Source organism: Chelmon rostratus, chromosome 3 (assembly GCF_017976325.1).
Source record: "Chelmon rostratus isolate fCheRos1 chromosome 3, fCheRos1.pri, whole genome shotgun sequence".
Lineage (NCBI taxonomy): Eukaryota > Metazoa > Chordata > Actinopteri > Chaetodontiformes > Chaetodontidae > Chelmon > Chelmon rostratus.
The window spans coordinates 28,588,016-28,648,963 of NC_055660.1; the positions used below are offsets into that span (position 1 = coordinate 28,588,016).

General features: G+C 40.8%; 5 protein-coding genes across 5 annotated transcripts in view; 2 read left to right on the top strand and 3 right to left on the bottom strand.

The window, feature by feature from the left end:
* Positions 1-1,509, top strand: part of LOC121604694 (ladderlectin-like) — a 2,196-nt gene extending 687 nt beyond the window's left edge. Inside the window, exons 4-8 of the mRNA XM_041934270.1 lie at positions 227-256; positions 562-653; positions 873-998; positions 1,119-1,218; positions 1,439-1,509. Of these exons, the coding sequence (XP_041790204.1) occupies positions 227-256; positions 562-653; positions 873-998; positions 1,119-1,218; positions 1,439-1,509 (419 nt within the window). The remainder of the gene's footprint in view (positions 1-226; positions 257-561; positions 654-872; positions 999-1,118; positions 1,219-1,438) is intronic.
* A 24,679-nt stretch (positions 1,510-26,188) lies between these two features.
* On the bottom strand, positions 26,189-29,163 carry LOC121604703 (proteasome maturation protein-like). Its single transcript, XM_041934278.1, is given in 5 exon segments — positions 26,189-26,269; positions 26,369-26,462; positions 26,752-26,853; positions 27,618-27,696; positions 29,138-29,163. Coding segments are annotated over 5 exon segments (369 nt in total). The 3' UTR covers positions 26,189-26,201.
* Positions 29,164-39,534: 10,371 nt separating this feature from the next.
* On the bottom strand, positions 39,535-46,208 carry LOC121604163. The gene is made up of 5 exons (XM_041933602.1): positions 44,948-46,208; positions 42,052-42,106; positions 41,715-41,923; positions 41,113-41,272; positions 39,535-40,823 (listed from the first exon to the last, which is right to left on the bottom strand). Exons 1-5 carry the CDS (start codon positions 45,035-45,037, stop codon positions 40,666-40,668), a joined length of 672 nt encoding a protein of 223 aa, XP_041789536.1. The 5' UTR covers positions 45,038-46,208; the 3' UTR covers positions 39,535-40,665.
* Positions 46,209-46,386: 178 nt separating this feature from the next.
* LOC121604131 (histone-lysine N-methyltransferase SETD1B-like) lies at positions 46,387-52,265 on the bottom strand. Its single transcript, XM_041933551.1, has 2 exons — positions 52,147-52,265; positions 46,387-47,613 (listed from the first exon to the last, which is right to left on the bottom strand). The coding sequence occupies exon 2, from the start codon at positions 47,588-47,590 to the stop codon at positions 46,703-46,705; it is 888 nt and encodes a 295-aa protein (XP_041789485.1). The 5' UTR covers positions 47,591-47,613; positions 52,147-52,265; the 3' UTR covers positions 46,387-46,702.
* Positions 52,266-56,651: 4,386 nt separating this feature from the next.
* LOC121604705 (ladderlectin-like) lies at positions 56,652-59,921 on the top strand. The gene is made up of 5 exons (XM_041934280.1): positions 56,652-56,715; positions 57,750-57,841; positions 57,963-58,088; positions 59,570-59,669; positions 59,848-59,921. Exons 1-5 carry the CDS (start codon positions 56,652-56,654, stop codon positions 59,919-59,921), a joined length of 456 nt encoding a protein of 151 aa, XP_041790214.1.
* Positions 59,922-60,948: the final 1,027 nt, after the last annotated feature.

Genomic DNA, 60,948 nt, shown 5'->3' on the forward strand with positions numbered 1-60,948 from the left:
TGTGTAGCTGCTCATTGTAAACTCAACACTGAAATACACATTTGAGTTATCAGTTGTACTTTATCAAGAACAAGTGCTGTTCCACTGTTGTTCTATACAAACAAATTCACTTAGATGAAAGACATTTTACAATAATGGACAGTCTCCATACGCACACTGTTATTAGTTATAGTTCATGTCTGTAGATAACTGTTCGTTGTGCTGACTGTGTTTCTCTGCTGTGCAGCACCTGTGTTGGAGGAGGCAGCACCTCAATGTAAGAGTCACATCACTGTTTGATTTTCTCCTTTATGTTCCTTAATGAGTGAGGTCATCATGGCAACAACATTAACAGCACCAACACGTCTCTCCAAATATCACAAATGTCATGTAGACTGTCCAGATGTCTCAGCATAAACACATGCTTAAAGGACCACAGCAGCAGTTCTCCATGTGACCTGCTCAGTTTTTACTCCACCCTAACTCTTCTCCACAGTGTATCAGATCCATGACAGACAGATGTTGGTTTCATTTGAACAGCTGTCTCAATGTCAATGTTCTCTCTCTTTTGTCTCTGTGTAGCTCGCTTTAACTTCTGTCCGGCCGGCTGGTTCAGCTACAACATTCGCTGCTACAAGTTCGTCAACTCTCCCTTGTCCTGGTACAAAGCTGAGGTACTGCTACTGCAACACTTGTGTTGTTAATGTGAGCAGTTAGCCCCATGAAGCTGGTACACTGTCAACAATGAGGCTGAAGTTGTAGCTTTTCCTCTCGCCTGATAGACACAGAGGTTAAGACAATTCCATTTGGAGGAAGGAAATGAAGACATGAAATGACAAAACTGTTAATTTGTGCAGCCACAAAGATTCATCTGTGCTTCCTCTGTCCAACAGGAGCACTGCAACAGCCTGGGTGCCCACCTGGCCTCCGTCACCAACCCCAGAGAGTACACCTTCCTCCAACAGATCACACAGACAGCCGGTCAGACCATTGCATGGCTGGGAGGCTTCAACCTGCAGGTCTGAATTTATGAAGAAATACCACCTCAGTCAGTCCAGGTCAAGACCGGGACCAGGTCCAAAGGGGTCTAGACCTTATGAGAGCAATACTTCCTTCCACTCATGCTCTTTGTCTCTCAGGGCCAGTGGATGTGGATTGACCGTGAAGGTTTCTATTACACCAACTGGCAAACCCTCTCCTCCACCACCAGCTACCCCTGCATCTACTTAAGCTCCACCAGTAAGTCCACCTGTTTTATTTTCTACCAGTAGTAAATTAAAAATGTAACCTGAACAAACCAAAGTGCAATGCCACACATTTTTCACACTTTTGGTCTAAGCGCTGATTTATTCAATTTCCTGTGGAAAAAGGCAAATAACACTGGTGTCTCATTTGTTAACTGAAAAAATGAATTTATTATTAATGCGACTATTTTTCTCTCGTTTTGATCACATTTTAGCTGGATGGCGTAATATCCAGTGTGGCACTGCTTTACGCTTCATCTGCTCCATGAACCCATTCAGCTGTTAAAATTCATACATCTGAGACCTTGGGATGGACCAGCTGGGATTGAACTTTGTTGTGTGTCTTCCTGTATTACAGTTTTCTGTATTCTTAAAAGATTTAAAGGATTTAGTATGTAACTTTTGTGTAAAAGCATTTTTGTTTGTGTCTGTCACATAACATTTCTTTTCCATAAAACTATTTGTCACAATGGAACAAAGTGTGATCTTCCTTTAACTGCTTGGTTGAAAAGTGGTTGCTGAAGTCCAGCTACAGTCTGGAGAGTAACTTGAGTCATTACAGAGGAAAGGAACCAACAGCTGTGGTTCAGAAAGTCGAATTCTTTGTTTACCAGGCTTGAATCAAAGCAGTTCAGTCAATGTCCTGTAGAAACAGCTCAGGACTGAAGCTTTGATCCATGGTGTTAGTGCTACAAGTGGTACGATAAGTCAAAGATAATGAAAGCTTTTCTTTGATTTGCTACTAAGAACTTCTGGCTGCAGAATAAAGAAATTCCAAAGGTTGGAAGTGGAAAAGGAGTTTGAAGCTGAGGGAAGTAAGATAGTACTGTTGCAACTTTGGGTATTTTGTCTGCAAGTTTTGTTCTTCCTTTGAAGATGATTTGGAAATGAAAGCTTCCCGACACTGCAGTGTTGCAGAGAAATCCCTCTGCTGGTCTGGGGATGGTGTAAACCTCCATTTGAATCCTGGGATACACACAGAGTCCAAATCAGGGGCCAGATGCATCAAACATTGCCTGGATTCAGACTAGAACTGTGTGTATGTGTAGCGGTCGTACTCTTGCGTTGTGTTAATATTATAGCCACAGACTCATTTCAGTTGGCATCCACACACTCCATTTATTGGTCCGTACCTGGTATATGAAACACATATACAGTCAGTCCCCGTCGCAGCAGCACACACACACACATACACACACACACACACACACAAACACATTCCGGCAAGGTGCAACTGTTGCTATTTTTCTATGAACAATCAATACATATTAATAACTGTACCTGGTATATTAGAATGAGGAAGGGTTGCAAAGCCTTCCAACACCCATAGGAAAAACATGCCCATGTACATGTTTAAATTACTTGAATATCATGACATTAAAAGAGCACACAAAATCTCCCACCCAGACAAACTCACATCAGTAGTCACACACAGGTGTCAGACCATCACAGAGAAAAAAAACAACAACCAAACCCTCCTCAAAAGTGAAGGAACTCATGGCTATACAAGAGCCAATAACCATACATATACTGTAAGATCAATACATGAACACTAGCGACCTGCAAGAACCTTCTGGTGCATGTTTTAAATAAGTCTGACGACCGCTCTAACAACCCTCCCACACCTTGTCCGTACTCTCTGCACAGTGTCACAGGGAAGGTCACGTCCTGCCTCCAATGCTGTAACAGAACCAACAGCAGAAGGCAGCAAGTCAACAGAAAGAGTAGAGAATGCAGGTTGAGAGTCAGGTAAGTCAACAAAACAGCCAGTATTGACAACAGGACCACCAGGGTCAGACTGGTTCAGTTCATCAGATCTGGTCTCATCTGGACTGTCAAGTCTACTGTCATCATGGTAGTCAGACACAACCACGTCAGGTTTGTCAGATCCAGCAGTGTCCTGTCCATCCACACCATACAAGGACTTCTCCTGATCTCCAGAGGCTGGGAGTTGAGAGATCCAACAGACAGTCCTGTCCTCGGGTCCTGATCCAGGAAGATCACTCAGATGACTACCATCATCCACCACAGACTCAATCTCAGCCTCATCAGTCAGGACACTGACAAAGGAGCCATCTTCTTCAAGAATGTCAGGAACAGGTAAGAAGTTCACAGGCATGATGAGGTTCCTGTGGACCACTTTCTTCTGGTTCGTTGCACAATTCCTGAGTCTGAAGGTGTGAGTATTATCCTGTTTCTCGACCACAATGTACAAATGGCTCTCCCAGCGATCAGCCAGTTTCCTCCGACCTCTCTCTCCTTTGCTTGCCAACAAGACTCTATCCCCAACTTCCACAGGTGCACCCCTCACCTTGCGATTGTAGAGCTCAGTCTGCCTCTCTTGTTGTTTGTGGTCGAAACCTGAGCAACCCTGATAGCCTCAGCCAAGTCACGCCGGAGACACTGCACATGAACATCATAATCAACCACTTGCTCATCCACAAGCACAGACAGAAACAACATGTCCACAGGCAGCCGGGGAATCCTGCCGAACATGAGCAGAAAGGGTGCAAAAGAGAAGGTGAGTGAACGCAGGAGCTGGGCCCATTTCTGCTTGGCTCTGGGTGGAAGGGCTCTGACAGTGTGATTGAACCTTTCAACTGCCCCGTTGCCCATGGCATGGTAGGGTGTTGTGTGAGACTTTTCAAACCCTGCAACTTGGAGCATCTCAGCAGTGAGGCTGCTTTCAAAGTTCGCACCTTGGTCTGAATGCACCAGCTCTGGGAAGCCATACACACAGAAAGTTATTCCAGAGCTGATGAGCGACAGCCTTAGCGGACTGGTTGGGACAGAGGCAGGCCTGAGCCAGCTTAGTGAAATGGTCAGTCACCACAAGTACATCCAGAGACTTGTTGGATGAGTCTTCAGCTGACCAAAAGTCAATGCAGACCAACTCAAGAGGTCTAGATGTCTGAACACTCTCGAGTGGCGCCCTGGCCTCAGGTTCAGGAGACTTGCTGACCAAGAAACGGTGACAGCGCTGCACATAATCTCTGACATCCTTTTCCATCCCAATCCAGTAGAACCGCTGCCTCGCCAAGGACAGTGTCCTCTTCTGCCCTTGATGCCCTGCCTCATCATGGATACCTCTCAGAACCCTATCCTTCAGGTGAGTTGGCACCACATATCCGTAAGTCTTTCTTTTTGTCACAGCATCTCTTGACTCGCGATACAGCACACCAGCTTTGATTTTGAGCTGTTCCCATTGCCGGAGAAGCCGCAAGGCCCCTGCAGGCTCATGTGGACGCTCACGTCGGGACGGCCATCTCTGACATTCCACGAAATAAAGCACTCGACCCAGGCACGGATCAGCTCGTTGCATCGCTGCCAGTTTGTCTATGGCGGAAATCTGACAGCTCAGATGGTAGAAGTGACTGAGTTAGCTGTGGCAGGCAGAATGCATGAGGGGGCAAACAGTCCTCCCGAGAGTGGTCCAGAACAGCTGACACAGCTTTGGAGGAGATGGATGGAAGCATACCACTGCCACTGCACTGTTGCAGGCGACTGGTGAGGGGCGATGCTGCAGGCGGCTTAAAGGGTCACAGGAAAGAGTTCTGCACAGAATCAGGCTCCAAGGCCTTTGCCTCCTCCAAAAGTGCACCATAAGGGACTGTCGTTAGTTGATGGAGAAGACTGGGACGTATAAAAGGCTCATGGCTGAGGGCATCGGCCACCAGGGATGTATCTGATGTCAAAGTCATATGGGGCCAGTTTTGACACCCACCTCTGCTCACACGCATCCAGCTTGGGTTTACTGAGAATGTAAATGAGCGGGTTATTGTCAGTCCATACAGTGAAATGGTGACCTCTCAACCAATGGCTCAACTTGTCGCACACAGCCCACTTAAGTGCAAGGAATTCCAGCCTGTGAGCTGGACAGCAAGACTGGGCATAGTTCAGTGACTTGCTGGCAAATGCAATGGGCCTAGCAACATCATCACCAACAGTCAGCTGCGAGAGCACGGCCCCGAGGCCGTTAGGGGAGGCATCAACTAAAATGAGTCTGTGGCTATAATATTAACACAACGCAAGAGTTCGACCACTACATATGCACAAAGACAGAAATATGCTTAGGGAGCCAGGTAGTGATCAGCCCACAGGCGCAAGGGTTCAGGACTCAGAATGCAGACTATACACAAAAGAAGGTTTTTTCACAAAGGTGTGGTTTATTAACAAAAAGCGCTCAGGATATTTCAAGACAAAACTAGAAATGCAAGGCAAACAAAGTAACAAGCAAAAGCTGCTGGGTTCTTGACAAACCAAAACTCTCAAAAGACTTTCAAAATTCTAGATAACAAAGTAAATAAAAGGCGCAAGGATCTTGGCAAAAAGGAAACAAACTCAAATAACGAACACAAAAAGGGTCTCTTGGACTACTCATGTATCTTAACAATGCAAAAACAAGGAATCAAGGATCTTCTCAATGCTAGGAAGGTCAATACATTCTATTCCATTCTATACATTCTATATTCTTGGTAACCAAAAGTGAAGAATAATGCATTGGTGATATTTCCTCCAGAACAGATGGAACGGGGGGCATTGAAAACTGAGTCAAATCAAGGTTATGCATGAGCTTTCACTGTCTTAAATAAATCAGTTGTCAATTTATACACAGTCAATGTCAAAACTTTAATTACTAACGCTGTCCAGCAGGTGGCGCAGTATGTAAAACCTACAGTCTTGCTCGTGCATAATCTTTGAGAATGAAACAAGCAATAAAGATGCCTTTTGTATATCCAACATCTTTGTCCCGAACATTTTTCAAACACATTGTTTCCTCTCTGTATGAATCTCTCTCCTTTGTCTCTCCTGAATGCACACACATGGGTAAACATTCAAATGTGGGCAACCTGCAGGTCGGATACACATTCAGACACACAGAGTCTGATGTCTACATCATATTTCAAAGTGAACTCAAATGCAGTACACCATGTTCTCTCTCTGGAGAGCTATGTCTCCATTGTTCACACACTCAAATGCATCATGATAACACACAAACTCTTTATTCTTCTGGGATGCAGGGAAATCTTCTGCAAACTCACTCTCCTAATGATTGGTCCTATCTTCCTGTGTGAACAAACAGCCAAACAAACCAATGATTAAAAATTTAACAGTGATTCACTTTTTATAAGAGTTTGTGAAGTTTAGATTTTACAGACACTCAGACATAGACTGCCAGACCATCTGTCTCTATATATCCTGTGCTCTCTTCAGTCTACAGGAGGTCAATCACAACCCTGTCTCCAAAAAGTTGGGATGCTGTTTAAAACATAAATACAAAACAGAACTTTAACTGAAAATATCACAACCACCACATATCAAATGTTGAAACTGAGAAATTTCTTGTTTGTTGAAAATATTCTCAGTGGCAACGAAAGATGCTAAAAGAAAACAGCTGGTGGAACATCTCACAGTTAATTAGGTTAACTGGAAACAGGTTAGTGACATGATGATTTCACACTGGACAAAATTAATTTAAAGATTCAGAGGAAGGAGCAGGGCTGAACGTGGCCTCTCATCTACTCTGGCTCCAGGGAATCTCAGCCCAACACTGAAGTGACTGACTGGATCTCTAGCAGTGCAGAGGCTCCACTGAACACAACTGTAATGCTGAACAAAGTCTTGACAGGGTGTCTGGGAGGATGCATGTGTATATGTGCACCTTTTGTGTGTGTGAAAGAAATAAATGTGAGAAGAAGGATAATGCAAACAGCTTACAGCTGTTGTTGTCATTATTATGATTATTAGTTTCTGTCTTGCACGGTACAGATAGTTGATGGATTCATGGTAAATTCTGACTTCTGGCTATAGATATGTTTGCTTGTGAAGTGAATATGATGGATTATGAGATGAGCAGGGATAATAAACAAGGGCTTCAGCCTACAAGAACTTTTTAGTCATTTAATTACTGGTGCTGAACCTTTTTGTTATTTATATTTAGTAATATATGTACATTTCTGACCTCGTCACTATTGGTTTTTCATGTACTAAATTAAGACCACAATGAGTTCATCACAACAGTTCAAGAATCTGCTCTGAATGTTTTTTTTCTGCACTGAACTGTTGCCAGCTGTTTGGTCCAGGTGCTTACATTTCCAGATGGTTTAACACCGTGTTCTTTAGATATTTTGGATCTACCTGAGAGAGCTTTGACTTACACTTAACTTATATTTCACTATCTCCTCTTTTATCTAAATCAAATTAGCTCCATGTGACACTTTGCTTAAGGCTTGCTGTCTTTTCCCTTGTCGAGTTAAAAACGCCAGCTCCAGAAGCTCTTGTTTGGCTTTTTTTCCTTTATGAACCCCTGAAAAGAGAAACACAGCAGTTTTTATTTCATTTCTAAACGTCTGAAGTCTTCTCAATTAAGCTGTTCGGATCTAAAAGATGAGCTAAGGCAGCGTACCTGCAGCTGGACGTTGTGCACTGTTCCTGTTGTAAATAAAGTTTGAAATGATGTTCATTCCAGCTCAGCTCAGTGTTTGTGAGGTCATACGTCTGTAGATATTGTCTGTTCTTGTCAGATTAGCTCTTTGTGACACAGTAACCAACAAAGCACAGACAACACTATACAACCACAATACACAATAAATACATGAACTGCAGGAAGACTGAGCGTATACTGAATTTCAGCAGGAGGCGTGCTGCTGGCCTGCAGGTGAACACACACATTATCACTTACGTATATTATAGGAAGTTTAAATATCATTTGTAAGTATCCAGTTTGTCGGTCAAAGACTAAACTGACTTACACAAACTCCTTCATTTGACAACACAGTGAAAACTCTTTCTGACTACTTGCTTCAGTATTATTTGTAAATCCAAAAACAAACTGTACTCAGGAAAAACTACAATAAAACCATGTCATTTTACATGAACTACATATACAACAGAAATAGAAACACCTGCACGTTGTATAACTGTGCATTGAAATGTAAGGCAAAAGCCCTGAAATAAATATCCCTTATACAACCCCGCTTCCAAAAAAGTTGAGATGCTGTGTAAAACATGAATAGAAACAGAATGTGATGATTTGCAAAACACTGAAACGACACATTTAATTGAAAATAGCACAAAGACAACATATCAAATATTGAAACTCATAAATTGTATTGTTTTCTGAATATGATGGTCTCATTTAGAATTTGATGCCAGCACCACATTTTTAAAAAGTTGGGCCAGTGGCGACGAAAGACTGGTAAAGTTGTGAAATGCTAAAAGAAAACAGCTGGTGGAACATCTCACAGTTATGTTGTATTAATAATGCCCTTTTACATTTGTTACTATTGGTTTACAAGGACAGTGTTGTTAAATACAGTGTCTTTTTTTATTCTGTACAGAAGTTAAGCTGATTTGCGTTGTCTTTTCTTTGGAAAAGGAATTTGATGGTAGACTTTTATCTGAGTGAAAAATGTAATGAATTTTGGGAGCAAGTCAAACCCTGGTACCCTCACGCTTCTGTGAGGTAAACAATACTTTCATTTTCTACAAATCATCTGCATTGAGCCTGGATCTGCCTACTGGAGCTCTTAATGTGTGTCACCCTGAAAGGTTTCAGAGCAGATTTGTTGGACATGGTTTTGGTCTTTGTCCACCTCTCTGTTAGCAGCAGAATTGTTCATGTGCAGGTGGCATGATGAAAATGGTTGTTTTAAACATTGTAAATTGTTATAAAATCACAATGTCCTCTTGTGTTGTAGCAGTTTTCTTGCTCTGTTGACCCAAACACTGCACAATGAAAACACAGATTTTGTATGATCAGTAAGTCCCTTATGTTGCTTTTACCTTGTCTTTTTATCATTAAAGGTATGGCTTTTATTTCTGAACAATGAACAAGAAATTAAAATGAATGTCATGACCAGTTTAATCACTATTTCTCTTGACTTTGGCTGAATTGGATGACTTGAGTCTGATGTGGCCATGATTTTGTTATTGTACGGTTAAAAAGATGAATGATTACCTTCAGCCTCAAGCGTCTTTGCGAGAGACTAATGGTTGATTTACAGGCTTTGATCCAGGGTGTGCAGTGTGTGAAACTATTTGCGCAATGTGTCAAACAGCTATGACGATTAACTCACATTTTCAGTTTTGTCCCATTTTTATATGTGGATTTCTCTCCCATCACCTGTTCTCATCACAACTGAAGGCAATATCTTCTCCAAATGTCGGTGGATCAGGGCCTCCTGTGACGAGTCTTCTTTTGTTTCTTGGGGGTGGGGGCGGTGGCAGAGGGGTGATGGGTGCTTGTATGAGAGAGCGAGCATTAAACCTGATGAGAAAAGGCAAAGTGTAAACATTTCACAATAATTGCTGGAGTATGAGTGATTAATACACAAAAAAAATAAAGAATGAATGAAACTTACCCGTTGTGTTGTTCTAATTGTTGTAGCCATGGACAAGTTGTTGGGAGTAGCTGTATGACTTGCATCAATGCATTCCTTCGATAGTGGCGTTTCCTTCTTTATATGCGGCCAATCTTGTTCCATCATTTCCATCCTTCTAGACAGCCAATTGCATCTCCTCATTTCCATCTTTCCAGACGGCCAATCACGTCCTGTCATTTCCATCTTTCCAGACGGCCAGTCGCATCTCCTCATTTCCATCTTTTGCCAGATGGCCAGTCACCTCCTTTTATCAGAACAAGTGCCGCAGCATTCTGGATTAGCTGGAGATTAATTAGCAATGATTTTGGACAGCCTGATTGGAAGGAATTGCAATAATTCAGCCTGGAAGTAACAAATGCATACTGAACTGTGCAGCACTATGGTGAATTAGTTTTGGAAATAATGTCTTGAAGTCTCTTTCTTTGTTCTTCCAGCTGGACCTGACACTTATTGTGACCCACACAAAATTTATATTTGACATATTATTTGTTTAATTGGGATAATTATATGCAGCTGTGAAGCAAGGCTTGGTGAAGAAATGTCGAGCTAGCTACAGTAGGAGGCCATGTAGGACTGCTGTTTTCCTCTTGACCGTTTAACTTAGAGGGTTATTGTATTTTGCTTTTGTGTCCATTTGAATAGATATTGTAGTTGTTCAACCCAGACAAGGTTATTCATGGCCACTGCAGGTCAGACCTGTACATGTAGTCACTTGCACCATCCTCACAGTGTGATCATCCTGTGACTCCGTGTTTGGTACAGTTTAAACTCTGGTCATGATCACATGATGTGCATTACTTGTGTTAATTGAAAATGGAAGACTTTTCTCTTGAGTTACAGTGAAAGGTTCAACAGAGCGTCTGACATCGTGCACTGACATGCTGCACTGATCCACCATTGTTGTAATGATACTAGTTAGCTTCATCTCATCATGTTCGATATTATTATATTTTTACTCTGCTTATTTAATTTTACTGTGCTGTGTGTTTTTTTACTGTTAAACAGCCCAAAGACACAGTATTCTATTCATATTTGTTCAATTCAAAATCCACTGTGAAATTGATCTTGACGTCTTTACTTTGCAACATTTTTTCTACTCTTTTGTATGTAATGAACATAACCTCTTTAATTGATTTGCTTTTGTATGTTTTTTCATAGTCTATTTTTTGTCTTTTCTACCTCTTCTTTTTATTCTTCTAACAAGTTTATTTCCCCGACCTGGGATCAATTAAGTCTTTATCTTATCTTATCTTATCTTATCTTAGCTTAGCTTATCTTATCTCAAAGGGTTTTTTGCCAGTATTTGTCTCCACATTGTTGGACGTGACTAATTACTGCATGTTGACAGTGACAGTACACATGAGATGATTTTCTCCTGAAAGAAAGCAATCATGTGACATGTGCTTTCCACCTGTCCATCAAAACTGAGTCATCTGATTGATCATTAACAAAAGTCAGCTTCAAGTCAACATTTTCACATGAACATCAGGACAAACTGTTCAGTCAAACTGTAGAAGTGGTGGAACCTGTTCTGTGATCTGTGGGAACGGGGAGGCTCTGGTTGGCGTATGACCCCGGAGGCCTAGGCGCTGAAGTGCAAGCTTGTGTACACAAGTGCGGGAATCTATAGGATTCCTGTCGCCGTTTTCACACTGCACTAACTAAGGTCAGTTTTGTGAATAATTGCATGTTTTGTTTTGTTTTTTTGTAGTGGCCTATTGTGTTGTGGTTTTATTGCATGTATTGTTTTATCTGACCGACCCTGAACGCCTCACAGGCAGGCTGTAATCAGCAGCATTAGCGCCAGGTGTGGGGACCGGCCTTCAGGCCCTCATCATGTGACGTCATTGTGTTTGAGTGTTGCATGTTCACAAAAACATTTCCAATTAGATTTCTGCAAAGCAGCATATCACCATATAACCTATGAAATTACTGCTGAGTTCAAGGACTTTACAGTTATGATGGTTCAAATTCCCAGTATGGGATCGATCTGAGCTTGGAGCTGATAGAAATGAGTGGCATTGATTCTTTCATCGAGCAAAGATGAAATTATTATCAGTCATTTGAATGATTTTCTGTGCATTTCAGTCATTTCTTTGCTTTTCTGAATATATGAACACATGACTATGTCTGTAAACACTCGAGCTTTGACCTGAACTCACGCTTCGACACCTCATGAATCCATGTGATTAATTGCACCTCTTCTCTTGAAATGATGAAAAATGATGATCATCCAGAAATGTTGCCCCTTGTCTCTGGAAATGAAATATCTGACACAGTATGTTCATGTGATGGGAAAACCAGTGTTTATTTCTGCTCATGAGGTTGTTGGTTCTTAAATACACCCTTGTGCTCAGGCCAACCTCAGAGGACATTTAAGGCAACTGCGGGCTCCTGGCTCCCTCTTTGTCTCTTCCTGGGTGGCATGTGGACTCCTTTCTGACTCTGAGTTCTCCTCTCCCTCTTCCGCCTGCTCGTATTGGTGTCTGCACCTGCTAGCGAATGAAGCTATCTTGTAAACTTCCATACATGAGGTGCATTTGATGTGATTCCAGCAAACCTAAATTCTTGCTCTCATAGTTTACCTCCAATGTTGTGGTGCTCATTGTAAAGCTGGGTTAGCCTGTGCACCTTTTTTATTAAGGCATGTAATGTTAACTATAAGTAGGAAATAATTGAAGTGGCAGTTACATGTTTTTATTACTATTAATGCAACCATCTTAAATTATAGGCCCTTGTCAGCTGCTGTTTTACCTTGGCTTCAGTGTTTGCCTTCATTACTGATCTGTTTTTCCTGCACATTCATAAATGCACACATGTTGACCTGGACCAACTGGTGCATTTTTAATTGTTTTCCTGAATGTTTTTTCCTTTTTCCAGTGGGGTTAGTCATCTTATAGTGGAGGCTAGGCACGTTAGAGGGGTTCCCCTCACGGTTTGTAGTGTTAAAGTTCACCGGGACACAGTCTGCAGCGGTGCACCATTTGCAGTGATTGCCAATTGCAGTGAGCATGCGTGGTGGGTAAGTCGTTGCACTCCTGGAACACATCCTTAGGTAGGCTGCCTCCCTTTAGCTGGCTTCTGTCCACTCTTTTTGTTATTTTGGAATTAGCATTTCAAAAAGAACCCATTTTACTGTTTAGTAAAATTTTAAGTTGTTCAGAGAGTAGTTATATTTTGTTCAGATATATGTATGCATATATGTTCATCATTACCCTGAACATCATCATTACCCCCCCCCCCCACCCATATGGATGGATGTATGTATAGTTAAATGTAAATGTTTGTGCTCTTTCTTCAGAAAACCCACCTGTCACATCTGGTTATTATAAACACAGATGTTTAAAATAAATATTTTAATATGCATCATCACAATAACAGTGTTACCTACATTGGTATCAGTAAATCTAATAAAATCATCAGAAAAATACATACGTTGGTTTGGTGCTTATCTGTGGCCTAAACATAAAAGGAGTAAACATTTCTAATCATCACGTTGAAAGTTACATGTTGTTTTTGATGCATATTTGTCTCCCAAATACATTAGTGCGTGTTAATGAGTAGATAAAATGCATTAACTTAAATAACTTTGTACAAAGGCACTTCATAAAGTTCGGTCCATTTCCTTGCACAAGTTTACAGGCAGATCTGCCTTATTCAATATGACGGACACGCTGACGTAATACAGCAACGCGCCAACCCGCTTGATGAGGCGTGTACATTAATATGTCTATGGTCTTGCCTCCTACCTTCGCTCTTCTTACCTTCGTACCTTCACTCTTATTTTAGCCTTTGGAACAAACTCAGTTTCAATCTAAACCCCTCCCAATAAACATGTCTCCATAACATCATCATAACTCAGAGCAGTTGTGCATGCCTGTCATCACTGGGACGCCCTGGGATCACAGCCCTTACATTTAGTCGAGGGTGCACACAGTGAATCCTGAAATCACCAGCAGGCAACCACTTGCATTAAAATATCAAAACAACAAGGAGTGGGTTAACTACTTCCTGCATCAAGTAAGTGACTACAGTCAGGTGGTCAGAATCAGAGACCTGGTTAAAATGAAACGCTGTCAACATCCCTGCATGATATACAAGAAAACACACAAGGATAAGAGAAGATAAGACTTTATTCGTCCCCAACCAGGGAAATTTGAGTGTTACAGGCAGCAGGCAATAGCAGCAGGAATAACAACAGAATAGAAAAATACAAAACACGAAATGAGAGTTGACTATATATATATATGTACTTTTTAGACAAGAACTACAAGAAATATAGAGGAAAAATATATATTGCCACAAAAAAAACTATAAAATACATTGTTGTAAAAAATATAGTGCCAAAAGTTCAATGAGAATTTCACAGTTTTAACAGAAATTGCACATGGATTGAAACTGCACATGGTGGGTACAGACAAGTTTAGCCCAGTGTTTACTCTGTTACACAGTAATAAATATATATGTGTCACAGTAGAAAAAAAGTATATATGCACTGGTTGAGTAAAGAGAATGAAAAAGTAATATTGCACAAGATATTTGGTGTATGTGATTGCAGGCTGAAGTAAACATGAATCACACATTAGTTGAAAACAGTGTGAATATGGACCCAGTGCTACATTAAGCAACGCTGGAGCTGAACACTCTGACAGCTGTTGGTATGAAGGACCTGTGGTAGCGCTCCTTCTTACAGGGTGGATGCAGCCTGACCAGTTGATTCAGTCTCTTTCTGTCCCTCACAGAGCTTCCACAGCCGGTGACAATATTTATGGTGCATGTTCCCCATACATGTCCTGTGGCTGCAGAGAAACACAAACAGGTGGTAAAAGTTCTTGTGCAACTCCTACAACTGTGTTTTTAATAACAATGAATCAAATCCACATTATTCACTTGAGTGTCTTCATGCATTCATTAAAGAAACAACAACATATGAGTCATTCAGAGGAATCACCTCAGTTGACTCCTCTTTTTTTCACACCTCGCCCACAAGCTCTGAACTATATCTAATTACTCAGTAGAAGTCTGTACACTGTATTCATAAACACACAGTGCTGATTGGAAACATAGGACCTGGCTAACTAGTGTGTTGGATCAGAACCTGGGTTAGTGATGAACTGGAGCCCCATGCGAGCGTCTCAGTGTGGATTAATACTGCCATCTTGTGGTTGAAGAGCAGATGTGAACAATGCTGACAACAGACTGAAATTCAGGACATCAATCAGGACCACTTTTCACCCTAAATAAAATCATAAAAGCGTTTTGTTTGTGTGTGTACTCCTCATAGAGGAGGTTCGTCAAGGGTGAGAAAATAACCCTAATGATGTCATAGTGACGTCACCAGGGTTATATTGGACTTGGGCACTGATACAACGAAATCCTATGTTACGCATTGGAGGCATGGCATTTGAAAGACAGGGAAGAGGGTATTAAGGAAAGATACTACTGTGTTGCATCATGGGAAATGTAGGATGGGTTTTTTTTTGAGTCTGACTCATATTGAGGACTAAAAGTCAGGACATCTGGGCCTCTGCTGCTTTGACTCTCACTATTCCTTTACACTTTATGGAAGTACAAAACTATGTCAAGTGTTTTTTTTAATGCAACACAACTCTTACACTTTACACAAGCCACATGATAACTGTTGTTGCTGATAGTGGATGTTCTCCCGCTGTCTGTTTGCTATAAAGATTCACAGGTAGCATCAGTCTTCTCGATTGGTCCGATGGCGGTGAGATTTCAATTGATTGCTACAGTGAGTTACAGAACCTCTACGTTTCTTCTCTCCCCTCCCTCACCACCAACCTTGACTAGCCTTTTGACCATTTTGCTAAAATGAAAAAATAATGAATTGAAAGAACACCCCATCATAAAAGACAAATAAGAATAAAGAATAGAAAAACAGCTATGTATGTATATGCACATTACAAACAATACAAAGATTGGAAGAAGTGGCTGCCAAAATGAAACACAGAAATGACTCAATAAATAAATCAATATGACATTAAGATAAGATAAGACTTCATCAATCCCATGCCGGAGAAATTTACTTGTTCCAACTGCAGAATAAAACAGAGAGGTAGAAAACAGAGAAAACAGTAGAACAAATACAATACAATAGACAATAAAAATATACAAAAAATCAACAATAGATAAACAGATACAACATAAAATCAACTACAGAAGGCTATGCATATGATATTTCAAGAGTATATAAATAAAAATAGTTTATTTTCCCATACTTATTTATTTGTGTATTTTGTTTTTACATTTCTTCTGCATTTCTGCTGAATGATGAAATGATGGCGCTGTCCTATAAAGTGTGTCATCTATGGACTGATGGACATCAGAGTGGACCGTGGATCTATGCCATAGATGTAAAACACTACATGTTATGTGTCACAGTGACTTGCCATTTGGGGATTGTAAATTACAAATCCCATTGTGGAGGAGGGCCCTAGTCTGCCTCTGATTGGCTAGTACCTTTGTAGGTTGGGTTGTTTTAGGCCTGAGGAGTGATGATTGGTTATCCAGCTGACTTACTGTTTGTAGTTTTAGAGCCAAATGAAATCTCTTATCTACTCTATAATGATGTGTGGAAAGGGACAGTGGCCTCCCTGGTGTCTTTGGTTGTTAATGTGTTGCTCAGCTGACCATCATACTTACTGTCTATAGGTGGGTTTTGTCAACGATACCCAGGTAAAATGGTGGACAGTTATCCCGTTAGTTAAGATGTAACATTGCATGCAAAATTCCATCCTAACATACTAATAGAGCATGCTAAAGGAGGTAGAGTTTTTTAGTGTGTCCCAAAGTGTAATAAGTAAACAGCATGTGCGGTGCAGACTAATTCCAGTAAATATTTCAGTACGCAAACATTGGACACTATGTCAGCACACATATCCCACAATGCAATGTGGCAGTCACGAAAAGAATGATGACTAGACGCTACATCTTGAAAAAAGATAGCAGTAATAGTTGCTTACCTTCACACCACTCCACTCCTCTCCTTGTCACTCATCTTCTCTCCTCTCTTGACGGCTCCTCTGCACTCCTCTCCTCTGCAGTCCCTGCAACTCCTCTCTTCTCCTCAATACTCATCTCCTCTCCAATCCACTCCTCTCCTCTTCCCTCTTTACCCCTCCTTTCCTGAACATTCTCAAGTCTGCACTTGACTCCTCTCCTCTCTTTGATTTTTCTTTTGACTCTGCTTTGTCTGGTGCCACATAGTTTAGAGAAGAGGAGTGAAAGCCAAGGAGAGGAGAGAAGAGGAGAAGAGATGTGAACAGAGGAGAGGAGAGGAGAGGAGAGGAGAGGAGAGGAGGGCCCAACAGATGGCGTCAAAGGAAAGGTGAAAAACTTGAAAGACAAATGACTTGTTGATCACAGCATGAATGACTCCTCTCCTCTCCTGTCCACGTTCTTCTGCTCCACTCCTCCACACATCTCTCCTTTCCCTTCCACATCTTTCGTCGGCTGTCCACATCACTCCACTTCTGTGAACTTCTCCACTCCTTTCCTCTCTTCATCACTTCTCTCCTCACCTCCCATCTCCTCTCTTCTCCTCACCTCTCATCTGCTATTTTTATCACTTCTCTCCTCACCTTCCGTCTCCTCTCTTCTCCTCACCTCTCGTCTCCTCTCTTCATCACTTCTCTCCTTTCCACTGCTCTTCTCTCCTCTCTTCATCACTTCTGTCAGCTTCTCAACAACTCTCCACTCCACCATACACCTTTTCTCCTTCTCGTCGTTCCTCTCCTCTCCTCTCCTCTCCTCTCCTCTTCACTCCACTTCTCTGTTCTCCTCTCCTCCTCTCTTCTCCTCTCCTCTTCACTCCACTTCTCTGTTCTCCTCTCCTCCTCTCCTCTTATCTCCCTTTCCTCTCCTCTCCTCCTTCCCCCTCTTCATGACTCCACTCCTCTCCGCTGCAGTCCCTGCCACTCCTCTCTTCTCCTCAATACTCATCTCCTCTCCAATCTACTCCTCTCTTCTTCCCTCTTTACCCCTCCTTTCCTTGAACATTCTCAAGTCTGCACTTGACTCCTCTCCTCTCTCTGATTTTTCTTTTGACTCTGCTTTGTCTGGTGCCACATAGTTTAGAGAAGAGGAGTGAAAGCCAAGGAGAGGAGAGAAGAGGAGAAGAGATGTGAACAGAGAAGTGGAGAGGAGAGGAGAGGAGAGGAGAGGAGAGCCCAACAGATGGCGTCAAAGGAAAGGTGAAAAACTTGAAAGACAGATGACTTGTTGATCACAGCATGAATGACTCCTCTCCTCTCCTGTCCACGTTCTTCTGCTCCACTCCTCCACTCATCTCTCCTTTCCCTTCCACATCTGTCCTCAGCTGTCCACATCACTCCACTTCTGTGAACTTCTCCACTCCTTTCCTCTCTTCATCACTCCTCTCCTCACCTCCCATCTCCTTTCTTCTCCTCACCTCTCATCTGCTCTTTTTATCACTTGTCTCCTCACCTTCCGTCTCCTCTCTTCTCCTCACCTCTCGTCTCCTCTCTTCATCACTCCTCTCCTTTCCACTGCTCTTCTCTCCTCTCTCCTCCACTTCTGTCAGCTTCTCAACAACTCTCCACTCCACCATACACCTTTTCTCTCCTCACCGCTCCTCTTCTGTCCTCTCCACTCCTTTCAACTCCACCCCTCTCCTCTCCGCTCCACCCCTCTCCTCTCCTCTCCACGACCATCCTTTCCCCTCTTCCTGTCCTCACCTCCCGTCTCCTCTCTTCATCACTCCTTTTATCTCCTCTCCTCTTCCTCTTGCCCCTCTCATCCCCACTTCACTTCTGTCCCCACTTCACTTCTGTTCTCTCCTCTCCTCTCTGATATAATTATTTCCTCTCTCCATCACTCCTCTCCTCACCTCCTGTCTCCTCTTTTCCTCACCTCTCGTCTCCTCTCTTCATCACTCCTCTCCTTTCTACTGCTCTTGTCTCCTCTCTTCTCTGCTCCACCATACACCTTTTCTCTCCTCGCTGCTCCTCCTCTGTCCTCTCCTCTCCTCTCCTCTCCTCCTTTCCCCTCTTCATGACTCCACTCCTCTCCTCTGCAGTCCCTGCCACTCCTCTTATCCCTCCTTTCCTTGAACATTCTCAAGTCTGCACTTGACTCCTCTCCTCTCTTTGATTTTTCTTTTGTCTCTGCTTTGTCTGGTGCCACATAGCTTAGAGAAGAGGAGTGAAAGCCAAGGAGAGGAGAGGAGAGAAGAGGAGAGGAAAACAAAGAAGTGGAGAGGAGAGGAGGAGTGGAGAGGAAAGGGAGAGGAGAGGAGGGGAGAGGAGAGGAGAGGAGGAGAGGAGAACAGAGAAGTGGAGAGGAGAGGAGAGGAGAGGAGAGGAGAGGAGAGGAGTGGCGGGAGGAGGAGAGGAGAGGACAAGAGAGGAGTCATTCATGCAGTGATCAACAAGTCATCTGTCTTTCAAGTTTTTCACCTTTCCTTTGATGGCATCTGTTGGGCCCTCCTCTCCTCTCCTCTCCTTTCCTTTCCTCTCCTCCCTCTGCCACTTCTCTCCTCTCCTCTCCTCTCCCCTCCTCTCTTCCATATGCCTTTCCTCTCCTCATCACTCCTCTCCTCTCCTTGGACCTCCCCTCTTCTCCTCACCTCTCGTCTTCTCTCCACTCCTTTCAACTCAAACCCTCTCCTCTCATCTCTCCTCCTCTCCTCTCTCTCACTTTTCTCCTCCTAAGGGGAGGAAAGGAGAGGAGAGGAGTGATAATGAGAGGAAAGGAGAGGAGATAAAGGGAGAGGAGTGTAATTGAGAAGAGGGGAGTGATGAAAAGAGGAGACGGAAGGTGAAGAGAGGAGTCATGAAGAGGGGAAAGGATGACTGCGGAGAGGAGAGGAGAGGGGTGGATTTGAAAGGAGTTGAGAGTGGAGAGGACAGGAGAGGTAAGGAGTATGCCAGAGAGCAGATAGCAGGAGAGGAGAGGGTGATAAAGACAGGAGAGGAGAGGAGAGAAGTGGAGTGAAGAGGAGAGGAGAGGGGTGGAGTTGAAGGGAGTGGAGGAGACAGAAGAGAGCGTTGAGGAGAGAAAAAGTGTATGGTGGAGCGGAGAGTTGTTGAGAAGCTGACAGAAGTAGAGGAGAGAAGGGCAGTGGAAAGGAGAGGAGTGATGAAGAGAGGAAACGAGAGGTGAGTAGAAGAGAGAAGACGGGAGGTGAGGAGAGAAGTCATGAAGAGGGGAAAGGATGATCATGGAGAAGAAAGGCGAGGAGAGAAGTGGAGCCACTCCTCTCCTCTCCTCTCCGTCCCCCACCACTCCTCTTCTCTCCTTTCCTAAACTATGTGGCACCAGACAAAGCAGAGTCAAAAGAAAAATCAAAGAGAGGAGAGGAGTCAAGTGCAGACTTGAAAATGTTCAAGGAAAGGAGGGGTAAAGATGGAAGAAGAGAGGAGTGGATTGGAGAGGAGATGAGTGGCAGGGACTGTAGAGGAGAGGAGTGGCAGGGACTGTAGAGGAGAGGAGTGGAGTCATAAAGAAGGGAAAGGAGGACAGCAGAGAGAAGAGGAGAGGAGATAAAAGGAGAGGAATAGAGTACAGATGAGAGGAGTGATAAAGAGAGGAGATGGGAGGTGAGGAGAGGAGTCATGAAGAGGGGAAAGGATGAAAGGAGAATAGCAGAGAGGAGAGGAGAGGAGAGGAGAGGAGAGGAGTGATGATGAAAGGAAAGGAGTCTATCAGAGAGGACAGGAAAGGAGAGAAGTGGAGAAGACAGAAGTGAAGTGGAGATGAGAGGGGGGAGAGGAGAAGAGAGGAAAGGAGTATGCTGGAGAGGAGATAGCAGGAGAGGAGAGGGTGATAAAGACAGGAAAGGAGTAACAGAGGGAAGAGGAGAGGAGAGGAGAGGGGTGGATTGGAGAGAAGTGGAGAGGAAAGAAGTGAAGTGGAGATTGGAGGGGGAGAGGAGGGGAGAGGAGAGAACTGAAGTGAAATGGAGAGGCGATGAGATGAAAAGAGAGGAGGTAAAAGGAGAGGAGTGTAGTTGAGAGGAGCGGAGTGATGTAGAGAGGAGACGGGAGGTGGGCAGAGGAGTCATAAAGAGGGGAAAGGATGAATGTGAGAGGAGATGAAGAGCAGAAAAGAATTTTTCAGAGAGGAGAGGAGAAGAGAAAAGTGGGGAGCAGAGGAGAGGAAAAGAGAGGAGAGGAGAGGAGAGGAGAGGAGAGAAGAGGAGCAGCCAACAAATAATTCTTATAAATTCACACACTTCCAAATTTGTTGCTTAAACATTTCAAGTGAATTCAGTTTAAACAGTGCAAATAAATCCAATTCAAGTTCATTCACACACTTCTAAATTTGTTGTTTAAACATTTGAAGTGAATTCAGTTTAAACAGTGCAAATAAATCCAATCCAAGTACATTCACACTTCCAAATTTGTTGTTTAAACAATTAGAGTGAATTCAGTTTAAACATTGCAAATAAATCCAATTCAAGTACATTCACACACTTCCAAATTTGTTGTTTAAACAATTCAAGTGAATTCAGTTTAAACAGTGCAAATAAATCCAATTCAAGTGCATTCACACACTTCCAAATTTGTTGTTTAAACATTTGAAGTGAATTCAGTTTAAACAGTGCAAATAAATCCAATTCAAGTACATTCACACACTTCCAAATTTGTTGTTTAAAAATTTGAAGTGAATTCAGTTTAAACATTGCAAATAAATCCAATTCAAGTACATTCACACACTTCCAAATTTGTTGTTTAAAAATTTGAAGTGAATTCAGTTTAAACAGTGCAAATAAATCCAATTCAAGTCACACACTTCCAAATTTGCTGTTTAAACATTTGAAGTGAATTCAGTTTAAACATTGCAAATAAATCCAATTCAAGTACATTCACACACTTCCAAATTTGTTGTTTAAACATTTGAAGTGAATTCAGTTTAAACAGTGCAAATAAATCCAATTCAAGTACACTCACACACTTCAAAAAACTCAAATATATACAAATATATACAATTCAAAGAAATTCATGCAATTCAAAAAAATACACTTCAATGTTTAAAAACAGAACAACTGAACTAAGTTCTGGAACGAGAACTTTTAACTTAACACTTACCTGAAGACTTACCGTCAGGTGCAGCAGCTCTCTTAAGTCCCCCACCGCCACGCTGCTTTTTCCTCTCGTTTAAAATCCTCCGTATGTTTCTCACCCACCTTGGCTGAGGGACGGAGGGGCACAGCCGAGGTTTTTTACTAACCTGAGGGAGGTTTCAAAAAAGTACATTTTCATTTGATGAATTCTTAAACCTAACCCTAACCCTAACTGAGATACAGAATACTATTCTTCTCAAATTAAATAGGGTCATGTCATACACATCATATGGGCACAGATATGGAGACGAAAGCCAGATGAAATGTTGCATATGTGTATCGTATACGTACCTGAGGGGTTTTTGGGGGGCTCTCGCTCCGATGCGGCCGCTTTCTGAGGTGGATCTTTGTTGGATAATTGAGGACAAAACAAATCATGTTAGCTGTCATGAACTAACTGAGTTAGTGTTTCGTGTGATTTACTCAATAATGGCTGAGTTACAGTTACTCCAAAAGATCCATGCAAATTGCTACCTCAGTGTTTTTAAGCTGAGTGAGCGTATTCTTTTAAGAGTATATGTACCTGAGGGGTTTTTGGGGGGCTCTCGCTCCGGGGCGGCACCTTTCTCAGGTGGATCTTTGTTGGATGATCGATTGGCACCAGGATCCACTGTTCATTCTGTGACTCTGACATGTAAGTCGTGGAGCACACTGAAGAAAAATAAAACATTGGTTCAACTTCAAAAAAACTGAAGCAATCAATCACATGAAATATTTGACGTTGACTTGATGGAAACAATTCATTCAGTTTAAACTGTATTTTTCATCTCCATTCAAGCTACCTTCTGAAGATGGGGCAAACCAATTATTTCTTTTTGCCTCAAATTAAAAAAAATATATATATTTTTATTTATTCAGTTCAACCACAAATGTTTTAGCTTCATGCAAACTAAAGGTTAAAGGTTGGAGCAAAGAGATTTTTTGTTGTTGTCATGCCCCGTGGTACACTGACTACTGTACTAAGATAATATACTTTGGGTTTTCTGCCAAATGAATGCTGTTCAGATGCCTGATCCTACCCTTTGTCTAACTGAGAATGAATCACAATCACAACAGCTTCAACCACAAATATTAAATAGAAGGTTTAGTTTACATCAACAACCTAATAAATTTCAGCTATTGAAGTGAGAAAAAAGGAATTGAATGAAGAACAGTTTTGTTTTACATTACTCACTGTCAGTGTCAGAGGAGGAGGTAGCTGGAGACACACTGGGCTGGTCAGGGTTGGCACTGACAGCCAGTGACCACATGCAGCGCTGGTCCATCTAAAGGCAGAGAAATACATCATTCAAGTTATTGCACATGAACTTTACTTAACCATGACTTTACCATGACTTAACCATGACTTTACCATGACTTGACAATGGCTTTACTATGACTTTACCATGACTTAACAATGGCTTTACAATGAATTTACAATGGCTTTACAATGGCTTTACAATTGATTGACTGATTGATTGATTCCTTTATTTCAAACATGTAATGAGCGAAAGGGAGTAGGGAGAATTGTAAACTTAAATTCATGACAATGACTTTGTGGGGGGAAAATCATCACAGTGATACCACAGAATATTCTCCTGTCTTCATTCAACAAATTGTCAAATTTAATAAAATGAAGTTGGTTCACCTTAATAAAGCTTGCAGAGGACAAAACAAATCATGTTAGCTGTCATGAACTAACTGAGTTAGTGTTTCGTGTGATTTACTCAATAATGGCTCAGTTACAGTTACTTCAAAAGATCCATGCAAATTGCTACCTCAGTGTTTTTAAGCTGAGTGAGCGTATTCTTTTAAGAGTATACGTACCTGAGGGGTTTTTGGGGGGCTCTCGCTCCGGGGCCGCACCTTTCTCAGGTGGATCTTCGTTGGATGATCGATTGGCACCAGGATCCACTGTTCATTCTGTGACTCTGACATGGAAGTCGTGGAGTACACTGAAGAAAAATAAAACATTGGTTCAACTTCAAAAAAACTGAAGCAATCAATCACATGAAATATTTGACGTTGACTTGATGTAAACAATTCATTTAGTTTAAACTGTATTTTTCATCTCCATGCAAGCTACCTTCTGAAGATGGAGCAAACCAATTATTTCTTTTTGGCTCAAATTTAAAAAAATATTATGAATCACAATCACAACAGCTTCAACCACAAATATTAAATAGAAAGTTTAGTTTACATCAACAACCTAATAATTTTCAGCGACTGAAGTGAGAAAAAAAGGATTGAATGAAGAACAGTTTTGTTTTACATTACTCACTGTCAGTGTCAGAGGAGGAGGTAGCTGGAGACACACTGGGCTGGTCAGGGTTGGCACTGACAGCCAGTGACCACGTGCAGCGCTGGTCCATCTAAAGGCAGAGAAATACATCATTCAAGTTATTGCACATGAACTATACTTAACCATGACTTTACCATGACTTAACAATGGCTTTACAATGACTTTACAACGGCTTTACTATGACTTTACAATGACTATACAATGACTTTCTGGGACAAAGAATCCTTGCAGTGTTAAATTAAAAGTACCGAAATACAATAATGGCCCAGTGTATCACAGTGTTATTACTGCACACGGCCAGTGCGAATAAAGTATGAATATACAGAATACATCGTCATATTTATGACTGCATATCTGATTCTGCTGTGTGTCCGAAAATTTTGTGAGGATAATTTCTTAATCTCACTCGAGCCACGAAACTTTCACCTGACATCTTTCAACAAATTGTCAATATAACGGTCCCATACAGAGTGGGAAGTTTGCATCTCCTAAAACATCATTTCTGATCATAAACCAATGAATAGAAACTGTTTCTCAATGCATTATCTTAAAGCCATCCCTTTTTCTGAAGAAAGTAAAAAAAATAAAGAAAGAAAGGAATTGGTTCACAGTGTTGCTCAACGTGTTGGAGACAGGGCAACATAAAACGGGATGTTTTAACAAAGTTTAGCACATCATTCACACACACTTACACAATAATAGACGATTTGAGGCGGTTTTTTTTTTTGTTTTTTTTTGTCGTGCGCATATTAAGCCTTTAAAAGTGGCCCTGCGTCTATTTCCAACAGTTTCTCATCATGACGCTGAACAAAATGTTAGCAATGTTTTATTAGCAGATTCACCGACGCTCGTCTGACAGTTTAAAGAGTAATAAATGTAATATTGTTTTATATGAATAGAGGAGGGTGATATAAAACAACTCACAGAAGCACCTGTAACTCAAACTTGCTCAAAACTGTCAAATGTCCGTCAAAATGGACTCATATATAGCCGACTGAAACTGCTAATATTAGCAACAGGCCTACATCGGAGAATTTACGGTTTAATATTGGAAAACACATGTACACGTGTAGAAATCTTACATCTTTCAGGAAGAAAGTGCTTCTGCAAGTCTTCAGTGAAATTGCCGATGAATAAATTATCAATTTTAAGTCGTCTTCTCGATGAAATCGCTGTTTCTCTGACCGTTGGAAGTTTTATTTACCTTCAAATTAGAGTTGTTTTAAAAGACGCGCGTGTACACAAAACCTAGCAACCATGCCGTAGCAACGCTCCAAGTTGTCTGCGCATGCGCTGATACATCTCAGCTGGACACTCAATCAACTGCCTCAATATTTCAAAATTATCAATCAGTTGTTAATAAGTCATTTAACAACATATGGCATGGGGGGGGGGGGGGGGGTTGCCCTATTACAGCGCGGATGTGCAGACACTGTGCGCTGATGTGCAGACGCTGTGCGCTGAGGTTCAGGAGCAGAAATCACATTAACCATGTCTGATTAATATTTTAATTGCCTATTATTGAGCATATATTCATATTTTTTCATTGTTCAGTGAAATAGTCATTTTATTATTCAGGTTGACAGCTGACTGCACGCGCCAGTAAAAGGATGACGGCACGCAGAGAGTGGAATACCGCTGTTACTTCGGCCACGCCCCCTGACTACGATAGCCATAATTAACCAACATTGATCCATATAAAAGGCGCATCGGATTATAAGGCGCACTGTCGGTTTTTGAGAAAATTAAAGGCTTTTAGGTGCGCCTTATAGTGCGGAAAATACGGTACTATAAACTTGGTAAAGTATAACACAATTGCTACAGTGCTGCAGTGTTATAAGGCAGCATCAGTGGCATGAGTAGCTGTACAAAGACATTACACACCTGATCAATCATTTGTGCCATAATGCCACATAGTGATATTATTTTGATAGCTGTTACCAGAAAACGTTTGAACATATTCATCACCAAATCTGGCATCTATATGCCTTTGATGCCACAACATGACGATATGAGCACAAGTTTAAGTACAACAGTTAAATAATTTGTCAAATGAGCCCACATCATGAGGAAGGTTATGAAGTTTATTAGAAATTCAAGAACAAAAGCAGTACTGAATGCTGAATGAATCTGTGTGTGTACTTGTGTTTTGTGTGTGTGTGTGTGTGTGTGTGTGTGTGTGTGTGCCCGCGCGCGCGCATCTTCTTTCACAACAGGCCCAGTTTGTATTCCACCACCATGTGTGGCTCGCCCATCATTTCGCTCTGAGCTGGATCTGCATGGTAACAGGACACAGACGCAGAGTGGTGGTTAGATATCACATTCAGACAGTTGTGTGAACAACTTTGTCAAGGCGAGGGGATGCGGTTCTCACCGTTCAGGATGTCCTCAAAGCCGATGGCCTCGTCGCTGCCTTGCAGCGTATCCAGAGCCAGGTTTGAACTCTGTAAGAACGGCAGACGCTGGATCTGGAAGGAGGAGGAACACATACAGTGTTTGCTGTACTGCACAGTAGATAAATATACATGTGTCGCAGCAGAATAAAAATATATATGCACAGGTCTTAAGGACTTAAAGAAAATAAAAGAATGGAATATTGTACAAGACATTGCATGTATGTGATAGCAGGATGTTAAACAATGAGGTGAAAATGACTTAAAAATGAATAATAAACTTTAAACGGAGTAAAAAAGGAGAGAAGTGAAAGGAAAATGGTCATTAGGGCTCAGCATTTGGATTAGAAAGAAATGCAGTTACCTGTCTAGCTGCCCTGTACTCCATCTGCAATTTGAGTGGAGCATGAAGACCCTGGATGTTCCTGAGTGTAGAGAAATTCATCTTGTCCTCATTCAGCTGGAACTGCACACCACACAAACATACAAAACTGTTCAGTATCACAGTGACAAAAATTATTTCTGTCATCAAACTTTCACTTGATATTTTGTTGTCCACTCTGATTTAATTGGGTTAAGTGGGGTCTGGGCTACTGATGTGCTCCAGACAAATAAAACAGGTCTATCTGTTGGGGAGTTAGCAGTAAAGACACTCTAAGTCAACATGAATGCAAAGGTAATTTTCTTTATTGTAAAAATGTAAATAAAGAGAATATTTTCTATTTTCATTTCCCTAATATAAATGGCTTTATTACACTGAACCCTGACAAATAACAAAAGACAAAAACAGGTCACGCAACATTACAATCATGAAGATGTGTTTGTCAGACATTTTGGCATAACACAGTGGGAAAGACACCGGGGTCATTACTTATGGCTGCATAATTACGTTAAGTTCACCGGGCTAACTTGTGTGGCTTCCTATGACACCTAAATGGAAGTGAACCATTGTTAGTGTTGTGAGCTCCACGTGTGCTTTTCCTACACTGACATGTCAAAACATCTGCTTTTAAAAAGATCCACAGTGTGTTTTTTTTTTTTCCAAATAGCTCATATTCACTCACAGATGTACGGCAAACATTAGTTATTAAACCTCTGCACAGGTTGAAAATGGGCAAATCTCTATATTGGGTCAGGGGACGTGCCATCAGGCAAAATCCCTGCACACCCACACAGTTCAAAGAAAAGGTCGAGTCTAAGTGAACAGTGTAGGAGCTCCAACATTTGGGCCATTTATTTCTCTCCTACAATTAAGATTACTCAGATTTTTTGGTGGTTTGGAAGGAGCTCATTCTTTACACTGGAAAAGCTGTGTGGCAAAAGAGGAAAAGAAAGGAGGTGAAAATCAGCGTCACCTGTCTCCATATCTGTGCCCATGATGTGTCTGACCTGACCCTATTTTCATTTCATGATAAGAAATAGTATTCTGTATCTCAGTTGAGGTTTAGGAACTCATCAAATAAAAACGTACTTTTTTGAAACCTCCCTCAGGTAAGTCAAAAACCTCGGCTGTGCCCCACCGTCCCTCAGCCAAGGAGGGTGAAAGCTTATGGAGGATTTTGAAAGAGAAGAAAAAGCAATTCAAAGAAATCCACTTCAGTTTCTAAAAAAATAAACACTGACTCAACTTTTGAAACAAAGCCTTTTCATATCTGCTGCTGATTTCCTTTTGCTATTCTGCCATCTTCTTTTTGATGTCCTCTGCACTTGACTATGGCTACACGTTGTGGCTCTATTAATGCATAGTAAATGTCAAATAGTTGGCTCAAATGTTTACCAGGGGTGCTAGACTCGGTCGCATGCAATCCAACCTCTGTACAGGGCAGTCCCAGCCCAAGAAGATGTGAACCCCACCTGGAAATCGGTGCTCCTTCTGACTGAGATCCTGCGAGAGCTCTGTCACTCTGAGCCCAGCGCTGCCTTATTTTACCTGTGACCTAAACAAAATCTACATCTGTGATCTGAAGATGTCTTTGGCTTGTTCTTGGGCTTCCAACTAAAGAATCGCACAAACTGCACAAATTCTGACAAATTGGCTCTGAATTGTTGAACAACAGCAAAACAAATAACCCTTCACCAGAGACATTAAGTCTGTATCTCTCCTCTTCTTCCTCTCGTTCTCTCCCTCTTTTCCCCTCACATCAGAACAGTGAGTTTGAACAGAACATCGGTTCACATGTGGAGGTCTGAACGGTCTGCACTGTCTATAGCTCCACCCTGTTCCAAACAAGAAGGTGTTAAAACCACATGTTGACACACAGGCCCTCTTCAGGACAGGGCCTCTAAGTCAGGTGGGGGCCACCTTCAGGCCCTCATCATGTCACTTCATTGTGTTTGAGTGTTGCATGTTCACAAAAACATTTCCAACTAGATTTCTGCAAAGCAGCATATCACCATATAACATATGAAATTACTGCTGAGTTCAAGGACTTCACAGTACTGATGGTTCAAATTCCCAGTATGGGATCGATCTGAGCTCGGAGCTCATAGAAATGAGTGGCTTTGATTCTTTTATTGAGCAAAGATGAAATTTTTATCAGTCATTTGAATGATTTTCTGTGCATTTCAGTCATTTTTTTGCTTTTCTGAATATATGAACACATGAATATGTCTGCAAACACTCAAGCTTTGACCTGAACTCACACTTCGACTCCTCATTAATCCATGTGATTAATTGCACCTCTTTTCTTGAAATGATGATAAATGATGATCATCCAGAAATGTTGCCCCTGGAGACAAAACATAGCAACCTGCAAGTCTGCAGACTCTCCACCATTTCGTCATCGAACACAGTTCAAGCACATTTATTCCAAAATGTTGACTGAGGATTTTGTATTTTCACTCAGTCTGGATCTTCGGTCCGTCAACTCTGAGACTTTTAGGGACACCATACAGTCACAAACCCCGTTCATGTTGAAGGTGCTCTCGTTTTCTTTATGCTACAATTTCGGATTTATTACAAATGACAATATCCACTAAAGTTTGTTGTTTTTAAGCGAGTGACACAGAAAAAGGTCAGTGAATAACTTTTATCAATAAGGTCGCTCATGTCAATAAATAGAATCTGTATTTTTGCAGAACCGCCAGTGCTGATGTTCTGTCTGTTGCTCACACCTGTTTATATATACTTTTCTGTCCCTTCACTTTATGAAACACTTGTTAACATCACACAGCAGCAGCTTCCACATCTGCGCCGCCGTTTGCCGCGCGCAATTTTACGCACGTGCCACAGCCGCAGCACGACATGAATCATTTCAATCGTGCTGCGTGGCGACGAGATCAGTCAGCATCTAACTGTAATTGAGCTTCCAGGTCTTTGCTGTTCTCACAGAATCCAGGTTTATCCAATAAAAACATCTGGAACATAGAAGCCGTCCCCAGGACGCGTCCAGCCTCATCACAGCTGTCATGTTTTTAAGTTAAATATGAAGACTCATATTTTCTGTGTTGTCACGTTCATTGTCACAGAGGGTTTGCAGTTTTGGTCACTGAACATAAAGTCTCACAGTATTTGCAGTGGCCTCAGAGTGTTTCTACTGAAACAGGTTTGTTACTTCCATTAGACAAACTCATTAGAATGAGTAACAAAAGCAGGCTCACAGTCATTATTTCACTGATCTATATTCCATCATATTTAGATAAAGATGAAAAGAAATTCAGCGTTGAACTTTCCACTCAGCAAAATATGAGAACTGGATGAAATTTTTTAAAAGTTTTGTTTCACCAAAACAAATATTTGCTTGAACAAAAACCCACAGATGTGGAGAATGTCTCCTTTGATTTCCTGAAGATGTTGGTAGTTTGGAGATGAGGACCTGTGTCTGTACAGGTCGTGATTTCCTTGTGGCTATGACTTTTCTTTGGTCATGAAATATCTGACACAGTATGTTCATGTGATGGGAAAACCAGTGTTTATTTCTGCTCATGAGGTTGTTGGTTCTTAAACACACCCTTGTGCTCAGGCCAACCTCAGAGGACATTTAAGGCAGCTGCGGCCTCCTGGCTCCCTCTTTGTCTCTTCCTGAGTTTCATTTTGGCTCCTTTCTGACTCTGAGTTCTCCTCTCCCTCTTCCGCCTGCTCATATTGGTGTCTGCACCTGTTAGCAAATGAAGCTATCTTATAAACTGCCATACATGAGGTGCATTTGATGTGATTCCAGCAAACCTGAATTCTCGCTCTCATAGTTCACCTCCAATGTTGTGGTGCTCATTGTAAAGCTGGGTTAGCCTGTGCACCGTTTTTTTATTAAAGCATGTAATGTTAACTATAAGTAGGAAATAATTGAAGTGGCAGTTACATGTTTTTTTTACTATTAATGCAACCATCTTAAATTATAGGCCCTTGTCAGCTGCTGTTTTACCTTGGCTTTAGTGTTTGCCTTCATTACTGATCTGTTTTTCCTGCACATTCATACATGCATACATGTTGACCTGGACCAACTGGTGCATTTTTAATTGTTTTCCTGAATGTTTTTTCCTTTTTTCGGTGGGGTTAGTCAGCTTATAGTGGAGGCTAGGCACGTTAGAGGGGTTCCCCTCACGGTTTGTAGTGTTAAAGTTCACCGGGACACAGTCTGCAGAGGTGCACCATTTGCAGTGATTGCCAATTGCAGTGAGCATGCGTGGTGGGTAAGTCGTTGCACTCCTGGAACACATCCTTAGGTAGGCTGCCTCCCTTTAGCTGGCTTCTGTCCACTCTTTTTATTTTGGAATTAGCATTTCAAAAAGAACCCATTTTACTGTTTAGTAAAATTTTAAGTTGTTCAGAGAGTAGTTATATTTTGTTCAGATATATGTATGCATATATGTTCATCATTACCCTGAACATCATCATTACCCCCCCCCCCCCCCCCCATATGGATGTATGTATGTATAGTTAAATGTAAATGTTTGTGCTCTTTCTTCAGAAAACCCACCTGTCACATCTGGTTATTATAAACACAGATGTTTAAAATAAATATTTTAATATGCATCATCACAATAACAGTGTTACCTACATTGGTATCAGTAAATCTAATAAAATCATCAGAAAAATACATACGTTGGTTTGGTGCTTATCTGTAGCCTAAACATAAAAGGAGTAAACATTTCTAATCATCACGTTGAAAGTTACATGTTTTTGATGCATATATGTCTCCCAAATACATTAGTGCGTGTGAATGAGTAGATAAAACGCATTAACTTAAATAACTTTGTAAAAAGGCACCTTATAAAGTTCGGTCCATTTCCTTGCACAAGTTTACAGGCAGGTCTGCCTTATTCAATATGACGGACACGCTGATGTAATACAGCAACGCGCCAACCCGCTTGATGAGGCATCTACATTTATATGTCTATGGTCTCGCCTCGTACCTTCGCTCTTCTTACCTTTGGCCCTCGGCTGTAATTGGCTCAGCCCAGAGTCAATCAAGACTAATAGCGTGTGTGGGAAATTTGTCAGCAAAACACACCAAAGCAAGCTTTATTTTAGCCTTTGGAACAAACTCAATGTCTCCATAACATAACTCAGAGCAGTCGTGCATGACTGTCAACACTGGGACGCCCTGGGATCACAGCCCTTACATTTAGTCGAGGGTGCACACAGTGAATCCTGAAATCACCAGCAGGCAACCACTTGCATTAAAATTTTAAAACAAGGAGTGGGGTTAACTACTTCCTGCATCAAGTAAGTGACTACAGTCAGGTGGTCAGAATCAGAGACCTGGTTAAAATGAAACTCTGTCAACATCCCTGCATGATATACATGAAAACACACAAGGATAAGAGAAGATAAGACTTTATTCTGTCAGGAAGTGGGGACTTAGGGGAATCTATAAGGGGAACTATGGGTAGAACCCAGGTGCAGACACTAAGGGGAACATAGACTAACACCCAACACCGGAACGAACACACATGTACACACGACACAGTGGAGCTGTGGACAAGACTAAGGCAACACAAGAAACTCGCTAACACGCAGCAAGGCAAGACTATGGACAATACAATAAAAGGAAAACTCAATCAGGACATGAACACAGACAAACCAAGGGATACGCTAGATTCAAATTAATACATTTGAGACAATGAAAATCCACAACTAAGGAAACTATAATTAACAAACTCACTAAACACAACGAGGCATGGATGAAACAGGGACAGCACAAGAACTAACTAAGAACAAGACAACTTTAAACACAGAGACTAGCAACTGGAATTAACATAGAACATGGCACGACTATGACAAGGTAAGAAACATGGCGAAACTGAAACACTACGGCTACAAAACTAGAAAACCAAAAACACTCCAGAAGGAGGGAAACACAAGGGCTATGAAACAGAACTGACCAACTGAAAGAACTAGATGAAAACTAGCAACTCAAAATACACTCCTGAAAACGGAGGAACCAGAATCTAAATAACAAATGTAATCAAACAGAAAATCACTCTTAAACGAGGAAAACTATTTGGCAAAGCTATGAACTTGAAAAGGAAAACAGAAAGTAAGTTATGAACTTACAAACAAATAACACGCACGACAGAACTATGGCATGAACAACTCAAAAACAGCTAGGGAACAGCAGACAATACTAAGGACGGGGAAGACTACATATAACACAACATGAACATGAACTAAGACAAGAACAAGACGATAAACTAACTAGAACCGTGGCAAATTACAGACAGACGAACAAAGGAACAACTCTGACCTGAACAGAAACACGGACATGAACAAAGGCAACGCAACAAGACACACTTACATGAACCGAGACAAACATTCACTATGGGGGCTAAGGCTTGGTCAAGGACTGTGGCTGTGGTAGACGGCAAGGGGACAAGACAAGGTAAAGCTAACGACGACCCGACAAGGGCAAAGGGGAAGACACGGACTTAAATACACTAGGGAGGAACACTAATGAGACACAGGTGAAACACATCAGACAATCACACAGGAGGGAAAACACAGGAAGTAAAGCAACACAAAGACACATAGCATGAACCTTCAAAATAAAACAGGAAGTAACCAAAACCAGGCAAAGACAAGACACAATGGGAAACTTAACCAATATACAAACAAGACAGGGCAAGGGTTGAGACTAAGACAATACAAAAACTCTTACATAAAACATGGCATGACTATGAAGACATTAGGGATAACACAGACTTGAACAGAGAAACGAACAAGAACTAAGAAAACACTACAATGAACACTTACAAACTGAATAAGGCAACGGCAGAGATCAATATGAGAAAACTAAACAAAACCGGCGTGCATGGCACGGGTCATGACATATTCATCCCCAGCCAGGGAAATCTGAGAGTTACAGGCAGCAGGCAATAGCAGCAGGAATAACAACAGAATAGAAAAATACAAAATAAGAGTTGACTATATATATATATATATATATATATATATACATTTTATACAAGAACTACAAGAAATATAGAGAAAAATATATATTGCCACAAAAGAAACTATAAAATACATTGCTGTAAAAAATATAGTGCCAAAAGTTCAATGAGAATTTCACAGTTTTAACAGGAATTGCACATGGATTGAAACTGCTCATGGTGGGTACAGACCAGTTTAGCCCAGTGTTTACTCTGTTACACAGTAATAAATATATATGTGTCACAGTAGAAAAAAAAGTGTATATGCACTGGTTGAGTACTTAAAGAGAATGAAAAAGTAATATTGCACAAGATATTTGGTGTATGTGATTGCAGGCTGAAGTAAACATGAATCACACATTAGTTGAAAACAGTGTGAATATGGACCCAGTGCTACATTAAGCAACGCTGGAGCTGAACACTCTGACAGCTGCTGGTATGAAGGACCTGTGGTAGCGCTCCTTCCTACAGGGTGGATGCAGCAGTCTGTTGCTGAAGGAGCTGCTGAGCCCCTCCCCCCCCCCGATACATACATAGCTGTTTGTCAACGATAGATGTCAGCTTGGCTCACATCCTCCTCTCACCTACATCCTCAGTGGTGTCCAGACGGCAGTCCAGGACAGAACCTGATCTCCTGACCAGTTGATTCAGTCTCTTTCTGTCCCTCACAGAGCTTCCACAGCCGGTGACAATATTTATGGTGCATGTTCCCCATACATATCCCGTGGCTGTAAGTTCAACGCTGAGTGTCTTCATGCATTTATGAAAGAAACAACAACATATGAGTCATTCAGAGGAATCACCTCAGTTGACTCCTCTTTTTTTCACACCTCGCCCACAAGCTCTGAACTATATCTAATTACTCAGTAGAAGTCTGTACACTGTATTCATTAACACACAGTGCTGATTAGCAACACAGGACCTGGCTAACTAGTGTGTTGGATCAGAACCTGGGTTAGTGATGAACTGGAGCCCCATGCGAGCGTCTCAGTGTGGATTAATACTGCCATCTTGTGGTTGAAGAGCAGATGTGAACAATGCTGACAACAGACTGAAATTCAGGACATCAATCAGGACCACTTTTCACCCTAAATAAAATCATAAAAGCGTTTTGTTTGTGTGTGTGTACTCCTCATAGAGGAGGTTCGTCAAGGGTGAGAAAATAACCCTAATAATGTCATAGTGATGTCACCAGGGTTATATTGGACTTGGGCACTGATAGAACAAAATCTTATGTTACGCATTGGAGGCATGGCATTTGAAAGACAGGGAAGAGGGTATTAAGGAAAGATACTACTGTGTTGCATCATGGGAAATGTAGGATGGGTTTTTTTTTGAGTCTGACTCATATTGAGGACTAAAAGTCAGGACATCTGGGCCTCTGCTGCTTTGACTCTCACTATTCCTTTACACTTTATGGAAGTACAAAACTATGTCAAGTGTTTTTTTTTAATGCAACACAACTCTTACACTTTACACAAGCCACATGATAACTGTTGTTGCTGATAGTGGATGTTCTCCCGCTGTCTGTTTGCTATAAAGATTCACAGGTAGCATCAGTCTTCTCGATTGGTCCGATGGCGGTGAGATTTCAATTGATTGCTACAGTGAGTTACAGAACCTCTACGTTTCTTCTCTCCCCTCCCTCACCACCAACCTTGACTAGCCTTTTGACCATTTTGCTAAAATGAAAAAATAATGAATTGAAAAAACACCACATCATAAAAGACAAATAAGAATAAAGAATAGAAAAACAGCTATGTATGTATATGCACATTACAAACAATACAAAGATTTGAAGAAGTGGCTGCCAAAATGAAACACAGAAATGACTCAATAAATAAATCAATATGACATTAAGATAAGATAAGACTTCATCAATCCCATGCCGGAGAAATTTACTTGTTCCAACTGCAGAATAAAACAGAGAGGTAGAAAACAGAACAAGTAGAACAAATACAATACTATAGACAATAAAAATATACAAAAAATCAACAATAGATAAACAGATACAACATAAAATCAACTACAGAAGGCTATGCATATGATATTTCAAGAGTATATAATAAAAATATTGGCGAAAAATCCAGTTTATTTTCCCATACTTGTTTATTTGTGTATTTTGTTTTTACATTTCTTCTGCATTTCTGCTGAATGATGAAATGAAGGAGCTGTCCTATAAAGTGTGTCATCTATGGTCTGATGGACATCAGAGTGGACCGTGGATCTATGCCATAGATGTAAAACACTACATGTTATGTGTCACAGTGACTTGCCATTTGGGGATTGTAGATTGAAAATGTGTATGGTGGAGTGGAGAGTTGTTGAGAAGCTGACAGAAGTGGAGAAGAGAGGAGAGAAGAACAGTGGAAAGGAGAGAACTGATGAAGAGAGGAGACGAGAGGTGAGGAGAAGAGAGGAGACGGGAGGTGAGGAGAGGAGTGATGAAGTGAGCAAAGGACCATAGCAGAGAGGAGAGGAGAGGAGTGGAGTGGGGAGGAGTGGAGAGGACAGAAGAGGAGTGGCATGGAGGACAGAGAGGACAGTTGTGGAGAAGTTGACAGAAGTGGAGAGAAGTAGAGAGGAGAGGAGTAATTAGTTTAGTTTATTTTTTAGCACAAGTACAAAAACTGTGCAAGGTGGGAACGAAGCCTCAAAACAAACAAAAACAATACAAACGAAACAACAACAAATACATGTTAAATTCAGGAAGGACGCAGCAAGAGCAAGCCACCCACAGTCGGGAGGATTGATAAAATCTGTTAGCGAAGGATGAGTACAGGGATCAGGCGGATCAAATGCTTTTTGAAAGCAGAATGGGAGGACATCGATCTTGGTGGTGAGCTTAATTCACTCCAGAGCTTAGGACCTCTAAAAGTAATGTTTGATTGGTGTCTTGAAGTGCATGTATGGGGTAAGAGTAGACTGTTGTTGCTGTGTCTAGTTAGATATGTGTGTACATGTGAGGTGGTGATGAACAAATTCTGAAAGGTATCTGGAAGATCTTGTTTTCTATATATAAACTTATGCATGAGTACACATGTTTGATAAACATTTACCTTGTCAATAGGGAGTACTTTACATTTAAGGGGCAAGGGGTGCCGAGGGTGCATATCCATTTGAATGGGATATATATCTGAGATATTTCTTCTGTATTTTCATGACCCGTGCCATGCACGCCGGTTTTTTGTTTAGTTTTCTCTTGTTGATTTTTGCCGTTGCCCCATTCATTTAGTAAGTGTTTGTCCATGTGCTGTCTTTTTTCTCATCCAGGCCATGTTGTGTGTCATTAGTGATCTCTCCTTATGTATTTAAGTCTGTGTCTTCGCCCCTGTCTTTGCTGGGTCGCTGTCTGCGCTAGCTTTTCGTCTTGTCACCTTGCCCTCAGCCACAGCCACAGCCTTAGTCTTAGTCATAGCCATAGCCCCCATAGTGAGTATTTGTCGTTGTGATTTCTTTGTCATGTCCGAGTCGTGTTTCACGTAAGTGTTTCTTGTGTTATCCTAGTTCAAGTCGGTGTTGTGTTTCATGTGTATGTCTCCTTGGTTTGTCTTTGTTTTTTGTTTGCCACAGTTCCTGTAAGTTTCTTGTCTTGTTCCTGTCTTTGTTCATGTCCATGCCCTGTTTTATGTAAGTGTTCCTCCATCTTTTGTGTTGTTTGTGTCACCTAGATGTCTGCATTTCCCTTCCCATAGCCAAAGCCATAGTTTCATAGAGTGTTTCGTTGCGTCCTCTTTGTCCATGTCTGTGCCTCAGTTCATGTCTGTGTTTTTCCCTTAGATTGTCTGTGAATTGTTCCCCGTTAGTGTTTGTTTAGTTGTTATTTCTGTGATCTAGTTTTGTTGTTTTGTTTCGCTAGATATAGCCGATTTTCATTGTTTCCCTGTGTTGCCTTTGTTGTATGTTTAGCCCTTGTCCGTAGAGTGTGTGTGTGTTAATCATAGTTCCCGTAGTTGTAATTTCTTCATTGTGATTAATAAATTTAATTATTTTGAACAAAGCGCCCCCACGAGTCTGCATCTGGGTTCTACCCATAGCTCCCATAGATTCCTTAAGAGTCCCCTTAAATCCCACCTTCCTGACATGTATGACACTTAATTTATTCAGGTATGTAGGATAGGTTGCTGCCCAGACAATGTTACAATAATTATTAAATGGGAACAAAAAGCTATAGTATAAGGTGAGGAGTGTATTAATGGACAAACCTGCCTCAATATACCAAGCATTTTTGCAGATCTCTTGAGGTCTGCAAAAATGCAGACAAGGTCGATATGATCAGACCATTTAAGACCGCTATCTATAATAACTCCTAGGAACCAATTCAATTTGAGTATAGTTGATAAAGATTTTAGCTAATTCTATAGGATAACGTTTATTATTATTAATATTGATTAATTGATTAGTATTGATTAATACATGTTTATAACAAGTCAAATTTTATTGATGTCATGCAGGTTAGTTGATGTGTTTTGTTAGAAATGACAGTAAAGACAAGTAACCCTATTGTCTAATACATACAATATGAAGTCTGAAAAATGAAAAGAAACGGTACGATGCTTTTTGATGTATATTTAGACACGTGCAAAAACATATCAGGAAATAAAGTAGTTGCAATCATGATTAAATGCAGAAATTGCGCTTTAATTAAATTTGCATTGTATTTAAAGCAGCACAGATACAAAGTGTTTCCAAGTGAGAAGATTTTAAAGATAAATTAAAGCCCAACATCATATCCACCACCTGCTTAGACTGAGGTTTGCACTATAGTTGCCGCCTAAGAGCAGCAAGCAAATACTTTCTGCGAAATGGAAATGTAATAATGTGGGATATTCCTGTTATTCTGTCCATCTACCAGATTTTTTCTTAAGACACATATGAAGAAGATGAGCAAGTTACTCAAACCACTGTCATGCTGTCACCAGATCTGAAAGAGGCTGATGCAGATGCATTATCAGACACATCTGAGGTGATGTTTGGCCCCAGCATGCTTCCCCCAACAGACACAGCACTGATTACTCCATACACAGCATCTACAGAGGTCCGTTTCCAGAGCAGGTTTACTGAAAACTCGTATGTTAACCCTGAAATGAGGGAAACTCTGAGTTTTCTGTTTCACATAGGAAGGTAAGTCAAACCAGAGAAAGAGGGGTAACTCAAGCCTGTTTCACAGACAGAGGTAAGTTAAACTCTGGGTCAGTTACCGCAGTAACTGACTCTATGAACCTAACCTGGTCGGGACCAGGTTTTACTCAAGGAACCTCGAGTTTCTCTGTGTCTCCGCCCTCTTTCAACCACACACCGTATTTCATTTCCTCATTCATTCATTCAGTCGGCAGACGAGTTTTGGCATAGTTCTGCTGTCTGTTATTAAAAAAAAAATCATTAAAAATATCAGTCAGTGGGAAGTCCATTAGGCACAGTAGGTGGTGACTTTTTTCGTTAACATGGCATGTTAACGTCTTTTGATCATGATCCCGTGGATGAAGGTGCAGCGATACTGCGCAGAGAATTAAATATTCGTCAGGAGATAGTTATCAGACCACGATGTTCTTGCTTTTCCAGACAGTTATCGGTGTTGGGCCACCACCCGTTCTTCGTGCATCTGCCTTCTTTTGTTAGCTGAGTAAAAGTCTGTGTTAGTTTAAATATAGGCTTAATTATTTAACATAACATGATATAGATGAGGACACTTTTTTTTTTCATTTTTAAATTTTATTTCATTCGTTAACAAAAAACAAAACATTATATGAACACAATATAACCAATTTTACAATGAAAGGGAGCCACTTAATATTTACTTTACAATGTAAAACATGATCAAAATGAGGTAGCTACCTCCATGAGATCATGCCGAGGTCTTACCCACTAATAGCAAATTTCCTTTGGATTGGATATGGCCCAGATGAACAGCAAAGATGTGGTCCATTTACGGAAGTGAATGACGGCCCACATCTGGCCCAAGTATATGAAAGCTGTGTTGAACCATAACATAGCCAGACCTCTACAACAGCTGTACCAACTGCAAAGGAGTTCATATGGCTTATAGCTGGGCCTCATAGGGCATGCCTGTATGGCTGAGTTCTGGTAAAGCCTAATGGCTCTTATGTGGCCCACATGTGGCTGACAGACCAAAATCCAGATTTTACCCAGAAGCTAAACTAATTTACACCAAACCTTTTACCTGGCCTACTTTTGGAGTGAATGATGGGCCACATCTGGCCCTAGGGTACAGTAGCCTTAACTGAACCATAACAATACCAGATTTCTACCAGGAGTAAACTAAATATAAATAATTATGTGGCTTATAGCTGGGCTAGGTACGGAATACATGTGTGGCTCAGTTCTGTTGAATCACTGTGGCCCATGTATGGTTGACAGAGGTGAAATCTGGCGCCAAATAATAATAATAATTTTAGTGCAATATGAGCAGTGGTTAAGTTGCCCTGTATATGGATCACTTTAACCATCCATACATGAAAAAGAAACACACAAGTTTTCCTTCGAAGTTATATTTCAAAATCAAATGCAGTTCAGTGTGTAAAAATATAACAGTACAAAAATAAGCTGTCAATCAAATGCAATTCTGAAACAGTTCATACTACTTAGTGTAAAAATACAACAGTATGCAAATATGCAACCAATCAAATGCTGTTCAGTGTGTGTGTGCAGAATACTTCGTTGTAAAAATATGTGAACAGTACAAAAACATAAGAACAGTACAAAAGAAGCATGCAGTTCATGCTCAGTGTAAGAATATCACAGTACAAAAATATGCAACCATTCAAATGCTGTTCGGTGTGTGTGTGTGTGTGTGTTTGCAAAATACTTCTGTGTAAAAACATGTGAACAGTACGAAAACATGTGAACAGTATGTCATGTAACTGTAAGAAATGAAGAGTTTAAATTTGGCTCAACTGTCAGCTTCAGCTCTTTTCTTTTCATCAGCATTTTTTTGTCGTTGTTTTCTTCCACCATCCCTGTCACCAGCCAAATGAAGCCATTTAACCATCATGACTTCAACATCTTTATCTGAGACTAAGGCAGTCACTGGGTTTCGTCTAACAGCATCTTCAGAACACAAAACATTAGAAAGAGTTAGTGTAGCTATTGATATTATGTAATGCACTGCAAATTTTCAAAACCTTTTTTTATATTTCATAAATTGTATGCATGACTTTCAGTTGAATCAGTCAATCACTTGTCAGATGCATAGAGGGGGAGAAGACAGGAAAAGGAGAATAGATGGAAAAGAAAGCCATAAAAAAGGAGGAGATAATGAAGTCACATACAGGATGAGAACAAGAAGAAATACAGTATACAGACAGAAATATAAAGCTTTTAAATTCATATTTCTTACCAATGATGATGGTCTTCAAAGCCAGCCGCTGGAGAGAGATTTTGTCATTGACACCCCTCCAGTTCATCTGTCTTGCAACTTGGGTTGAAATTGTTGACTTCATGACTCTCCAAACGATGTCCTTCAAATTGAGACCCCCGATCAATCCCAGGTAGGAAATCTAAACATATATGTATAAATTAATAAGTATGTTTTGATAAAATGAGAAAATCACACTGTCACTGATGGAGAAAGACAGACAAGATGGATGATGACATATAGAGGGATTTACTTTTCTCTTAAAGGAAAATGCAGTACACAGCAGAAAAAAAAAAACCCCAAAAAAACCAACTATCAGTTTACAAATTTTGTATGCAACAAGAACATTTAAACAGTCAGATGGTTGTTGCCAGTGCTCTGCAGTGCTGCATCGGTCATTAAACTGTTACTGAAACCACATTTTTTTGAGAGTGAATGAATGTTCCATGTAGTGACTGCTGCACACACTGTCTAATATAATGTTTAAACTGTGTCATTAAATCAGTCTCAGTAAATATTCTGAACTCAAAACATACTGTACATTTTAATTCATATTTGCACAAAATCATGATAATCATATTTACCAGGTTAGACTTGAGGCCAGGGTCTGTGTGCAACTCTGCCTCCAGGCACTTGAGAGCCTCAATCGTTTCAACAGGGACTTTGCCTTTAGGAATGGTGCTCTCGTTGATTTCATTATTTGGATGGTGAAATGTCTGCAGAATTCCAAGAATCCTGTTTTGCTGGTCAAGGATCATTTCTTGTTTTGCCAACAATTCTTTTAGTAGTCCAGCTGCAAGAAACACATAAAATAACAGTGTAAGTAACTAGTAACTCAATCTACTAAAACACAGTTTCTGAAATTACAACTGAGAAACTCAAGCACATAAAACATGGCATGACATTAGGAGAAACACTTACAAGAAACAAGGCATGGCTGAGACAACACTAGGAATACACTGACGTGAAACGTGACCTGGATGTGAACAAAGACAGCACATGGACAAACACTTAATAACAGAATGGGGCAACAGCAAGGATCAAGAAGAGGAAAACTAAACAAAAACGGCGTGCATGGCACAGGTCATGACACATTGATTTCGTGGCACTTTCATAAAGACAAGGGACTGTATCTAAAGTATAGATCATGTTCCAACACTGGATTCCACATTTCCCATGATGCAGCCCACCAGCATCTTTAATGAGACCTTCTCTGCCTGGTGAATACCCACCTCTTTAAACCTTCACACTTCCTGTTGTTGGAAATGCATGAGAAGAACCACCAGTAGACACAGTATACACTTCTGGTTTGAACTGGTATTTGCATTGAAGCATCTTGGTCAAAGATGAGAGAACAGTAGTACGAGTCAAACACAGAGCCAGGTTTAGGTTTGTTTTCAAAGCTGAAATGGCATCTTCATGGAACGTGTTTGTCACTGAGCACAGACAAACCTCGACACAGTGTAAATGCTCCATACAAATGTTGTTTTAGACAGAAAAGCGTTGATCAAGTCTGGCAATGATCATCTCAATGAGGTTTGGTAATTATTTAAGAGTGGGGCAATTTCATTATTCACAACAGCAGCTGCAACCAGGCTGCCTTCATGTGGAGGGTCAACATGTTACATCTGTATGGAAAGCTCAAGCATTCATTTGAACAACTACTGGCTAATATGACGTTACTCCAGAGACTCCAGAACAGAGAACAATTATCATGTCCATTATGATCTTGTCATTTCTGAAAAAAGATGAACGTTTCTAAAAAGTAACTGAACATAACGATACGATAACGATGATCCTGATTCGTTTAAAAGTGAGGTTGTGGATTGTTTTTTGAACAGCAACAATTGTTTCATGTTCTTCCTCTCAGTTGTGGCAGAAGCAGATGTGAAAGAGGAGGAAGCTGAACTTGTGCCCTCAGGTCAGTGTCTGCTTGCCTGATTTCTGCTCTGTCTTCTCTTTAAGCTTTTTAAGGTCAGTGAACTGTTGGGACATTTTGGGATGGAAGGCCACACACTCATATTTTCACTCCCACTTTGTTTCAGAAGAAGATGATGTGCAAGAAGAGACAGCTGAACTTTTATTTCCAGGTCAGAGTCTGTCAACAAGAAATAGAAGAGCTGGGGACAATAATGAAGGTTCATCCTCATTGATCATTTCTTCTCTCATAAGCGTCTCCTGAACACCAAACATTTTTACAGCCTCATATTTTGTCTCTGTTGCTGCAGATGACAGAGCAGATGTTGTACCGGTGGATATACTGAAGGCCACAGCTCCACGTAAGCTCATTCAGGGAACAACTCAACAGTAATAAGATTTAACACTTCAGGATCCTGGTTTGGGGGTTTCAAAGATAATGTCATCCTAGAAATGAGGTTTATGTATTTTTCAAACAATTATCTTTAGAGATTTACCTGAAAGTTCATCCAGTTTCTAAATAAAGGTTCAATATTCAATGTTTTTTTTTTTTTTTTTTTTTTCCAGAGAGATCAGCTTCAAATTGTCCTCAAGGATGGCATCCATACCAGGACAACTGTTATCTGCTGGTCAACCTCACATATTCCTGGAGTAATGCAGAGGTAAAACACACATACACTGTATATGTCAAGAGATGAGAAGAAATGTTTGAGGGTTTATCCCCCTCTTTACACTGTACTTCCTTGGGTCGTCAGCTGCCAAGTGAAGCTGTTTGGATGATGGTTGTAGATAAAATCAAAAGACAGGCAGATGAGAGATTCCTTCCACTTTAGCTACATTTGTACAGCAGGTTTCTTGTTGTAATGGGATGAATTTTAAAGGGTCTATTCACCCACATTACAACAGTCTATTTTACACTGTCCTCTGATAGGACTCTGTTGTCTATCAGTGCAGATAGTTTGGTTTTATTCGCTCAGGTTTGGAGATATCTGCTTCTGTTCATATCTTTGCTTGTGTGTCCTCTCTCGCTCTCTCTCTCTGTCCAGTTTCTCTGTGAGAGTTTGGGTTCGAGCCTGGCGTCGGCCCACAACTTATGGGAAGACAATTTCCTGAAACAGCTGGCCTGGAGGGCTGGTTTCTTAACAGCCTGGATAGGTGGATACAGATTCCAGGTCAGAGATTAGATTCACATACAAAAAGACAAATTCCCACAGTGTTGTAACAAGCTCTTACTGTAAATCGACTATCTCCCCTGCAGGGCTACTGGAGGTGGGATGATGGCACACCGTTTGACTACAACAACTGGTACTCCCACAGCAGCAGTAGCAGCTATGACTGTCTCCACTTGAACAGCCAAGGTGAGACCACACACTGAGGTGATGGATGTGAATGAAGCTCCAGGTTAACTTTGAATTCTGTGGAAAATGTGAGGTAGAGATGCTGACATTTAGCCTTTGATAGCTGCTCTGAAAGGGCTGCACCTCAGCCGCATACAGCAGACGATATATGTGGGGCACAGGATGAATGATAGGAGGCTTCCTTCCATGAGGACTCAGCTGTTTTTCTTCTTTAAAACACTCACACAGGCAGGAAGATACCCTTCTTCGTCTTCTCTTACACCTGTATGAAACTGATCACATGGCCCTCCATGAGAATCGGTCACTAGCTCTGTACGTTGTTGATGTTTGTTCCGGTGCAGACTCTCGAGGCTGGACCAGTGAGCGCTGTCACTTTGGACATCCATTCATCTGCTCGTTCAAACTCATCCACTGCTAGTGTCTGAGCACAGAGGTGTTCATCACTGACTACCATGGTGCATGGATCAGCAGCTACTACGCTGCTGACTGTGAGGACCATTTGCTGCAATAGATATTATGTTTGCAATGACAAACTTTCTCACCTTAGCACATTGATAAGCTGCCTGTTTGTCCTTTGGTTCCTGTTGATAGCAAATGGAAAAATAAATATTTTTGTGAACAAGAATCAACATTTCTGATTTCTAAGGATCTCATTTACTTTCATAATTGAGTGTTGTGTTGTAGTGAGACATTATGCTGAGTATAGGAGATGATTTTCAGAGCACATGCATGATTTTAGGGTGCTGGCACAACAACATAAATATTGATTTCTTAACCTTGGCTGTATTAGATGGTAATTAACCACATTATGACCATTTTTATGTTTGTACTTCATTTTACAGCTGATCTGAGGTTAGTTAAAGTGTCATATCTCTTATTTATCAGCCACTGTCACTGAGCTTCACAATGGCTCCTCAGAAACCTGTGATGTCAGATGGGTCGTCCCAGACTAATGTGACTTTTACTTCAGTCCATATATTCTCTTCATTTATTTTCTGTGTCTCAGTGACTTGGAAAAGAGGCCCCAAAGGCCAGATGGAAGGAACAACACAGGACCAGAGGCCTATCCTGTGTGTGTGTTTGTGTGTAATGTGAAACAGTGTGATCACTGTGCGTTAGAACAAGCTATTGGTCAACAATTGGCCAGATTTTGAGATTAAGTTATTAATAGGCCAGTTAAGTTGTGGTCATTGGATGCACACCTCGCGGCTCCTTGCTAATTGGCCGAATATTGGGTAAATTTGTAAAGCTAGGAAATCAGTCGAAAGTTCTTTGTCTGGAGGAAGACTATTAAAACTGTATTTTGTGGAAAACATTTTGAGACTGCTGCCTGTGATGACCTGACCTTTGGTTTTTCCTGAGGTGCATCTCCTTAATGTAGCAACAATAATAATAATATTTTTTAACTTAAAGCCATCAGTGGGTTTATGCATCATTTGGTCTGTATTTAAGCACACCTCTAAAACTGTGTGGGTAGAGATGTTGAAGCACACTTGTGACTGAAGTTTCTTTATTGTTTTGTTGTTTGGGTTTCTCTAAGCTTAGAAAATAAATTCCAGGACGGAATTTGCTTGTGGACTTGTTAGCTAAGGCATTGTGTGGCCTTGTTAGCACAGTTACAGGATGAATAAATGGAAATAAGAGGAGGCCTGGATGGTCAACCTTTGAGGGGCTGCAAAAATCAGATTCCCCATGTATATGTAGATTTTTGTTATGTGTTTTAAAAATCAATAGTTATCAGACTTCATTATCATTTCTACTAGTCTACTATGTCAAAATGTAATAATACATTATTAAAATAACATATTATTCTGTTATTATTAACATTATAATAAAATAAATAACATTAAATAACATAGTAGAGCTATAATTCCACTGTGAAAACTTAAACTAACAAAAATCAAATTACTATAGTTTACTAAACTAACAAATCAAAATATCTCAACTCTACATTGAAAACTTTTTATTCAATCTTAATGAAGACACTGGAGGTTATTTCAACAGTTTATTTGCTGATCATCAAACACACACTGACTGTGTTCCCCACACATTAGATTTGGTTCACAACATTTTCTGATTTACAAAATAAAACATGCAAAAATGATCAATCACGGTTGTACCTCCTGTTCAAATACATGAGGAAGGCCATGCACTATTCAAAACCTTTAACCTCTGACATCACTTATTAAAACCATCACATGATCATTCTTCTACTAAATCTGATCCCTGATCAGCATATTCTCGTGCAGGACAGTGTAATCCTGGCATCGTTTTCAATCTTTTTTTTTTTTTTTTCACTACAGGACAGTCACATCACACAAATCTGCCCTTTCGTCATTCTCCTGCAGTGGGTTAACGAGTGCTATCTCCTCTGAGCCTCCCTGTTTGTCTCCACTGCTCTGTCCTTCCACAGCACTTTGGTCTCCCTCACTCTCACTACTTGTTTCCTCCTCGTCCTCGTTCCCACTTTGCTTCTTCTCCTCTTCCTCACGTCTGCTCAGCGCCACCTCTCTTATGTTGTCCCCCTCCATACTAGAGTTGTCTTGTGAATCATCGCTGTCTTCCTCCTTTTGTTCCCCTTTTTCTCCGTTCTTCACTCCATGACTACCTTGTTCTCCCCCGTTGTCTCTTCTTTGTCGTCCTTCTTCTTCCAGTCTTCCCTCTGCCTCCTCCTCATCGTCCTCCCCTCCTGTCATCCCCACTGGCCAGAGGTGAAGCCCCATCCTGTCCTCCAGGCTACCGATCGCGTCCCTCAACCTCTTCCTCACACCCAGTAGGAATCTGGAGACAGGGCTGTCTCGCACACACATGGCATGGAGGCATCCCACGAACAGCATCAACACCACAATGGCCAACAGAATCAAAAAACACATTAACTTGGAATCAGTGGATTTGGATGAGTGAGGGGTTGTGCCTTTGGTCGGTGCTGAGGAGGAAAATTGGTCAGGTTGTTTGCTTGTTCTGAAATCTAATGTTGATGGTGATGCAGGGGTAATGTCACTCTGTGTGGTGACCTTTTCCTCTGTTGTCATGGGAGACTGAGTCCTGTTTGTTGAAGAACCGGAGCTAACTTCTGGAGCAAGCGTTGTGGTGTGGCTGTGGTTTGTTTGATGATCAGCAGACGATGCAGGAATCAGGAGAGTTAACATGAATAAAGTCAGAAACAGGATGGCCATGGTCCTCATGGTGACTGTGGGTCAGAATAATACTAAAAACAAACAAACAAAAAAAAACAAAAAAAAAAACAGAAATACCAGTTAGAACAATGGCAGCATGTTATAAAGACACATATGACTATTATTATTACATAATAATATGACGTGCAGTTCTAAAAAGGGGGCATCCTACACAAGGAGGATGAGCAGCGAACAGCAGCAGAGACAATACTGATCAGATACAGACTAAATGATGATGTTGTCACTGACAGGTTCAAGATAGATAAACATTTTGCAATGAACCTGTAGATTATACAGAAACATACCCAACACATGGTCTTGCTGATATGTTGTGTTTTTTAGGTTTTATATGAACTAAAATCTGTAGGTGAACATTTAGAATACACACTCTTTACATACTTAGTGCTACATTTTTGTTTTCATGACTCGCATTTTGTTTTACATGTGATTACTGAACTCATGTCAGATGAGGATGCATAGAGGACTGTTATTCTAAACCTGGATCTAGTGAAATGTATGTTACCATTCTGTTGCACCCAAACTTTAAACCTGCTATGAACTGAACAGGTTTAGTCTGGAAGCTTAAATTAACTCTTGGTTTTGTTTGTTGTTAAGTTGAACCCAGATTCAAATAAACTCATTTGCTCAGACTTTTGACCTTCAATTTAAACTCTGTCCTCAAATTACCTTAAACAGAAAGCTTTATTTGAACAGAGTAAAATGTGCCACTTAATTCAAGGAACATGTGAGAAGTCTGTGATGATTTAGTTTTTAAGCCTCCACCGCTTTCGCACCAGACCTTCCCTGCCCACCCGTTTCCTCTTTCCGCCATCAACACTGCAGAATATGTACTGTTTCATTTCCATTCATCCCCTCTCCAGCTTTTTGTTTTACCTGCCTGGCCCTTGGTCTGCCTCTCCTTGACCACAGGCAAACATGCACTTGACCTGCTTGTCTCTGAGTCAGTCGTCTGGTTTAAACCTGGCCATCTCCTGTTTTTTTAACCATGTGTGTTCCACAGGAGTCTGCTTTTAGAAAACCGTAAACCATCCTTTGTCATCATCGCACCAGTGGACTGGAGCTGTACGTCCCCTTTAAAGCTCGCCCTGTTTTCAAAGGTGCCCTCACACACACGAAACCAAGCTCTTACTTTCCATTTTGAAATGCAGAACTGATGTCACATTCTTCTGTCTCACCCTTCATCGACTTGCACCAATTTATATTGCCAACCTCTTCACCTCTTCTGCTCTAAATCCGTTTTTCTGAGCCTTTTCAATCCACATTACTAGTCAAAAGTGATTTTTCCATGCTGGCCCAGATTACAGCAGTTTACCTCTACCCCCTGTCAGGTCTTCTGTCCCCTGCCTTTTTTTTCAGTCCCATCTATTTACTACTGCTATTAAGCTGAAGCACACATTTTTAAAATATAAATGGATAAACTGAGTTGAACAATCCCCAGTGACTTGAAAAACTACCTTTGCTCACTCCTGAATTTCTGACTGCAGAAATCTCTGCAGCAGGTTCATTCTTTTTGTTTCATTGTGTTTGTTCTATCTTTTTTTTTCTGTGTTTCTGCAGTTTTGGCCATCATTGTTGTCACTGTCAATGTCTGTTGCAGACACCTAAGTGATTTTGCACAGCCACATTTGGTTTTGGCACGTTCATGTACTTATGACAGCGTCAGTTGTAACGTGGCCACAAAATATACCAACTTCTGATAAGCTGGTAAGTGTCCAAAATCATAAATGGGGACAAATCAAGCATCATTCACAGTTTAATAGCCATTAGTCTCGTGTATATCACTATACTGTAACCAGAGCAACCATAAATTAGCTTCCCACAATAATACCGGCCGGCACACTGAGACTAAGCTAACCATGGGTTCAACTACAGTCGCACTCTGACAATGAACCATGACTGACAATATAACCACAACAGTCTACTCAGAGGTGCCTTGTTAATGACAAGAAAGCACTCAGCAGATGAAACATTACTCTGTATCATATCATGAATATCTCACCATTTGCACTTTAGTAACATTTTCCAGCTGTGACTGTAAGCCTAACCCTTACCCCTAACCCTGACAAAGCCAGGTATTTGAAGACAAAACATGATCTTTTCCTAACCTTAACCAAGTGGTTTATGTGTCTAAACCAATACTACTGAACATGATGTCCTCTTTTTTTTATCCTCACCATTTTGAAACCTGGGTGGGGATCAGTAGCACTGCTCTGCAATGGTTTAGGTCCGACCTAAAAGACAAGCATTACTGGTGCCAGGTCAACTGCAACAGTCAGGATGCCTTTGCCTCTTCTCTCTTTCCTTGTGTCTCTCTGTGTTTTTTCAATTTTTTCAGTCTAATAGCTAGACTAATGGTACAGTCTCATACCATCACTGGTAATTTGGAAGATGTTAAGGTCGGGTGGTGGGCATAAAGCGCAGGTGGAAAAATAAAGTTCACTTTTTAAATGAGTCACTCTCTCAGATTGACTGCGATGCCACAGAGAACAGTACAGTAACAGCATGTGTACCAAAACGACATGTAAATGCCAGAAACTCCCACTGTCCTCTACAGGACGGAGCTTGTGACACTCAAATTTCAGTTGTAATAGCATAACATGTATACATGCAGGCCAGCCCCGTCTAAATGACAAAGAACACTTAAGCACAAAAGGGAACAGATGGAGGATGCAAAGTAAGACACACAGGAAACAGTTAAAAACACACACACACACACACACTTTCACAGAGGGCGTAAGGATGTGGTTGATTCTGTATGCCTCATCCCTCACACAGGAAATCAAGTTTTGCAGCTACCTGCAGCTTGTCTGCATTTCCAAGCAACTGCCAGTAAGCAGGAGGTTCTCATACTGTCATCACTGTGCCACTGTGATTCACCCATTACTGTTATAAAATCTCTGACATGTTTTAAATATGATTCCAAACCTAATCATTCCTCCCCCACTCTTCAACACCTCTCGGGGAGGGCGATAAAAGCAATAATCAGCACAACAACTCCGGACTCACTGCACACTCACCCTACACACCATGGACACACGCACTTTATCACACACACATCTATATGCTGGACTTTATCACACACACATCTGTATGTATGACACTATATCTGTGGACAAACTGACTGTTGCACACTGTCATTTTGCACAACTGCACTACTGTGCCCATATTTAACTGTCTATCTATCTAATATCAGAGTCATTGTAGTTTAATTCCTATCCAGGCATCTCGGTAGACAGAGTGTATCTTACCTTACCTATACCTAGAAATGTATACCTATATGTATATAGCTATACTTTTTAAATCTCACTGACCCACAAGTGATTTTGTTTTTTTGAAATTCTACAGAAAAACCCAAAGTTTGTAAAAATACCAAATATGGAAGTAATAAATGTAAGGGTAAGCATTGAGAGTTTACAAATATAAATAAAAGCTAAATGCATAGCTGCATTAGTTATAATGTTGTTGCTTTGATCTGCTTAAAGAAACAGTCAAACCAAATGAGTCTGGCTTCAGCAAAAACTGGTATGAAAATGAATAAAACTACTCCCCCGTCTCAGAACTCATTAACTCAAACTGATAAAGTTATTACTTTTATTAGTACTGCTACTCATACTGCCGCCACGGTCATAGCAATAGAAGATATTAACAATTTGTACACGATATTTTGTATTCAAGGCTTTGTTTGAAAGCAGTTTTCCAGTGGAACTGCACACAAATACAGTCTGATAACTATAATGTAACACTTCTCTCACCTCTCTGTCGAAGGCAACAGAACACAGTTACAGAATCAAATCTAACGCAGTAAAAAAGTGAAAAATCATATACAACACACATACACACACACGCACACACACACACACACACACACACACACACACACACACACACACACACACACACACACACACACACACACCAGGTGGTTACAGTCACATGTAGTAATCCTGATAGGGGACCGAAGCAATTTCTGTACAATTCTTGGCTGAGCAAGTGATTTTATAATGACTCAAGCTGCTGATTGTGTCATATTTAATTTTATGTATTTCATTTGACTAAGATTTTAAGACATTTTATGGCCTGAATTAGATTTTTGTTTTCATTTATTTTCTACTAGTAACATTTTACAAAACTGGAAAAGATCATCAAACTGCTTTTGAACCCCATTCCATCCATACTCTTTTTTCATACCTCATTCATGGCCTATACACTTATACAGCAAAAAAGCATCCAGAGATTTTCATTCAAAATGACACGTGGTTCAGTCAATCATAAGCTGTGAGAGGAAGTACATAAGATATTTTTGAACAAAGAGAGAACTTGAATGAGGGGAGGATTGCAGGGTTGACCAGATAGCATACTTAATCAATAGGGATAATGGAAAGCAAATACAACAGTGGATAAACTCTGGTTTCAAGAAACAGCAGGTATAAGAAAAGAGTAAAAATGAGCAGGAAATATCAGCATCATCAGCAAAGATGTGTTTCAGTTTGTGTGAACACGTGGAACTAAACAAATTTAAGTGAAAAATGAAACTGTTTACTTACTCGCTGAGCGAATGATGCAGTCAAACTATGAGATGAAGAGAATGAAGACAGACAGAATAAAGTGAGTGAGAGTGAAGGAGGTGAAGCTATAGATGAAGATGTGAGGAGAGTGATAGACATGTAAAAGACAGGGGGCGGAGAGAGGGTGGGGAAACAACGGCTGTAAAAAAAAGTGAGATGAGTGATTAGGTCTCAGTGTGAGAAAACAACAAATCGTACTCATTTATTCATCAATCATCTCCATCCATTTCTTCTCTGAACGCGAGCACGATCAAGACTGTGAAGTGATAACAAGAAGCACATCTTTAAATAAATCAGAATTTAATTTACAAAATCTCCAGCCTCCCTCGCCCCTCTTAGAACAAGTGATTCTCAATAATGGATGGATGAGTTCAGACCTTTTAATGTCAGAGTACCACAGACACTATGCTATGGGCTCCATTGGATGAGGAAGCCTTGACGATAAACACATCTGACCCTGAAACCGCAGACCCCAAAATGTTGGAGGGATGTTACTCTGACAGAAATTACTCTCTCATAGCAGATGTTACACTTCCTGTGCACTCTGTTGAGAGACTTTACCAGAGTGTGTGTGTGAGAGCATGTGTGCACAGGGCATAGCTGTATACGCTACAAGGAATGTCGTCAAAAAAGGGGCTTTTGGCTTTCGTGGAGCCACTACCCCAGCAACAGTGAAGGGACCCACACAGTGACTCGCTCAGAGGGCCATAAATGTGCTCACAGAGACAGCCAATGCTCCCCCACACTCCCTGTCTTTCCAGCAGGTACACAGAGCCGATGCTAGCTGCTCATGGCTGTCAGCTCTGACTGCCAGCTCTATGTCACTGTCCATGCCCATGGTTTGTTTGTCTCCTCACTCCTGATTTTGATTAAATTCACTTGAAGGGACGGGAGGAACCTTGCCGGTGACGGTGTGTGACGGTGGACATCTTCTTTAACGAGACTGCTGACGCCTGCAATGAGAGTGATGATGTCACCACTCCAGGTTTGATCACTCCAATTAATACACACCAGTGTAAAAATCTGGTAAGGCCTAAAACGAGCACAAGATCAACTGTAATTACAAAAAAAAAGAATGACAAAGATAAACTAATGTGATAAAATATAAAAGGGTGGAGATGGGTGGAGACCATCTTGTGGGTTAAATAATTAATAATTCTCTGATGGCTAGCACTGTAAGGAGCTTCAGCCACTTTGCTTTCATTAAGTGTTGCTGCTCCTATAATATGCATCATTAATGAACGTAAACAGCCTCAAGGTGGTGCTGCTTAACAAAATCAATCCACAGCAACAGGAAAGATATAGAGTTATACGACCAGAGACATGCACTCAGCACCAACAGCATACCATCATCAGCACCACACCATCTGCTTCTGCCACTACACACCGAGAGAGGATACTGGTTTTACATGACATGCAGCCTCAGCTCAGCAGAGAACATCTCGCTACCCAAAGTTTTTCTTAGTTGTGATCATTTGTGATAATAGAGTCCACTTTTTGAACCATTTGAGCTGTTTCATCAACAAACTGTTTGGCAATAGTCCAATAAATCTGTCCCTCATCTAATCTGATTAGTTTGACTGGCACTAAGTTCAGTCTTTGAACCTGTGTGTTAACATACCAAAAAAGAAAGTAGACCTGTAGCAGCCACCAGCACCGTGGTTTGCTTTGTTTTTCCATGTGCAACATCTGTCTTTATTCAGTCTACTGCACACTGCCTGTTTGTTTGATTTAGGGAGAGAGTTTTTACTGTAACTGCGTATTAAGTTCAGTCAAAAGCGTGCATAAATGTGAAATTTGTTTTGTCGCAGGCTTATGTAGCAACAACCTGTATATGTGACCAACACGTTGTCTTCTCATGTCATCCAGTGGAGCAGACACAGTTTCAATTGTGTAAATTATGTTGTCCATCCATCCATTATCTATACACCGCTGAATCCTTTGCAGGGTCACGGGGGGGGGGGCTGGAGCCTATCCCAGCCGTCTCTCGGGCGAAGGCAGGGGACACCCTGGGCAGGTCGCCAGCCTACCACAGGGCTACATATACAGACAAACAACCACACGCTCATTCACACCTATGGACAATTTAGAGTTATCAATTAACCTAAGCTGATTTGGACTGTGGGAGGAAGCCGAACCCATGCTGCACAGGGAGAACATGCAAACTCCACACAGAAAGACCCCAGGCAGGATCGAACCGGGGATCTTCTAGCTGTGAGGCGACGCTGCTAACCACCGAGCCACCGTGCAGCTAAATTATGTTGTATTTCTTCTTAACCCTCTGCAGCACACGGCTGATCTTTCTTCGTCTAACATGTTAACAGAGCTGGATTTTGTCCATGTAGTGCAAATTATATGTTGAAGTCAACAATGCGGTCTTCCTCTTGCTCTGGATAATCCACAGACCACATTTGGATAATTTAACTGAAAACAATCATGGATGTGTGCAGACTTTTTTGACTGGGGTGGCCCAAGAGGGGCCCTCACTTGCATGGGTGGCATGAAGTACATGCACACACACAAAAATACTGTCTACACAAGTCTACACATCAGATTGGTTGGTATATGAGATGACTAAAATCAGAACACTGCATTGACCCTTTGATCATAACCTCATGACAACTGATGATTAACCCTCAAATATCTGCTTTTGTACAAATACTTTGCAACACATGTAATCATACCTACAATGCAGCAATATTTGAAGCTGATATATCTATATTTTTAAATAATGTATCAAATGACAATGTGAAAGTGGTTGCTTGACGTGATGAACCTACAGGGAATTACCGTTATTATATATTATTAAATGATACAATATGTAATTTTATAATAATTTTCAGCTCATTGTTTAGCTGTCTAGCCCACAACGTTACTCTTTTTGGTTCACTCACTGCTCTCTCAAACCTCATTAACACATAGATCCCAGTAAACTACTGGAATAACTTTTCAGGCACCTCTACTGATTTTCACTATCACTATACTATATGTATTTAATTTTCAACAAGCTTGGCGAGACAGCAGAGTCTTGTAAACGCCTCATTCACTCCACATGAAAGCTTCCCCTGTCAGACTGATGTAACCCTCTCCGTGCTTGGCCCTGCACTTTCATATGCAACATAGCCATACTGGCACGTTCCCTGCCTAGTAGGTCATGAGGCAGGAAACTGGCAGATTTTCCTGAATATCGAAGGCTGGTCCCATTCACAAATGACACATCAGGGATAGACTGTATGTGAAAGGCAGCTGTTTTCAGTGAAAAAGCCCTTTGAACTCACTGCACACTGCCTGCTCAGCACCAAACAGCAGAGACACAGTTAGAGACTAGCTTAGTGGAACATTACATTTTTATATGTTTAAGGCTCTTTTGCCTTCTCTTTCTCCCCATACACAATGAGAATAAAAACCTCCTTAATATGTTACAGTAAATGGTGAATGGGTTGGGGAACAGCATCCTATTTTCCAGAAGGAAGTCTCAGTTATTCCTTATCTCATAACTGTTTCCTTGACTGAGTCAGCCTCATTACACCCATCAGCTACAGCTAACTGTCTTACTTGTATGTAGGCTTATTTGACAAAAAAAAAGAAAAAGAAAAAGAAAACATGAAGCTACGAAATAGCTTGTAGAGAATATCTGACCGTCATCAAAGTCACTACTTTTGCCTACATTGTTTTCATGGTTCTCCTTGTCTCAACAGAATGTGTATTTGCAGTAACATAAAATGGCCTGTTGTGATTGGTCCAGACTTCACACATTATTGTAACCCAATAAATGTTTTCCTTTTTTTGTCTTTAATTTGGATTTAAATGTTGAATTTAATAGTTAAAAATAAAACTTCAGAAAATATTTGTTGTCCCAGTCATTTAGGATGGCCCACCAAAAACGCTGCAAAGGCTGATACATACGTTAACAAACAGAGAAAAGACAAAGCAAATCCTCTTTCCCGTCACAAATATTTGTGTAGTACACATATAGCCAGTAAGACGTGGGAAAACACTATCATTTAAACTATTTTGTCAATTGACTGCTGGATAGTAGGTATGATTCAGCCTGGCGACACAATTGATGTATACACTATTCATGAGAAGTGTGCTGGGAAATTCCACCACCCATAGTTATTGACCCATATATGTTTGACTGATGTTTTAAGTGAGGGGAAAACAATTTGTCTTCCTGTAACACAACTCCACACAGTGGCAAAGTCCACAGTTTTATTGTTAACATAAGGGAGATGACAGCGTGGTTCAGCGTGTATATAATGAGCAGAGAAACTTCTGTCTCCACTGCACAGCTGACCTGCCTGAAGAACACGTTTACTGACTGCTGCTTCTCTCTGTAAGTCATGATGCTTTCAGGGGCTGTTTTTCGTGTCCATGTCTTTTTCTTACACTTTGTCTCTTTCTTTTCTTCTCCCTACGCAGCACTTCCACTGATATTTGCAGACCTGTGAGCACTTATCTCCTGACGTTCATCAGCTCTCATCATGGCTACTCTACCGATCCTCTCTGTTATCCTCTGTGCTGCTCTGTCTGTTGGGGCTGCAACAGGTGAGACAAAATACTTATACATTCAAATACTTTGCACTGCTTCAATAACACATTTAAGTTTAAATTTACTGTGAAATGTAGATGGTATATTGAAACCACATTGTTGAATGAAGTCAGTTTTATCTCATTAAAGTCTTGCTTTTGTCATGGAAAAAAAGAGTCAACATGGATCTGATCACAGTTGTTGTTCAGGTCAGAGCAGGAAATAGAATCTGTGCGACATGGTCTTTGTTCCTCAACTCAGCAGTGGCTGTTTAGTCCTGCTGCAGTGCAACAGGAAGACAAACCCTCACCAAAATCAGGCTACTGGCACAGTTTTTAAAACTTGTTGATGAGTCAGGTTGCGGACTACTATGTGTCATCTTTTATTTTCCACAAACATCTTCCCTTCACTACAGCTATTGTTGTTGTAACATGAAGCATCTTGCGTCATCACATAAGGTGCTTCTCATTTTCTTCACAAAGCATTGCTGAAATTTCCCGTGAAGGAAACACCTTTGTTCTGAACCAAATTAATTATCTTAAATAAGAACTATGTCGGAACAAACCAATGTGCGACTCCTCATCAGCTGAAAACATGCAGGTGTCACCTGATGCCACCATATTTATGGATACTTACAAGCTGCACAGTGCACTGAAAGGAAAATAACAAACTAGACCTTTTAAATGTTTTACTTTCTATTTTTCTGTCCAGCTATGTCTTAAAATAATCAGAAATGACTGATATCTCACATGAATAACACATAAATCAGTTAACCTCAGGCCTCTGTTGATGGGTTTTACAGAGGTGGATTCTAACAGTACTGTTGTTGCTGCCAGAGCACCTGCTCTGCTCCAAGGTAAGAAACCACACCTTCACAGTAACACAGGAAGTTTCTCCTGTTGCTGCATAGAAACAGATGAGAAAATGACTCAAGCAAATTCATGCATGTCCTGAGATACTGAAAGAATTCCCTAAAAAATTTTGTGATGAAAATAAATTTTTTTTTTTGCACTTTTTAGTTTTACTGTTGTTTTTTTTCTCATTGCTCTAGCTCGTTTTGATTTTTGCCTTGATGGTTGGCTTAGTTTCCGTGGTGACTGCTACTTCTTAGCCAACTTTGCTGATACCTGGAGAAATGCTGAGGTAATAACATTCATGATGAAAGAAAAGAAAAAGTTAGGAGCTCATTCGTTACTTGAATACAGTACAGTGTATCCTTGTTTTGACAAAACAAATCATGCTGTCCTCTTTTCTCATCCTACAGACATTCTGTTCTCACTATGATGCCAATCTTGCCTCGGTCCACAACATCTGGCAGTATAATTTCCTCCAGCGTATGGCCAAGACTGGTGGTCACACTTTTACCTGGATTGGAGGTTTCTACTTCCAGGTTTGTTTAACCATTATCCAACACTTACCTATCACTACAACTTAAATGTAAATAAAAAATTCCATATTATTTTTATCATCAAAATAACAAATGTGATTACTATTTATCCTAACCTTACAATAAAAATAGTCGGCCAGTTGACGGTTCTATGCAATGTGGCTGGATGTTTGCCTGTAGGTGGTAATGTCCTGCAGGCTTCTCCACACTGCCACAGGGTTGTTGGCTGAAAACCCATTTTTCAGCTTTTCAGTGGAGCTTCTCTTTGGTATTCTGATCCACTTTTTCAAACCTGTGTTTGGCCTGGTTCAACTGGAGTCTGTCCCCACTGCTGTAGGCCTCCTCTTTGGCCTTCTTGGTTATACAGTACGTGCAGATGTCCTCACAAAAGCTGATATAAGATGTCACAGTGTCAGTCAGTTCATCCAGGTAGCAGCCATTCTTGACTAAAGGCTTTGCAAATTTAAGTTCCTGCCTTTAAGTCAGTAGAAGATGAAGCAGACCGAGTCCCAAAGCTGCACAGGGGGACAGAGTGATATACGTCCTTGCAATTCCTAGCAGTTTTAACACTTAATGACACTTAATGTGCCATGTTTATATGAGATGGCTGAGGTTTGCTCTGTTAAAGTAATAATAAGCCCCTGCTCATAGTCTGGATGTGTGTGGTAATGCCTAATAATGGATGAATAAACAAACAGTCCATAGCACACCCAGAATGATGCAATGCTATGATCAGAGGAACATCAATGACATCAATATAACAACCAGAAGTATCTATGGCCCAAATACAGAAGACCCAGCATTCTTTCATGACTTAATACTGTTCATGATGTTACACTGTTCTGATTAGTTGTGATCGTAAGTGGCATCTTACCGAAAAATCGAAAAAACAAAACAGACCAAAAAGTACATAATGGATTTTGGTCTTGGTAATAGCTGAAGGCTACAAAGCCCAAAAACTCATTTTCATGAACTGACTATTGCTTGCCTAGCGAAAAAAACTCAAAGACAATAAGGAGACATCACTCAAAGAAACAACAGGGAACATCGCCAATGATCCACAAGCTTTAAACATTGTCTTTGGACAAGACTACTGTGACTTGGACAACAATGAAAAAACTCAGCAGAATTAGAAAATGATGTAGATGGCATCGCTTTGCTCACTAACAGAAGACCGAGCAGACATCTTAGACGCTCCATTAACATCCACACAATATGAAAGGGCACTGAAAAAATGTCCAACAATATAACCCCTGGACTTCATGGAGAATGTATAGAATTTCTGTGTAATTTGATCTTATTTTTAATGACTGTTGGCATTATGTTTTGTTTCTACAAAAGTGGAGCACTCAATGTGGAGACTGCATGTCTATTGAGTCAGAAATGTTGAAATTCTACACATAGGTGCCTTAAACTGAAAGCGTACATGTAGAGACACAAACAGAACTGTGAATGAAGGGGACTGTAATGGTGTTTTCCTCCAGGATGACTGGAGATGGATAGATGGCTCAGTGTTTGGCTATCACAACTGGGAAACAGCAGCATCCATTGACCAGTACCAGTGCCTACAGCTAAACTCTCAAGGTAAGATAAGAAAACCCACATACAGTCATTTCCTGGTCATGGTTAGAAAAAACATTTGAATATACAGTACAGAGACAGAACCATCAAGACCATCAGGCCTATTTATACCAATAAACTTGATGTCATTTTGTTGCCATGAAGTTGCTCATGATAATGATGGTGATGATGTTTTTTGTAGGATCCAAGGGCTGGTCCAATCATGGTTGCAGCATGCACTTCCCATTCATCTGTCAGGCGAGGCCAAACTGCTAGTCATCCTGGACCAAGCAACAATAGTGTGGAATGTAAGGCAGTTGTACAGGTGTGACTGGTGTATATCTTAATTGCTAATTTATCTATCTAAAGAGTGTAGTAGACTGGATCTATTGTTAAAAAACTGACCTGTTGTCCTTCTTTCTGGGAAAAATACAGGCTTGAACACATTGCATGTGTTACCCAGATGCATTTGTGAGTGATTTACTTGAAAGTCCTAACAAATAGTAACTAATAATGGTTCATACCCTGGTTAAGGAGCCACATTTTCAGTGCATTTTTGCACTGAAAATGCCCGTCAAGCTCAGTCAAATTGAACTGTCAAACAACAGTACCCAAAGACATCATCACTCAGGTGTCTGCCAGAACTTACATAATAAATTAATCAGCAACCTTGTTACTGTTATTTTTTTTCCATCTTTATTTCCATTCCACTCATTTTCCTGTTTTTCATTCTGTGGCTTTTGTATGTGAAGCACTTGATGCATGTAATTTCTTTATTGTAAAACATTTTGAGCTGCATTTCTTGTTGGAAAGGTGCTATACAAATAAAGTTTATATTATCAATACTATTGTTGTACTTACACTGTACGAACACCAAACAAATACTTTCCTAAAATGCAATATGTTATGGCGATAGATTTATCTTTATATTGAAAATAAACACAAAAAGCATAATCCACAAATATTCTGTTATCCACACACAAACACCAAAAATCGCACAGACACGCTAGCAGTAGGGTCTTTGCTGACACTGACAAAGAGGAGATATCGAGGAAAGAGGGGAGTCACATTCGTAAACACTTCATTGATCAAATACTGGCTGTATTTGCCACCTTGCATCCTGAGACCCACCAATTTCAAGTCCTGAAAACATGTGTATCAATTAGTTTAAAAAACGGAATATAAAAAAAATGCTAACTTACATACATTACCGGTAATGCGTTACATTTTTGGCTTCTCAGTGTCATCCTAACCAACAGGCCTTCTTTTTGACCCATTCACACCCAGCATCCATTGTACTGGA

Coding starts and splice junctions, on each gene's coding strand:
- LOC121604163 (XM_041933602.1), bottom strand. CDS start 45,037: ATGTTGATTCTTGTTCACAAAAATATTTATTTTTCCATTTGCTATCAA. Junction 42,107..44,947: donor CAGCTTATCAATGTGCTAAG/GTGAGAAAGTTT, acceptor GTTCACATCCAG/GTCACGTTTCACGTCAGTGT. Junction 41,924..42,051: donor TCAGCCATGCCTTGTTTCTT/GTAAGTGTTTCT, acceptor TGTTTCTTGCAG/CTGGACTACTAAAAGAATTG.
- LOC121604131 (XM_041933551.1), bottom strand. CDS start 47,590: ATGAGGACCATGGCCATCCTGTTTCTGACTTTATTCATGTTAACTCTC.
- LOC121604705 (XM_041934280.1), top strand. CDS start 56,652: ATGGCTACTCTACCGATCCTCTCTGTTATCCTCTGTGCTGCTCTGTCT. Junction 57,842..57,962: donor ATACCTGGAGAAATGCTGAG/GTAATAACATTC, acceptor CTCATCCTACAG/ACATTCTGTTCTCACTATGA. Junction 58,089..59,569: donor TTGGAGGTTTCTACTTCCAG/GTTTGTTTAACC, acceptor GTTTTCCTCCAG/GATGACTGGAGATGGATAGA.